The 72,089-nt window shown below is 32.8% G+C and overlaps 4 protein-coding genes across 4 annotated transcripts; 1 reads left to right on the forward strand and 3 right to left on the reverse strand.

Annotated features, from left to right (window-relative positions):
• The first annotated feature begins 15,003 nt into the window (after positions 1-15,003).
• Positions 15,004-15,936, forward strand: LOC127539695 (olfactory receptor 1019). Its single transcript, XM_051963980.1, has one exon. The coding sequence runs from the start codon at positions 15,004-15,006 to the stop codon at positions 15,934-15,936; it is 933 nt and encodes a 310-aa protein (XP_051819940.1).
• A 9,440-nt stretch (positions 15,937-25,376) lies between these two features.
• On the reverse strand, positions 25,377-26,312 carry LOC127541590 (olfactory receptor 2D3-like). Its single transcript, XM_051966814.1, has one exon. It carries the CDS (start codon positions 26,310-26,312, stop codon positions 25,377-25,379), a length of 936 nt encoding a protein of 311 aa, XP_051822774.1.
• Positions 26,313-39,387: 13,075 nt separating this feature from the next.
• LOC127541071 (olfactory receptor 1013-like) lies at positions 39,388-40,335 on the reverse strand. The gene has a single exon (XM_051966153.1). The coding sequence runs from the start codon at positions 40,333-40,335 to the stop codon at positions 39,388-39,390; it is 948 nt and encodes a 315-aa protein (XP_051822113.1).
• A 17,876-nt stretch (positions 40,336-58,211) lies between these two features.
• LOC127541591 (olfactory receptor 2D3-like) lies at positions 58,212-59,147 on the reverse strand. Its single transcript, XM_051966815.1, has one exon. The coding sequence runs from the start codon at positions 59,145-59,147 to the stop codon at positions 58,212-58,214; it is 936 nt and encodes a 311-aa protein (XP_051822775.1).
• Positions 59,148-72,089: the final 12,942 nt, after the last annotated feature.

Genomic DNA, 72,089 nt, shown 5'->3' on the forward strand with positions numbered 1-72,089 from the left:
AGCTATTACTTTAAGAATTAGTCTCATTTAAAAAAAAAAAACTGATGTTTAAAAAGAGAAAACTACTAAAATATGGTCACATACCTAATAAAAAACAAAGCTAGTATTTAAACTTAAACTTTACTTCTTTCCTTTTCCATTTTTTGCCTGCCCAAAAGATGTGAAAATAGATCAGAAAAAGAAATAGCTATAGTTGTGGGAAGAAAAAAAAAGGAAGAGGAGGAGGAGAAGGAGAAAGAGGAAGGTAAAGAGAAAAAAAAAGGAGGAAAAAGAGGACAAAAAGAAGAAAAGGAGAAGAAGGAGGAGAAGGAAGAGGAAAAAGAGGAGGAGGAGAAAAAAGATCATGATGATACTGATAGGATGATTATGACATGCAAATAAATCTTTAAGTTTTACAGTAAGTTTCACAAATAATATCTTTTTTGATCCTCAAAACAAAACCTTGTGAGACAGCTCATTTTAGTTTATAAAAGTGAAGCTGTGAGAACTTAAGTAACATTGCCAGGTCACAGAATTTTTGGAACATCTGTAACATTAACTCAAAATATCAAACTATCTGTCTATAGTCAATGAACTAACTTATTACAGTATTCTGATAAAGACCCTAGCATTCTCTATACAATCTCTGATGAATATCTGGGTGATGTTATTAGGCTGGTTTCTTCTTTTGTAGTTAAAAAGAGTGAAATTCTAATTCTTTCTCAAATATTTACTAACTGTGTGACCCTGGCTAAGTCTCTCCAATGTGATAAACCTCCTTCCCTTATCCTTGTATATAACATCACCTGCTATAATTCTCACAATATGACCATGAGCTATGTGCTATTCCCATTTTACAGATGAGGAAACTGAGACTAAGAGAGTCAAAATGACTTCTCCAGAGTCATACAGCTATTAGATATCTCAAGGAGTAGCCGAGCTCAAATTTTCCTTATCATAACAATTTTTAGTAAAACATAGACAAAATCCCCACAATACAATATGTAACAGCGTGGTTGTGATTTTTACTGATAGCATACTTCCATTGATAAGATCACATATCCATGAGAAGATTTTACCATCTGTCTTCTGATGGCAACTACAGTCAAGTTCATTTTCCAATACTTACCCTTTTTCAAAAATCACTCCTGCAGCATCTAAGAGGGAAGCCTTCTTTCTTTTGTTCTTTTGCCTGCACCTTAAGAACCCACTATTAATATCCTAGAATAGTGGAAAAGTTAATTTGGGCTTCATGTTTATATTCATGGAAACATTTAACTTTCATTCTGCTAACAGTGGTTTCCAGAACTGTTCTACACACCAAAGAAAGTTTCCTGGCTAATTTAAATTAAAGATGGGATCTAGATATTACTGATTATACTTCTTGAACTCATTCCCCATGGAAAACCTAATTAGTCTCAAAACATAATTGACCAATTAATCTACCATCCCTCTGCCACCAAACAGCAAAAAAAAAAAAAAAAAAAAAAAAAAGTTCATTGTGCCAAACAGATTTACTTGTTCTTTAAATTATCATGTATTTTTAAGTTGTTTGGCTAAAATAAAATTAGACTTAAAAGTCTCTCTTCAGACAAAATGCTCCATCAATAGGTTACAATGTTATTGTATGATTAGAAATCTAGTATTATGGAATGAAAACAACAACAACAACAAAAATCCATTGGATGCATGAATGGATAGATGGGTGGATGAATGGATATGAATGGATAGGTGGATGGATGGTATAAATGGATAGATGGATGGGTGGATGGATGGATGGATGACCATGTATTTTTTAATTGTTTACCATATGTGAAAAACTGTGCTAAGTCTTGAATCTCTGACAAGTATTTGGTTATCCAGCTGCAGCTTGAAAATCTTTAGTAATGAGCATAGGTTAGTCTTGGAGACAGTCTATTGTTAAATGCTAGAAATTCAAATAGAAAAATAAGACAATCCTTTACCTCATGGAGTTCACATTCTAAAGGGAAAGACAATGCCTATAAGAGGTTTCAACTGTAGCTAGAAAGATCCCATAGTTTCTAGGGACTGATAACAAAACACATGATATTGCCTCTTTGTTAATGTTATTTCTATTGATTGATATCCAATTTGGATGTTAAACAATTTGACAATGCAAAGGATTTTTATGTGGAATTTTTTTTTCTGGATTTTTAATCATTGTAACTTTAGCCTTCATAGAATCAACAGTTGAGTCCAATTTCTCAGAAAAAAGGATTACAAAAGCTGGACTAGCAATAGGATCCATGACAAGGGAGGTAGAGTGAAGCATGTTCTATTCCTTTTCATTATAATTTCCAGAATATTTGAGTTTTAAATTGGATTTTTGCTTCAGGGAGAAGTTAATGAGAAAGAAAGACAATGTGTGCTTTTCAGAGGTGATTGACATTGTCATGAAGGATATCCAGTGCAAAGTCCTACTAGAAAAGGGAATTCTATGGATGTTCTATTTGCAGATGATATTATATTGATTTCACTAAAGTCTCCGATAATATTTCAAAGTCTCTTGCATGATAGAAACAATGACAAGAAGAAAACATTGCACATATAAATCTCAGTTTAAGATTTCCAAAACTTGGCATAATGAAAATAGAACTGACTTTGGTGACAGGGCAACATGAATTGCTTATCTAAGCTACCTTAACCCTTCAATGATCTAGGCAAATCTGTTAGATTAAAAATTGGAGAGAACTTTCCCCACCCAGGAGGCCCATAAATTAAGTCCAATTCCTACCGATGTCTCATTAAATCCCATAACAACCCTATAAGATAAGTGCAATTATTACCCATTTCTCAGATGAAGAAATAGAGGATAAAAACATTTAAGTGATTTAGGATCACATGCCTAATGAGTTTATCCTTAGTAACTCTAAATAATTTCATCTGGTAGGTCAAACAGGAAAATGAAAAAATATTCAAGAAGGATAAATAGTGCTTTCAATGACCTTACAATATTTATGCAATACCATGATAGGACAAGCAAAAGAGCATGTGGTAGCATGCATTAAAAGATATATAGATAGATTTTGATTTTCCACCTAGATAATGCCATACTTGTATTTTGTTTAGGTCAAACACAATTAAAGAAATGTATAAACAACTAGAATTTGTCCAGAGAGAGACAATCACAGTTTTGAAAAACAGAGTAATTTTGACCTAAGATAGGTTATTGTGGGGTCTTTATCTCAAACAGTAAAAAATTAGGGTGGTTCATGATTACTATCAAGTATTCCAAAAATTTACATTGAAGAGGAATTAGACTTTGTCTACTTAGTCTCAAATAGTAGACATTTCAAATAGATTAAGGCACAGTGCAATTATAGAGATATGCAAAAATGGAGTGAGCTGCTTTGTCAGTAGATGTGTCCCCTCCCTGGAAGTCTTTAAGCAGAGAATGGATTGGCAGTGATATTGGAGAGGGTATGTTTCTGTAGCTATGGATTAGATGATATAAATGAAATCTGTGGTCCTTTATGGTTCTGAGAGTGAGACTTATTAAATTGCATCTTTCATGAAGGCAATAATAATTGTACTTTATTTAATAAAATTATTAGCTTTGGTGCTGGTTAAGTCCATTGCATCCAACTGCCATTCTTTACCATTAAGGAAACCAACATACAGAAAGGATAAATTGTTTGTCCTGAGGAATTTAACTAATAAGTTTTCAGAGACAAGTATCAAATCCAAATCTTCTTGGCTTAAAGAGCAGTGATTGATCAGTTATGCTGTATTGCCATTCTTATTTGTATTTCTTCATTATTTATTAAATTTTTATTTTAAAAAAGTTTCAATAAATTAAATATAAGACATTACCATTAATATTATATGGGACTAGTATCTGTGCTCATGGTATTGAAATGACTGTAGAGAGGATTTTTGTTTTTATTTTTGTTTGGTTTGATTTCCTTTCATGGTACTTTCTTCACATAAGTCTTGAGTTCTTCATACCTTGAAAATCTGTTATGAACAATACTGTAATCTTAGTTTCTTCATCTTTAAAATAGGATTAATGAGATTCTGAGAGAACAAATACTCTTAGATCAGATGATTTAGAAATTTTGGTCCCTCTAAATAGTATCTCCAATTGCTTCCTTGTTTTATTGTAAAAAGTTCAGAGAGATTTTTTTTTTTTTTAAGATCATGGTACTAGTAAGTGATGGGGTCAAAATGAGAACTAAGGTCTTCTAGTTTTCTTCTTTTCCTTTCTTTTTTCTTGCTACTTTTCCTAACTTTTCCACCTTTCTTTCTTCTCTTCCCTCTCTTCCTTCTTTCCATTCTTCTTTCCATTCTTTTTTCTTCCTTTCCTTCCCTCCTTCCCTCCTTTTTTTTGTTCTTCTCTCCCTTCCCCCTTCCTTCCTGCCTGCCTGTCTGCCTCTCTCCCTTTTTCCTCTTCATTTTCCTCTTCTTCTTCCTCCTCTTCTTCTTCCTTCTCTTCTTCTTCTTTCTCCTCTTCTTCTTTCTCCTCTTCTTCTTTCTCCTCTTCTTCTTTCCTGAAGCAATTGGGATTAAGTGACTTGCCCAAGGTCACACAGCTAGGAAGTGTTAAATGTCTGAGGCCAGATTTGAACTTGGGTCTTCCTGACTTCAGGGCTGGTGCTCTATTCCTTGCACCACCTAGCTGCCCCCCCCCTTTTTTTTCTCCTTCCTTCTTTCCTTCCTAATTTTTTTTAATTTTTGAAAATACAAGATTTTGTCAGATTATTTGGTTCTGAAACAAATGAAAGGAGCAGAAATCACAGATTATGATTATTAAAAGAGACTTAAAGGATGCATTTTATATGTTAAATTTCTGCTGTCATATTAAGAGACCAGCCTCTCTTGTTCCTATTGTTATTTCAATTAAATTTAATGAGCCATTTGTGGCTTATTAAATCATTATGTGGAAATAATATTGATACAGTAGAGGAGATACAAATATCAGACAATAAAAAATTATGGATCAGTTCATTATAGCTGCCTCATAGCACAGGAATTCAGGACATATGATGCATAGACCAATAACCAAAAGTACAATAATAATAGCTTTCATTTACATAATATTTTAGGATTTGCAAAGAACTTTATAACCTCATTTGTACCTCAAAAAAATCTTGAGAAGTAGGTGCCATTGTTATCCCCATTTTACAAAGGAGGAAATTGAGGCAGACAGAAAGTAAGTGAATGACTTGAAGCCACATAGCTATTAAATGATTGTGAATCTGAGCTCAGGCTTTTCTAACTTCAGATCTAATGCTCTAGCCATTGGGCCACTTGGCCAAAAAAAAAAAAAAATCCAAGATACTTTCCTCTGCACTGCCATCTCAGAGGGCTATTAACAATACTCATGCATTGATAGGTTTATGTAAATATGAGCTATTATTGCTATTTTTGTCATTATTGTTATATTTAGCTTCTCAGAAGAATTACTATTTATTGCTATTATTGCAGACATTTATTCCTTTGGCTCTCTTGTCTGATTTATTATCTAGTTTGTGACTTCTACCATCATTTAATGGAGTAATGTAGCAATTACAGCACTCTCTGTAAGAGAGTGCTGTAAGAAGTTTTCAAATGACTTCACTTTGGCCCTATTTACAACATTAGAATATGTCTAAGTCAGAACATCTAGATTTGACTGATTTCTGACCTTCTCACTAGTCATGGGTCTTTAGGAAAGTCCTTCAAATGGTTTCAGCTTCTTCCTCAGTTAATAGAGAAACTTCACCTAATGACTTCAAAGGACCTTCTTTCATCTACAAATCCTCTAGCCACATCATCTCATTTTTTTTTTTGCTTACATATATGTGCATAGGAAAACTGCATTCACTGAAATAAACCAGATAGCAAATATGATTGCATAGAGGATTTAATAAATCTTTAAGAACTACCAAATATTGGCTATCATCCTTACTATTATTTAATCATAATAAAAATTTTGCCATCACACTTAATAGCTGGACATTTTACCAATATCACCCTTTTCCCCACTTTCCCTAACTCTCTACAGGTAAAAGCACTCAAAACCACACCCCAAAGTGCTTTGAGACTGAGTCCTTTTATGAAGATATAACTCCTAGGGGAAACAGAAATCCCATGAAGAAGTTTTTCTTCACATAATAATGCTCAATGGGTTTTACTCTGAATACCAAGCATTATCTTCACTTTCAATGAGTCCTAAGAGAATTAACAATTTTTCAAGAGCAGCTTATGAGTCACCAAATAGGAGATAAGGCTGCCCTTTGACTGTGATAGCCCAATTATCATTATCTTTATCATATCATCTCTATCTTATTTTTTTCATTTTTTTTTCCTCAAAGAATCACATGGTTCCAGAGTTGACAAGAACTTATGGACAAAGAATGGTAGAGCTGAAAGGAACCTTAGAATACAGAAGGCCTGAAATGAGAGTTATTAGGATAAAGAATTTCAGATGTGGCAAGGACCTGAGGATAGTGAACCTAGAATGCCAGCATTGTAATGGTTCTTGGGAAATGAAACTTTAGAGCACCATCTGCCATGCCACATTTGGAAACTATGTGTGGGCACATACATATGTGTATGCATTTCTATATATGTGCATATACATATGTGTATACATATTTATATGTGCATATGTGTATTTAGGTCTGTGCATATATACATTGTGTGCATGTATTTATATGTATGTACATATATGTGTGCCTATTTATATTTATGTGTGTGTGTGTATAAAATTGTTCTGTACATTTATTATCAGTTCTTTCTCCAGATGAAGATAGTATCTTTCTTCATGTGGCCTTATATTTAAATAGTTAATTTGGGTTTTTATAATAAATAAAATAACATTCACTTAACTTTGTTCTTAAAACAAAATTGCTATTACTTTATACAATGTTCTCTTGGATCTCCTTATTCTATGTTCTTTCCACTATATCACAGCCTTCTTCTACCTTCTTTTTGTCTCTTTTACCCTACTCCTTTTGATTTTCTCTTTTATTATCTGCCTCTCCTCTTTATCCTTCCTTATCTCTATCTCAGGCCTTGAAGCAGCTGCAGTGGGCCAGACTAATCTATATATGCTGCTACCTGGATCAAGAGTTTGCTGTTTCCTGATGCAAAAGCAGTCACAGACAAACCTCTGGATAATACAAAAGCACATTGACAATTGATTTAAAGTAAAAAGAAAAAATTCTTTCACATATGACACTTGGTTCTTAAGCAACATAATTATTTTATTTTCATATACATCAAATGTTAACAATTATTGAAATGTGCAAATATTCAAAGCATATTTACATACATTATCTCATTAGCCTCTTCTATCAGCTTCATAAGACAGAATCCATTGCTATTTTGTTAACAATATTTGTTAACATTTGTTGCATTAACATCATTGATAATAATTGTAGGCCTCCTATCTATCTCCTGTCCCAAGCCATCCTAAAAATGATTTTTATGGGTTGCTGCAACACAAATACAAATAATGAACAGATGGTCAATTCTGGAGATTACCTCTTCAAAATTAAGCTTGTGTTTACCTCTGAAGAAAAATGTATCATACTTTTGTAAATGTGGGTTTGATGTTAGATGTAGATTCTTCTCTCTGAGAGCCATCCCTATCATCAGAATCCAAGAGCTAGGAAGCAGAAAGATAGTTAGCAGAAAGATCTCTCAAGTCACTCAAGGGATAAGTATGTATTAATATATCACAATATGTAATAATATGTTAATATATAAATAATATATATTACAAATGTGTCATATATAATGTATATTATACATATACACATACACCTAGATATAGTTTATTCTTTGTATCTAGGATATATTTATATATATATATATTTATTTTTTCAAATTTATATATACCCAAATTATATTTTTAAATATACATATATATATATATACACTATACACATACTTACATATATATGTAATAACAAACATATGTGTAATATAAATATAGGTGTGTGATATATAATATGCATGCATGTATATATTATACGTCATACAAAGACTATAAATACATACACACTTGTACGAGTGTGAGTGTGTTTATGTACAAAATCGACTACATGCCAGGTGCTTCACTAAATGCTTTACAAATATTATCTCATTTTATTTTCCCAACAATCCTAGAAAGTAAGTGTTATTTTTTAGGCTCTGCCTCTGACGTAAATGCATGTCTCCAATTCTAATTATTTTTCAATTGAGGAAAATGAGATCAAGAGAGGTTAAGTCCCCCAGTTTGTATAGAGGCAATATTTGAACTTGGTTCTCCTTAACTTCAGGCCCAGCATTTTATCCACTGCCTTACCTAGGTAGCTAGTATGGTATAGTCAAACCAGCCCTACAATTGGAAACAGATCAGTAGAGCTGAAATCTGGATGGTGAAACCTACTACTTTTAACTCGCTAAGGAAACCAATTAATCATTCTGGGCCATGGTTTCCTGTTTTATAAAATGTGGACATTGGATTGGGTAGCATTTAGACCCTTTGCATCTCTGGGGCTGTGTTCCTTTATTTATAACAAAGAAAGCTTAATGATTAAATTTTGGGACAAAGGAGCAAGAACCAAATTTCTACTTGCATGTCAACTCAACACTTTCCCTAAGTTTTATTTTTTTTCTTTGTAAAATGACAGCATGGGACTAGTTTCTTTCAAAGAAGACCCTATGACAGAAACAAATCATACCCGAAGGATTGTGTGTGTGTGTGTGTGTGTGTATGTGTGTGTGTGTGTGTGTGTGTGTGTGTGTCCTTCATCTTGCAGTCATAATGAAGAGAAAAACAGAGTTCCCAGGGACTGAAATTGTTTTTTTCCATGACCTACCCCCTGAGAAGAAGAAAATCATTTCATCATCTACCTCTTGGGGCGCTTTATGGCTTTCCTTTATAACAAAGTCCCTAATCCCTGGCCAGTTGGCAAAGGCTCAAAGTTCCAAAGAATTGAGAATAAACCGCCTGAGCTGTTGCTATTCTTTTTTATCAGCATTCTGAATGAAAATACCAATCTGTAGCCTAGAAAAAGAATATTCTCACATTTAAGTGGAAAATTATTCTAAGAATTCTACACTTGGAGCAGGTAAGCAAAGTGAAATGGGATCACCTCTTTCAAGAGGTATTATCTTAATTCTCCTGGTGTCATTCCCCCCTCATTTTAACTGAAATAATTTTGCCTTTATTTTGCATATGTCTTGTACTTATTTACTTGTGAAGATATTTAACCCCCAAGTAGAATATTTTTTAATGTAAGTTGTAAGAACAAATTTGAGTGAATAAGTCATTTTGACTTATAAATATCCAAGTTAACTACAAAGGACATAAGAAGAAAGAAGTTATCTTCCTCCAGAGAAAGAACTTATAAATAGAAGTATATATACAATAATTTTACACACACACACACACACACATTTGTGTCTGATAGTCTTCTCTAGAATGAGGTAGGGAAAGAAGAAAAAAAGAAAAAAATTACATGATTATATATTTTAAAAGAATAGCATGGTATACAAAATAGATTTGCAATTTCATGGACAAACATCATTTGTACACCATACTATTTTATACTATACTATTATGTAAATGCTTGTTTTATTCTCTAAATTAAAAATAAAATAAAGATGGAAAAATTAAAATAAGCTTTTTGAGAAAAGAGTCTATACTCTTTTTTTATTCATACACCAGTTCTTAGAGTTATGTTATAATGCCAATTTATAACTGGCAAATAATAAATACCTAAGAAATGTTTGTGGATTCAATGATTGAGTGATTAACTTAGAAACTGAAACTCAAAGAAAGAAACTTTGGAAGCAGCAGAAGCAGAATTGAAGCCATAGTCACATTTCCTTGTTCCTAATTCTTCCCTTTGAGGCCACACAGAATAAATCTCACTTGGGATATGTGGACTATGATTCCAATACCTCTTTTTCTAAGTGACATGTGTTTGAATACAAAGATCATGTCCCATCTAAGTCTTCTCTGCTTTAGAAAAAAATCATATTTAGAGCCACAAGAGACTTTTGAAATCATCCAGTTCAATCTCCTCATTTTATATTAAGAGATTTAAGACATTAAGAGACTCATATTTCAGAATAAGTAAATGAGGTACTCCAGGATATAAAGAAAGTAGCATCAATGAGATTTGGATACAATTCCTCTGACTCCAGATCCATTGTTCATTCTTTCTTTTTTTCTTTGTTTTTCCTTCTCTCTCTCTCTCTTTCTTTCTCTCTCTTTCTTTCTTTTTTCCTCAGGCTTTCTTGGGGTTAAGTGACTTGCCCAGGTCACACAGCTAGAAAATGTTAAGTTTCTTAGCCCATTTTTGAACTCAGGTTCTCTTGACTTATGGGCTGGAACTCTATCCACTGTGCCACCTAGCTGCCCCCTCCCATTTTTTTTTTCTTTCAATTAATTCTCAAAAATATATGGCTTCCAGACCCTTCATAATTCAGATCACCTCCCTGACATTCTACTTTGTCAGGGATTCAGTTAAGATGTAGTGACTAGGACAGAGAACAGAATCTTGGATGTCATCCTACTTGGCAGAGGATAGAAATTTTTACTTCCTAGATTCTGGAATAGACTTACCAATGGATCTTTCCCAAAATGCTTATGCCCAGTTGTGTGGAAAGAAGGAATTGTTTCAGGGAACAGTTTTCTCATTTATAAAATGGAGATAATAATACCTGTACTTTAAAAATAAGACAGGATTAAAGCAGTTATAGTTGAGGGAAAAATTGAAATGATAGCATAGGAGGAAGAGTAAAGATATAAATTTGGAATCATAAACCATAGACTTGAAGCTGTAAAGTATATTATAGACCATCAAGTCTAATCTGCTCACATTACAGATAAAGAGACTTGTTCAGGTTCATACAAAAATCAAGTGCCTGAGACATGACATGAACTTTTCCCATCCTGACACCAAATTCAGTGTTCTATGTACCCTATTACATAGGTGCTTTACTAGGACACTTCAGAAACACATTGTTTGGGTGGGTATCTGTAAAGTCCGGGTTAGCTCCCTGGAGGCCTCAGGAACAATTGGAGTCAGGATAAGAAAAAGTCCTTGGTCTTTAGGGGGAGAAGTGAAGGAGACAGACAAAATTGCCACAAGACTCCTGGATTCTCGAGTCCAAAGTCACCAATCTCTCTCCTCCTTCTCCTGTGGCCAAGTGAAATCTGGCTCGTGTCATACCACCCTCTAATCCTTGCCTATGATTATCTGTATACACCAAACATCAAGAAGCACTGAACAGTGAGAAGGGCCATTTTTCCAAACATATGCTAATAGAGTCATTGTCGAATAGGTAATTAGCCTCTGTTGTCTGATTCAAGCATACCTTTTAAGAGTTTCAGCCCTTTACAGGTATCAGGATGCATCCTGCACCTAAATAAAAGGCAAGGTGCTAAAACATCAAATAGAAAACATGCAAATTAGTTTCCTAGAAAACTAAGGGTGTTAATTCATCATCAATTAATAAATCATCAATTAAAATTTTATTATACATTATATATGCCAGACACTATGCTGGGCTCTAAGGAAATAAAACAAATTTAAATCATCCCTAACCTCAAGAAGCTTAAAAATTATGGGGAGAAATAGTCATTGCCCAAATAAGTAGATAAATACATATGTGCAAAATTGATAAAAGCTATTTGTTTGGAAGAAGAGGTCCTAGCATTTGAGAAGATAAAAATTTGTAGAAAAGACATCTGAGATGAACTTGAAGGATGCTTACTCTAAAATCATTACAGGAATTAGGGTTCTTGTGGAAAGGTATGGGAAAAGGAGACTAAATATCTTTTGTGAGAATGTGTGTGAACAAGAAGAGAGTGTGAAACTGTAAAAGATGAATTAAAACTGGAAAGTGAGGGTAGAACCAAGTTTTTAAGGACTCTAAATCTCAAAAGGAGGATCTTTTAATGGGAAACTAAAAATTATAAGCCAGTGGACCTTATTGAGAAGAGCTGTGATAGAGTTAGAGTGATATGAATGTTATCTTGGTAATGTCTCAAGTAAATTTAATAAAGGCAGATTAAGGCTCAGACTCCAAACAAAATCAGTTTATTTAATAATGATGAATATAACTGTTAGTAAAGCGAGTCAAACTAGTGATCTCAGTAAAATCAGAGACCCTGATAAGGATAAGACCATCTTTATTGACACACAAGAAAAGGGCCATGGTAATCATGGAACATTATGGCTGGCTTTACTAAGAAATATGGGCTAGCATTCAGTTAAGGATAATCACTCCCTTCTCTGACAATTGTTATGTCATTTCAATTGTGCCTGACTCTTTTGGATATCTTGTGGAATTTTTTTGGCAAGGGTATCAAAGTAATTTTCTATTTCCCTTTCCAAACTATTTTATAGATGAGGAACAGAATTAGTGGCTTGATTAGGGTCAGACACCTTATAATGTATGAGGCAAGATTTGAACTCATGAAAATGAGTTTTCCTGATTCTAAGCCCAGTGCTCTATCCACTACACCACCTAGCTTCCCTCTCTGACAGTTAAATAATTTTCATTCTTTTCTGGGACCCACCTACATCTTGTATTCTTTGTCAGGGGATTTCTCTTTGGGAAAGATAAAAACTTTCTAATTGCCCAAGGAAAGGCAAGGACAGATGATATATCTGGGGGGGTATATTATCAATTTTATTTGTGGGGCTCAAAGCTAGCAGCATTTCAAGGGCTGTTGATATGAGATAAAAATTTCTCTCAATTATACCTATAAATTAAGTCAGAAGGAAAGCTAAAATCATGAGATCAATTCAAAGAGCTTGGAAATATGATGTTAAGCAATTACAGGCTCAATTATAAAAAACAATCTAGCATAAAATAAATTACAATGAAGAATCAATAAAGGAAAATTAATACAGAAGAAACTCAAGGTAAAATGAATTTTTTTTTTCCAATAGTGGAGTGGTTAGTATATGGAGAGGGGATACACTTGAAGCAGGGAGACCAATTAGTAGAATATTGCAGCAATACAGGTAAGGGACAATGAAAATCTGAATTGGGTAATTGACAGTGTGATCACATTGAAAGAGAAATATTGTGGAAATAAAAAAAAGGAAAAAAAAACTTTAGAAGGTGATTAGATCTGTGACTGAAGAAGAGTGAAGATTCAATAAGGATTCTGAAATTGTGAACCTGGGAGATTGGAAGCCTGGAGGTAACCTTCTCTAGCAGAAATAAGTTTTAAAAATAAATTTTGGAGGGAGAAGATAATCAATCTGTTTTGGACAGCTCAAGTTGCTCATAGCAAATCCAGGTTGAGATATCCAATAACCAGATGGAAGGCAAGAAATATATCAGAACTGAATAAATAGATTTAGATGTGATCTACATAGAAAACATAATTCAATTCTATGAATTGAAGTAATTATTAAGAATGAGGTTTAATAAATAGAAGAGGTTCCAGGATAGTGCTTGAAGCAGAAGAGACTACTGGATAGAGCAAAGCTTCTTAAATTGTGGGTCACCACCTCACATTGGGTCATATAACTGAATTTGGGGATTATGGAATTTTGATTTGCATCACTAGTTTATATACCAATATATCCAGGATTGTGCAAAATTTTCTCAGGGAAAAGGAGTGATGAATGTAAAAAATATAAGAAAGATATAAAATGTACACAAATAAATATCCTTAGGTCAGTTCATCATAAATGAAGTTCTTCTAGAACCCATTAATTGATAACAGTCTCTCCTTAAATTACTTTTCTTGATTTAAATATGTTTTGGATGTGTTGGGGCAATTTATACTTATTTGGGAAGATGATTGTTAAATTTTAAGCATGAACATTTGTATCTCACAAATCCTATAAATTAAGATTTGATATAGTGTTTTGCTGATTCAGTTAATTGTCTAGATTTATGAAAGACTTAATGCAGATTAAACTTTAAACTGTTAATAATGGAGATTAAAGCTTAAAATAAAATTGTATTTATTAACTAAAAATATATATGTATGTGTGTTTACATACATATACATATATTCCTATAATTTAATAGACTAGTAACAGAAAAGTCCTAATTATGTCCCGTTCTGAATTCCCAAAGTTTTCTTCATTAAAATAAAAGTTTATTGATTTTTTTTTGCACTTAGGTAGTCACTTCTCTTTTTGGTTTCTCCTGAAACATAAAATGCCAGAAGAGATACAGATCTTTAAATATGACTAATATAAAATTTTGATTTGGTGAACTATGATGTTATAAATGGAGGATTTGTTTTTTTTTTTCACTTAAACATGTATAAAGATGTAGGATAATTAAAGTAACTGATAAAATTAATTGATTAAAATGATAAATTTTAAATATAGAAACTGCAAAAACAATAAAATAATAAAATCTACTTTAAAATACTCCAACAAAATGATGAATCAAAAAGTAAATGTATATTACTTTTTCATCCCTTCAAAAAGTTTATATTGAAAACCTTATTATATAAAGACATAAAAGGGGTGTTCAAAGCATCTTATGGTGCCTTCAAGGAGACATTTCACTTGCTCTTCAGAAATTCTGGTATACACTATGGTTATGATTCCCATTTTGCATGCCTTCACAATGGAATTCTTTGTATTAATATATCTCCATGCATTTTTCCTTTTCAGAACAAAGTATTAATAACTAGAAATAACAAGATTTTATATTCAGTCAGTTCATCTACTTAATCAAGACAAAGTGTTTGGTGAAATGTAATCAGGCATTGCTTCATTGTCTTTGGAATATTAATTTCAGTAGAGAAACTACACCTGTCCTGACTAAGGAATAATTATATTCTTATACCCTGACTTAACAATTGAGTATTTTTATTTAAACTGTCAACCATATAATCTCAGTCATCAATATTGTAATCATCGAGTATTAAAATTGGCTAGACTTTTGAGATCATTCTTGTTCAATTAGTCATCCAAAGAAGGAACAGCTATTGCACCCCTGATAAAGATATATATTTTACCTCTTCTTACATACTTTCTGAAATTGCAATTGTTATCCTCAACCCAAAGCCAAGTGTGCCTAACACATCAACAAATGGATAAAAGAAACCACTCAGTTGTGACAGAGTTTATTTTTATGGGCATTACTCAAGACCCACAATTGCAGATTATCTTCTTTGTAGTGTTTCTTGCTGTCTACATGATCAATGTGATAGGCAATGTTGGTATGATTATCCTCATTGTGATGGATGCACAACTGCATACACCAATGTACTTCTTCCTTTGCAATCTCTCCCTCGTGGATCTTGGCTACTCATCTGCCATTGCTCCCCGAATGTTGGCAGACTTCCTGACCCAGCACAAGGTCATCTCTTTCTCCAGCTGTGCTACTCAATTTGCCTTCTTTGTGGGGTTTGTAGATGCTGAGTGCTATGTCTTGGCTGCCATGGCATATGATCGATTTGTGGCTATCTGCCGCCCACTTCACTATAGCACCATCATGTCTAACCGAGTATGTCTGGTGCTTACGGTGGGTTCCTACCTGGCTGGACTGGTAAGTCTGGTAGCCCATACTTCCCTCACATTCAGTCTAGAATATTGTGGTTCCAACATCATCAATCATTTCTTCTGTGAAATCCCACCACTCCTGGCTCTCTCTTGTTCAGACACCTACATCAGTGAAATCTTACTCTTCAGCCTGTGTGGCTTCATTGAGTTCAGTACCATACTCATCATCTTCATTTCCTATGCCTTCATCCTTGTGGCCATCCTCAGGATCAGCTCTGCTGAAGGCCGCATCAAGGCTTTCTCAACTTGTGGATCCCATCTCACTGGTGTCATCCTTTTCTATGGGACAGTCATGTTCATGTATCTTAGGCCAACATCTGCTTACTCTCTGGACCAAGACAAGTGGGCTTCTGTGTTCTATACTGTCATTATTCCTATGTTGAACCCTATTATCTACAGTTTGAGAAATAAAGATGTGAAAGCTGCCTTTAAAAGACTGACCTGTAAGAAACCTCAGTAAAAGCAATTAAAAAGGGAGACAAAATATTGCCCTAAGCTTTCAATACAATAAGGGAATGAAACCAGAGCAATCAGAAACTGAGCAGAGTCCAAATAGATTTTTAGTAATGCTATAAAATGATTGAGCTTCACAACCTTTGAGTAGGAATTAGGATAATTGCAGAATGAGTCTTGAAATGTGGATCCAGTATAATTGAGTATGATATGTTAAGTGAAGTGTTTTGGCTGGAAGAAATGTATATGTTGTTATATCTGCAAATTAAGATAAACTTAATGACAAAGTTATAAGGATTTAATAGTCAACCAATAATTAATCAATAACCAATCAATTGGGTCAATGATCTCTCCAAATGACCAAACACACTGAATAAAGGCTGAAAGGGTCTTTAGCAATTAGCTAAATTAAGCAATTAGCAAGATGACAGATGTTATTCCAGAAACAAGACAAAGATTACCAGGAAATGAGAGGGGACTTCAGGTGGTAAGAGTTTCTACAATAGCTTAATTGATAAGATTTGACCTTTAGATTAACCAAAATTCTCTGGAAAGTAGGTGATGGATGGAGTTACAAAAGTAGAAGTAATTGCAAGAAAAAGGATGACTTTTACACAAGTTTCTCCTAGGTGTGGTGGGTGGATGAAATTTATGAAGAAAATGAACATTGAAGGAGTATATTAAATCTGACTTGATTCAGTTTAGCAAAATGGAAGTAATCAATTATCAATTATCATTTTTACAGTGTGTTTACATGAGTGAGTGTAAGAGTGACTATATAGTAAGAAAGTAGTATTATCAGAATCAATTTCATCAAGAGTTAATCATGACTGATCATCACATTAACAAATCCCAGTTCCAGAAGAGCCAATGAGAATTCACGCTATTCACCTATGGAGTTAAAAAATGGTGATCTTGGTGAAATTTTTGGAAAGGACCAATAGAGGAATCTTTTTTGGTGGTGGAACTTAATAGCATATTTGTTACATGGATATTATTTTTCTTCTTTTCAAAGGAGAAGGTAAAATTGGGAACAAGAGAAAATGGATAGTTGTTAGAAAAAAAAAATTAAAAGCCATGCCAATTTAATTTCCTTCTATTTTATTGGCAGTGTTACAAAACTCATAAATCAAGGCAATATCGTTGACAGAATTTACCTAGTTTTTGAGACAAAGTCTTTGATAATTCTATCTTCATAAAAACAGATTGTTATCTAGTCCAAATTTATCAAAATGGATTTTGAATTGTTTGAATGAAAAGACCTAAATTATAGTTTTTAATACTAAAAGACAATTGTAAAGGAGGTTTCTAATAGAGTACTCTAGGCATCTGTAGTCTATACTTTGCTCTTAAATTAGTGACCTGGATAAGACAAAATTAGCATATTTAAAGTATGTTGATTATAAATATAGATAGATGTGTAGATACATTCATAGATAAACAGATAAAAATGAAGGTATATAAATGTAGATTATTTTTATTTTTTGTTGTTACTATTTTTTGAGGGTTTTTTGTTTGTTTGTTTTTTTTTTTTTTTTTTTTTTAATTTTCACTTGGCTTACATTCTTACAAATAAGAAGAAATACAGATCTTTAAACATGGCTAATGTAAACTTTTGATTTGGTGAACTATGATGTTATAAATGGAGGGATTTGGTTTTTTTTTTTCACTTAAACATGTATAAAGATGTAGGATAGTTAAAGTAACTGATAAAATTAATTGATTAAAATTAATCTTCTCTTATTAGGATTTCCTAATGTATCCTCTTCCTTTATCCAGGAAGTCTTTTTGTGGAAGGAAAAACAAGTTCAGCAAAACCAACCAATACATCTAAAAAGTCTATCATATGAAATGATCCATAACTATCTCAACAAAGAAATTAAAGGATATGTCTTCTCTTAGAAGGCAAACTTCATCATTTCACTTTTATAGCTTTCAATTTCAATTATTTTGTTGAAGATTCCATTTAAACTGTTGAGGATTCTACTTATTTTAATTCCATCAGTTTATATGAAGTCTTTCCATGATCTTATATGTTTATTACCTTGATTAATCTTACAGTATGGGGATATTGTTATAAAAATATATCATTATTTAAGTAGACATGTCCTATAAATGGACATTTACTTTTTAATAATTTTTGGCTAACAAAAGTAAAAGGGAGAGATAATAGACTGCTAAAATAATTTTTGCATATATGAGGTCTTTCTTTTTATCCTTAACCTCTGAGTGCATATTTAGTAGTGGAATCTCTAGGATAAATAATTTATTTGAGAAATGAAGTCTTTAGCATAGACACTTGCTGTAAAATTTCCCCCAGCTCTCTGTTTTCTTTCTAATAATAGGTGCAATGGCTTTGTTTGTAGAAAATCTTTTTGATTTAGTATAATAAAAATAACTAATTTTGTAATGTTCCCTATCTCTTGTTTGGTAATAAGTTCCTTCCATATCCATAGGTCTGACAGAAAACCATTATATGCTCTTTTAATTTTTTTATGATATTACCTTTTATGTCTAAATAATGTATGAATTTTGATCGTATTCTAGTTTACTTTGTGCAATATTGGTCTACCTAGCTTATGTCATGCTGTTTTCCCAATTTTTTAAAATAATATATTCTTTTCCCAATTAAATGTAAAATAAAATTTATTTTTTAAACCTTTGAGTTCTAAATTCTCTCCCTTTATTCCCACTCAATATTGTAAGCAATTTTGTCAGTTTTGCATATACAACTGTATAAAACTTTTTAATATATTAATCATTTTATGAAAGAAAACACAGACCATGAAAAATAAAGAAAATGGAAAAAATAGCAACAAAAAAATAACGTTACCATCTGCATTCAGATCTATCACTTCTTTCTCTGGTAGTGGATGACACTGTTCATCATGAGATCTCTGAAATTGTCTTGCATCATCGTATCACAGAATAGCTACATTCATAATTGAACATTTTACAAATTTAATTAATCTGTTCATCATATGTTATAGTATGGCTATATGTATGAAATGGTATTTCATTACAATCATATACTACAACTTATATAGCCATATTCCAATGGATGGGCATTCCCTTAATTTCTAATTCTTTGCCACAACAAAAAGAGCTTCTATAAATATTTCTACAAAATGGTTCTTTGTTTGTTTGTTTGTTTGTTTCCTTTTAAAGCAAATCTCTTTGGGATATAGATTTAGTAATGGTATTACTGTATAAAAGAGCATGCACAGTTTTATAGCCCTTTTCAAATAGCTCCAAATTGCTCTCCAGAATGTTCAAACCAGTTTGCAATGCCACCAACAAGGCATGGGCCTGTTTGCCCACATTCTCTTCAACCTTTATTATTTTCTTCATCTCTCATATTAGCCAATTCGACATTTGCAAAATGGTACCTCAGAATTCTTTCAATTTTCATTTCTGTAATCAATAGTGATTTAGAGCATTTTTTCATAGAATTAAATGTGGCTTTTATTTCTTCATCTGAAAATGTCTTGCTATGTCCTTTGATCAATTATCAGTTGTTAAATGATTTATGTTCTTATAAATTTGAGTCTTTTTTTTTCTATAGAGTTGAGGAATTAGGGCTTTATTTTAAAATGCTTTCTTCCACTTTGTGTTTTCCTTATAATCTTAAGTGCATTGATTTTGTTTGTGCAAAACCTTTTTAATTTAACATATTCAAAAGTGTCCATTTATAACTTGTACTCTGTCTCTTCTTAGGCTATACATTCTTCTCATATCAACAGTCCTTCCAGGTAGACTATTTCATACTCTTCTAACTTGCTTATGATATTGATAGTTTTATCTAAATTATTTATACATTTTTATCTTTTGTGTTACATACAATGAGATGCTGGTCTATAAATAGTTCCTAACATATTCCCAAACCGTTTTTTTTGGTTGTTTTTTTTTTTTTTTTTTATCAAATAGTGAGTTGTTGTGTCAAAAGTTAGGCTCTTAAGGTTTATCAAACATTAAATTGTTATGATAATTTACTACTGTGTACCTAATTGCTTCTACTGTTCCATCTTACTATTTCTTAGCCAGTACAAGATTGTTTTGATGATTACTGTTTTAGAATATAGTTTTGAGATCCAGTTGGTTAGACCTCCTTTCTTCCCATTTTTTTTTTCCATTGAGTCTCTTGATATTTTAAATCTTTTGTTCTTCGAGATGAATTTTGGCAATATTTTCTCTAGTTTTATAACATATTTTTGATAGTTTTATTGAAATGACACTAAATAAGTCAATTATTTTAGGAAAAGTTTTCATTTTTATTAGCCTACCTTGGAACAATGAAGATTTTTGTTTTTTTAGATCTGACTTTATTTATGTGAAAAATATTATGTAGTTGTATCCATATGATCCTGAGATTCATATTGCTGCATAGATTCCCAAATGTTTCTGTTGCCTATAGTTGAATTTCTTTCTATCTCTTGCTGCTGTACTTCATTGGTAATATATAGAATATATGGGAATGTTGTTGATTTCTGTGGGTTTATTTCATATTTTGCAACTTTCCTAAAATTATTCATTTTTTAATTGAGTCCATAGAATTCTTTAAAAATGCATTATATCATCTTCAGAGTGATAGTTTTGTTTCTTTTTTATCTATGTAATTTCTTGCATTTATTTTTCTTGTCTTATTGATATAGTTAGCATTATTTTGCATAAAAGTGATGATAAAAAGGATTCTTATTTCACCCCTGGGAGAACTTCTAGTTTATCTCCCTTAGAGATATTGCTTGCTGATAGTTTTAGAAACTATTTATAATTTCAAGGAAAGATCCATTTATTACTGTGTTCTCTAATGTTTTTTTCACATGAATGGATTTTGTATTTTTTCTAAAGATTTTTCTGCATCTATTGAGATAATAATACTATTTCTCTTTAGTTTTGATATTAATATGGTTAATAATGCTTATCATTTTTCCATATTAAATCAGCTCTACATTCCTGGTATAAATCCTGCCTGGTCACATTATATGGTCTTTGTGGTATATTTCAGTAATATCCTTCCTAATATTTTTTTTAAAATTTGATTGATGTTCATTAGAAAAAAAAATTAGTTTTCTTTCTCTATTTAGCTCTTCCTGTTTTAAGTATCAGCACCATATTTATGTAATAAATGGAATTTGTTAGGACTTCTGTCTATTTTCTGAAAATATTTATTATTTGTTTTAATTGTTCTTTGATTATTTTATAGAATTCATTTGTAATTCCATATTTTCCAGGGGATTTTTTTATTAGGGGGCTCATTGTTGACTTATTCATTTTACCCTTAAGATAAGGCTTTTTATATATTCTATTTGATCTTCTGTTCATCTGGGAAATTCATATTTTTGGTAATTATTCATACATTTAACTCACTTTGCTAAGTTTATTGGTATTTAATTGAACAAAATATCTCTAAATAAATAATTTAATTTCATCTTCATTGATGGTGAATTCACCCTTTTCATTTATGAATGGGGTGATTTGGTATTGTTTTTAATCAAAGTAACCAATGGTTTTTCTATTATGTTGATGTTTTTTCCCATAAAACCATTTCCTGATTTTATTTGCTCATACAATAGTTTTCTTTCACTTTAATTAATTTCTCATTTGACTTTTTAGGATTTTTAATTTGATGCTTAATTGGGGATTTTTAATTAGTTCTTTTTTCTATATTTGCTTTGTTGTATGCCCAATACATTGACCAATACTCTTTCTCTTTTCCAATAATATTGGTCTTTTAAAGATATACATTTCCCTCAGGCATTTCTTTGGAGGCATCACATAAACTTTGGGAGGTTTTCTTATTGTTATCATTCTCAGTAATGGAATAATTTCTTGTTTCTTTGATTTGTTCTTTGACTCACTCATTTGTTAGCATTAGACAATTTTGTTTCTGGTATCTTTTATTTATCTTTCCATGGTCTTTTATTGAATGTAATTTTTGTTGCATTATGATCTAGAAAAGGTGCATTTAATATTTCTGCTTTTCTATATTTGGTTATGAGTTTTTTATGCCTTAATAGTTGGTCAAGTATTATGAATATCTCCATGTACTGCTAGGAAAAAGGTATATTCCTTTCTCTTCCCATTTATTTTTCTCTGGAGGGCAATTATAGTTAACTTTTAAAAAAAAAACTCTATAATTGTAACTTCTTTCTAGTTTATTACTATTTCAGTTTATATAGTTCTCAAAGGGGCAAGTTAAGGTCCTCTATTATTATTGTTTTGATGTATAGTTTTCCCTATAATTTATTTAACTTTTCCTTTAAAATTGTGGATGTTATATCATTTGGTGCATTATGTTTGCATATTTATTATTTCTGATGCAAATATATAGTTGCTTTTAAAGCTTCACTTCTTGCTGTGAGTCTGATAGACTCATCATTTCACTGCTCTACTACCATCAACTTTATAAATATACATGACACATTCCTATTTGTATTCCCCTTCTCTTCTCCCTGTTATTACACCTCTGCACTCTCTAATTCTGTGATACAAAATAGAATGATTCACTCCAGGGGAGTATATGGAGCTCCAGGGTCATTTTTCCAATTATACTTTTACATTTTATGCATTTATGCACAATTCTTCTATACATATTTCCACATTTATCTTGCTACACAAGAAAAAACATTAAAAACAAAAAAATGAGAAAGAAAACAAAAAGCAAGCAAACAACAAAATTCTGTGATCCATAATCAGTCCCAGTAGTCCTCTTTCTGGATGCAGATGGCTCTCTCCACCACAAGACCTTTGGAAATGGCCTGAATCACCTCATTGTTGAAAAGAGCCGTGTCCATCAGATTGATCATCACAATCATTTTGTTGCTGGGTACAATGATTCCTTGATTCTACTCACTTCACTTAACATCAGTTCAGAAAGACACTTCCAGGTCTTTCTGAAATCATCCTGTTAACCATTTCCTTTTTTTAGATGTTAGTTTATTTATTTTTTTACAAATCTTTTTATTTTCAAAACATATGCATAGTTTTCAACATTCACTCTTGTAAAATCTTGTATTATAATTTTTTCTTCCTTCCTTTCCTATACCCCCTCTTTTAGAAGGCAAGTAATCCAATATAAGTTTAAACATATGCAATTCTTCTATATGTATTTTCACAATTATTATGCTGAACAAGAAAAATCAGATCAAAAAGAGGAAGAAATCAGAAAGAAAACAACTACAAGCAAAAACAACAACAAAAAGTAAAAATACTATGTTGTGATTCACACTCAATTCCCACAGTCTTCTGTCTGGATTGCAATTGGCCTGAATCACCTTGCTGTTGAAAAGAGTCACATCCATGAAAATTGATCATCATATAATCTTGTTGCTGTGTTCTCTTGGTTGTTCTCACTTCACTTCTGTTGATCATTTCTTATAAAACAATAATATTCCATAATATTCACATACCATAACTTATTCAGCCATTCCCCAACTGATGAGCATCCACTCCATTTCCAATTCTTCACTATTATAAATAGAATTGCTATAAACATTTTTGCACATGTAGGACCTTTTACTTTTTTATGATCTCTTTGAGATACAGGTCCAAAAGATACTACTAGATCAAAGGATATGCACAGATTCATAGCCCTTTGAGCATACTTCCAAATTGCTCTGCAGAGTGTTTGAATCAGTTCACAACTCCACCAATAATGCATTAATGTCACAGTTTTCCCACATCTCCTTCAACATTTATCATCCTTTCCTATCATCTTACTCAATTTGAGAAGTGTGCAACAGTACCTCAGAGTTGTCTTTATTTGCATTTCTCTGATTAATAGCAATTTTGATTATTTTTCCATATGATCAGAAATATTTTTATTTTCTTCATCTGAAAATTAGCTGTTCCTATCCTTTCACCATTTATCAACTGGATAATGGCTAAAAACAAGCCTTATTTTAATACTTTTACAAAATTACATGGGTTTTGAGTTGGAAAAAATTAAAGATACTCTAGTAGCTCTTATTTGTTCATTCAGGAAATTGTGACTCAGAGAAAAGGATAAAATCTCTGAATTGAAAGGGATAGCAGAAGTCATCATTTACATTTTAATTTATATATAACTAGGAACACTTAAAATATACAACAAAGAAACATTTAATCCAACTCAACAAGCATTTATTAAGCCATTATTGGGCATATAACACTTCAAAAGACTTTAGGATGACAAGACATAGACAAAATAATTCCTTCCATCAAGGAAATTTCTGCCTATATTTAAAACAAAAAAAAAAGTTCAAATTTATGTTTATATTGTAGTTTGATGTTTACAAAGTTTTACTCTAAACATTGCTGTGGAATAGATAATGAAGCATTGTGTTCCTCATTATAAAGATGGAAAAACTGAGGCACAGAATAGTGAAATTATTTATTTGGTCATAACAAAAAGAAAGTATCAGGGAAAGATAATCAAACTCAAGTCTCCTCACAATTACCATACAGTACCTTTTCACTATCCCATGGTAATTCTCTATGTTTCAAATGAAATGAACTAGGAATTAAATGACATAAGAGGCTGCTGTTCTTCTATTATGGTAACTGTACTGGATTAAATATCAGCAGACCTGAGTTTGATACTGACCCTCTCTGGCTGTGTGATACCAGAAAAATCACTTCCTTTCCCTGAATCTAAAATATCTCATATATAAAAATATATGAATCTGTCCATGAATCACTTTTCAGTTTTAAAGAAATCACTCAAAATCTAAGTCCTTCAGTATCCTTTCAACTAGTATTTGCATTGCACACTTCATAAAGTTAATGTGAATAACATATTTTTTTCAAGCTATTTAGTATTTAATTAAAGGTGAAGCTTAAGCTTACTTCAAAGTAATGCTATAGGTACCTTTTAGGATGAGAATTTAATCTTTTCTCATTAGGAAGGTGTGGAGGACTAGAATGATTGCAGAGGGCTGGAACTCTGAAAAGGCGTATTTGAATCTAAGACAGCAGAGTACTTAAAGCTAAGTACATACTTAATGTGAGATAATGGTTCTATAAACATATATTTAGATGATGTGGTAATGTGATGGCTCTCCTCATGAGTGGCACCTGCTGAATGTGTTGTGGTGAGGTAATCATAGGCAAGGATTGGAGTCTGAGGCAAAGGATGCAGTGTGCTCTACAGGGAAGAAAACTTTAGGCTCCAGACTCCAGGATCCATCTTTGATGAATCACGTGGCAGCTTGCCTGCCTCCTTCACTTCTCCAACTAAAAACCAAGGACTTTGACTGATCCTGACTCTGACTGACCCTGAGGTCCTCCAGAGAGCTAGCCCAGACATTACAGGAAGGAATAAGAAATTCTAAGTTTTCCCCTTAGATACCACTCCAAGGGCAGGACATCCCTATGAAGAGATGAACTAATTTATTAAGCTCACACAATGAATGTGTGAACCAATATTCAAGCCACGTTTTTTGTGAGTTTTTATCCTGTCCTTATGCATTATGCTAGGCTCTTTTTGCTAATGGCTTTTTTCAAGGCCCCTTTCACATCTTGATTCCTCAAGCTATAAATCAGGGGGTTTAGCATCGGGGTGATAATAGTGTAGAAAACAGCAATGATCTTCCCTCCAGACCGGGAGGACTTGGATTGAGGCCGCATGTACATGAAGATGGCCGTCCCATAAAACAAAGCCACCACAGTCAGGTGGGAGGCACAGGTAGACAATGCTTTAAGCCTTCCTGATGCAGAACGCATCCTGAGAACTGATAGGAGGATGCGGGCATAGGAAATCACAATGAGAAGGAATGGAATGAAGACAATTATGATGCTAAAGATGAACACTACCAGCTCTGTGAAAGATGTATCTGTACATGCTAACCTTAATACTGAGGGTACTTCACAGAAGAAGTGGTTCAGCACATTAGGCCCACAGTAGGGCAATCTCAAGGTGAGGACATTTATCACCATAGAACTTAGGAAGCTGCTAGTACAGGAAATGATGACCATTTGAACACAAGTGCGCTTGTTCATAATGACTGTATAGTGCAATGGGGCACAAATAGCAACATATCTGTCATATGCCATGACCCCCAAAAGGACACATTCAATCATCCCAAAGGAGAGGGAGCAATACATCTGAATTGCACAGCCAATAAAGGAGATGGTCTTTTTCTTCCCCACAATATTGGAAAGCATTTGTGGGACATTAGTTGTAGTGTAACAGATGTCTAGGAAGGACAGATTAGTCAGGAAAAAATACATAGGTGTTTGGAGACGGGGTTCAATCTGGATTACTGTGATGATGATGAGATTGCCAAGTACTGTCAATAAATAGAAGAATAAAAACATGATGAAAAGAATGAGTTGAGCCCTTGGTTGAGAAGAGAGTCCCAAGAAAATGAATTCAGTCACAAATGTTATATTTCCTTCTGCCATAGTGGTTCTTCAGGCCAAATCATCATCTCCCAGAGGAAGAGGTAGCTTCTGTTCAAAGGATTAATCAACCCTACCTAGTCTGAAAAGGAAACACCCCACATGACACATTACAGACAAATAATTTAAAGATAAAAACCAAGGTAAATGTTTTCTTTAGCAGTCTACATAAAGTTTAAAGTTTGCACAGATTTTGAAGTTGTATTTCCCATTTTAGGATTAAGAAAGGGTTTTCCTGTCAAACTGCCAACATCAATATTTAATTAAATATATTTAGCATTCAAAAATACCACATCATAAGAAAGAAGATGAGACTACCCACACATCTGTTTTCTGCCCATCCTTCAAGATTATTTCTAGATATCCCCTTCTCCATGAAGTCTTCCAAAAGTATATTTATCCACATTCAGTTTTCCCTTCTCTAAATTATTAAATCATTTGTAATAAGTCTCATAGAGCTTAAACCAAATGAAACAATGAACAATATAAGTTGGTGTAAAATGAAATTAGTTTATCTCTTCAACCTGAACATAAACTCTTTGAGAACAGGAATTATTATCATTCTGTTGTATCTCTCCCAGAACTTGAGAATACATATTTTTTGGCGTCTTCATGTTTAGTCTGCAAGAACCACAAAGAATCAAACCAAAACTTATTGACGGTCAAAGAAATAGATTAATAAAATCCTTTTTAGCAATTCTGTGAAACTCTGGACAGTGTTTCAAATCTTGGTTACTGCCATACCAATGAACAGATAAATGACATCATTTTATAAAGTGAGGACATGTAAGAATGTGTGATCTCATTGCTGGGGCATCTTCCTATATTGATGCATATCGTCAGTTCCATTTAATTTAGTAGGTGATATGGAAGAGTATTTCCTGAAGCTCAGCAAGGTTGAGCTGTCCATGGTCCTGCAACTGGTAAATGTCAGTTTATATTCAGATCCTGGTCTCACTGACTCCATGTTCAGCATACTACTTATTATGTGGGACTTCTCTATCATCATCTCCACCAACAGCATAAGCAACAACTTTAAAATGACAACAATAGAGGGCTTTCAAGTTACTAGAGGATTCTGTGTATATTAATTCACATACTTCACAGAAAAACCCAATGAAAATGCATAGTTTATTTATTGTTATTATATTTTAAAAGATAGAAAACTGGGGGGGGGGTCAGAAAAAATGTAATAATCTATCAGTGGTCATGCAATTAATTTTTGAAATATGCAGTCTCATAAGATGATCTAAGAAAAAGTTTGTAACAATTAATATATTATATACAGATGCATTTTTTTTTGTTGTTGTTTGTAGTTACTTTTAAGTTGGGTTAGTCAAAAAAGTAAAAAAAAATATTTTGGGTTTTTTGTATGGTTTTATGGGGCTTTTAGTTTTTGTTTTTTGATAAGTCAAAAATAAGTATTTGCTAAGGAGCACAATGGACTGAGTGCTGGACTTACGCTCAGGAATAGTTTAGTTCAAATCATTCCTTAAATATGTACCAGCTATGTGACCTGGGGCAAATAATTTAACCTCAGCTTTTTCATATGGAAAAAGGAGCTAACACTACCACCTACCTCATACGATTGTTTTGAAGAATAATTGAGATAACATGTCATTTAAACACAGGCAATTTCCTAATATAAAAAAAAAAAATTAGGGCCTTGCAATCTTGATTCTTGTGTTACCTCTCTGTCAACAGAATAGAAACAGGAATTTGTAAGAGTAAATACAGAGAATTGAAACGGTGAATACAAAAGCCCTAAGCAGTTGCTGATGTTCTAATGGCAAATTGAAAAGAAGAGATTTAATGTAAAAACAAATATCCAAGAAATATCACTATAATATGGAGAAACCCAATAATTGATATTCATAATGACTTCAATGTTAATTAGTAAAAGTTAAATTATATCCAACTTCCTTCCTCCCTCTCTCCTTCTTCCTTCTTTTTTGCTTTACCTCTCTCCCTCCCTCCTTTCCTTACTTGTTTTGTCTTCTTCTTATCCCCCTTCACTTCCTTCCTTCCCTAATACTTATTCTTCACTTAAATATTTTATATCTTGTATAGAAATGGGAATTATATAGATAGTAATGATTTCCCACTAAATTCATCATCTGAAACTTGACCTTGGTAAGGAAGGATATCGTTATATGTTGAAGGCTGTGACTGTAAAGCACAAGTGATGATAAGCTCTTCTAAACTACAAAAGCTTGGTAACAGACAGTTTGCAAATCTTTGAGCTATACTAGCTAAGTTCAAAGTAATGCCTAATCAGGTTTGATGCCAGGCAATAGATTATTCAGCTCTGAAAATTCCCTGAAAAGCAGCTCCCCAGTCATAAGGGTTTAGGTTGGAGATCAAGGGTGAAGAGGTATCTGTGATCTTCATCAATTGACAAAGCTCCCAGAGAAACACAATATTGGACTCAGGAAGTGTGAGTTCTATGAAATGCCCTTTCCTAGGTGCTAAAGGAGAAATGAAGATGAATAACATTTTTACTCCTGCTATAGCTAGAGGGATGAATAACCAGATGAATGGATATGTGGGTAGGTAGTTAAATAGACAGACAGAGAGATAGATAGACAGATAGATATAGAGACACATAGATAAAGAGTAAATCAATGGATATATAAACAAATGCACAAAAATGATAATGTAACAAGTCACATTTGTAAAAAAAAAAATTACTCAGAATTGATCTGTTAAATAAGCTATATGGAAAACTATAGATAAAGGAGCAACGAGATGGTGTCATGGATAGAGCACCTCTCCTGGAGTCAGAAAGACCTGAATTCAAATCCAGCCTCAATGACTTAATCCTTACTTCTTGTGTGACTTTGGATAAGTGACTTAACACCAATTGCCTCACAAATAAATAAATGAACAAATAACAAATTAATACTTTAAAAATATAGATAGAATTGCCCCAAGTGATAAGGTAAGGAAGAATTTCAATGCGAATCACAAAATCACAAATATTTCAAGTCCTTGATCTATATAACCATGCTTAGATACTTTTATGAATCTGTGATTCCATTGTGGATACTCCTGTCATCTCAACCCAGGTCATAATCTATCCATGCTTTATCTTTCAAGATTAGTCTTATATTTGTAATCTATAATGTCATGACAGAAGGTTTCCTGGGCTATAGAAGACAGAATTCACAAGTTTATAATCCATCTGCATATTTTTCCATTTATGCTATATTATCACATATATGTGTTTGTATATATATTCACAGTTCAATTTCAAAATGAAGGTTTATCATATATTTTATTAAATAATAAAAATTCATTTAATTCCCTCTATTTTCACCAGCATTGTTAATTCTTTATAACTTGAAATCACTTAATTCAAATAACTGAGACTTCTCTGTAATGATTCTCTTAGTGTCAGAAGCTCAAGGTATGGAAGGATTTTAAATCATGTTGTCTATTCCTACCTAGAAGATAGAGTTTACTTTAATCCTCTAAACATGAAGTCTATTATCACATCTTAAAATAGAAATAAATTGAAAATGTCCTGCCTAGCTCTTAACTAATCTTTCTTCTGTCTTTTTCTGCTTATTCATTCTATTCGCTATACTTTGTATTTCAGCTGCAAAAAATACTCTTACTAAGGCATAGATCTGACCATGTCATCACCCAGTTTAAAACTCTGGTGGTTCCTTAATGATTAGGATAAAATGAAAACTCCTCAATCACTTCAAGACTCTTTGCAACTTAATTTTTTACATCAATTACACATTACTTCTCTTTATCCACTATAAGTTTCGGCCAAAATAAGAATGCTAACTAATCCTTAATCTTTGTCCATCTCCCTCCCTGTCCTGTACATTTTATAAGCTGTCCTTTATGGCCAAATCACATTTTCTTTTCAATTCCAACTTCAGAAATACTTTCTTTTTTTCCCCTCTAGGACCAGTTCAGTTGCTATCTCCTTATTGAAGCCTTTCCTCATCACAGTTCCATTACTAAAAGATGAAAGTATTATTTTCTTTTGTTATTTGTCAAAGCACTTGTTCAAGATATTTTCTTTGCCCTTATATCCTATTCTAACTTATGACAAACAATATTTTCATAAGCTCAGAGGACCAATTTTAAGACATAGACACATGGAATAGAATGAAATAATATGAGCTTTTCCTTTTTAATCTTTTTTTTTTTTGACAGCACCTAGAATAGTACCATGTACAATATAAGAGGACTTGTTATTCTAAATTGAATCTAAGATAGAATAAGAATGTGAGGGAAGGAGAAATGGAAGCCAGGTCAGGAGAAAAGGGCAAATCACTTCTAAACTGCTCTATATTTGTTTGATTTATGTAAATGGTTTAGTTGATCAAAATATTAAACCCAGAATAATGGAAAGCAGTTCAAACTTAAAATTCCAAATCTTGGATTGAAGTCTCAGCTCTTTAATGAACTACAGTGTAACCTCAGAAAAGTCACCCACTGGTCATCAGTTAACTCTTTCATAAAATAACTAGGAGAAATTACATAATCTTTTTTATTTTTTTCTGGATCAGAATTGATGATAATGATACTCACTTAGCCAGAAACATTCCATTATGATACAAGAAATTGAAACATAAAATGGACTAAACATATTGAAGGGGTGAAGGGTGTCAAAGGCTTTGTTTGCTTGGAAATAGGCTTTTATGTTAACCTCACCAACTTCTGGTATTATCCTTTAGGATCAAATGAAAAAAGTGTAATGTCTTTCCCTTTAATCAGTCGCTCAGATATTTCAAGATAGATATCAGATATCATGTCATCCTTTTATTTTTTCCTGTACCAAAAATCCCTGGTTCTTTTATCAGTTCTTATAAGGCATAATTTCTAGTCATCTCACCAACCTAGTTACTTTCCTCTTCATAGTGTGGGCATTTTTATGATTTTTTTGTGTCATGGTCCCTTTCAAAAGTCTGATGAAGCCTATGAGTCCCATTTGAGAAAAATAAGATTACATATGATTTTCATGCAAATCAATGATATTTAAAGAGTTGTAAAAATATATTTATTAAAAAAGTGAATAGGCCCTCCCGCTCCCGATATCTAATCAGACCATTTGAGGAGTCATGGAACTCAAGTTAAGAACCCTTGTTCATGCTAATCAGAATTTCTCCTAAAATATGGCCCAAGATTGCACTTTTACACAGAAAAGAAGGTATGGAGAGTTACAAGCATGCAATTAGGGTTCATTTTTTTTACCAGGTAGAATACCAGCTGTTTATATTTTTAGGTACTATTGAAATTGTAAATGTCATCCTACAACATACCACAGAGCTTTCCATCCAGCTAGTCCACTGATGATACCTAGAAATTCCACCAGTGCTTCTTTATTCTTTTAGGATATGGATGGGAAAACTTTTTCTGACAAACACCATTTGGATATTTACAATATCATTTAGGGGACATACAAAATTATCAATTTCTAGAACTCAAGCAGTAGGAAGTTGTTCTATCTAGATTTCAGCTTATCATCACCTGCAGTTGATTATACAAATGATTTCTTATATAGCAGTGTTTGGAGGATCACTCCTCCTGCTTTAGGGGAAAGAATTTTCCTTAGTTCAAATATAAATATGCCAAGCAAGTGAACCATTGTATAATAAATGTAAAACTGTCAGAGATTTTGGAGATATCTTGTTCTAGTGTCTTTGTGTTACTAATCAGAAAACCAAGAAATATCTTATAACTTGTCAATAACACAAATAGTAAGAAGCCTTTTAAAATTAATGCTGTCCCTCTCTTATGATACTACTAATTTTTCATTCTTTGAATGCAGTTTTAACATTGCCTATCATATATAAAGCCTTATTTGAGATACTGAGGGGAAAAAAAGGCACAGATTTGCTTTTATGGAGATGATATTCTAACAGTATATGAAGATAGAAGGAAGAGGATACAACTTTTATACAAATATATTCATACTAAAAACCCTTAAAAACCAATAATCAATTATAAACACTTACCTGAGGGAGACTTAGCCCTGAGATCTTAGATCTTGGTCAACAGTTTTAACCAAAGGACCTGGGTTTTATTTTTTATAACTTTGATCATAGTATTTCAAGATAATGGTTTCCTTTGTGATTATTATAAACGCTGTTTTTGGAAGGTTGCCATAAACCACTCAGATTGCTAAAGAGGTATGAGACACAAAAAAATATTGAAAAACTTTGTTTAGCAAAGATTCTATCAAATTGAAGAGATCCTTTACAAATGGTTTACATAAAGTAACACAGTGACAAACACAGATTCAAAATACGTGTGGAAAATAAAGTACTCCAGTGAAAACATCCTCACCTGACCAATATATTGTTCCCACAGTGAGTTCCAGTGAATATTTTTTCCTATCATTTTTCATTAACCTTAACAAAGTTTAGATTGAGGATATAAAGAAAGAGAACTTGAGAATCCAAGGTTGGAACAAAAGAATATCCTGAACAATAATATCTATCTTAATCCTAAACTTAAGCCTATGATTTTTGGCTAGTCTCAGGCCAGGGAAATATCCCAAATTTAATTCATAAGACACATAAAGTCATTGAAATATTCCTTTTACCAAAGAGTATCATGTGGCAATATCAGTGGCATCCAAAAAAGCAGTTCATCCATTGAAAGGAGAAAATAAAAACAACAACAACAAAATAGTTTAATTTAATTTAATTTAAAATAATTTAATTGGGTCATATTTTCCTTTTTTGATTTTTTTTTTTTGGTGCTGAAGGTAAACTAGCCTTACAATTTTTTAAAAACTTTTTTTTCATTTACAAGTTATATGCATGGGTAATTTTACAGCATTGACAATTGCCAAACCTTTTGTTCCAATTTTTCCCCTCCTTCCCCTCATCCCCTCCCCTAGATGGCAGGATGACCAGTAGATGTTAAATATATTAAAGTATAAATTAAATACAAAATAAGTATACATGACCAAACCATTATTTTGCTGTACAAAAAGAATCGGACTCTGAAATATTGTACAATTAGCCCGTGAAGGAAATCCAAAAGGCATAGTCTTACAATTAAAAGATAGTCTTGAGGGAAAAGGTAAGGGCTTTACCTGTCCATTCTGGAAGCATCTGCTAGCAAAGTTCATCTGGTATAAAATGGACAAAATGGCAACATGAAGTTTTCACGAAGGATATATATATATGCAGGTATATGTGTATAAGTGTGTGTAAGCATTAGCTTTTGCATGTGAATGTGCCTTCCCCAAAATACCCAAGTGTAAGATGAATGGAATTATTGTCCCTTAAAAATCACATTTCAAACTTGAGACTTTATGTTATTTTGTACGTTTTACATATATGACTAGCAGAGTTAAATCCTTGAACAAGTCAAAATTCATCACTTTAAGAGGCAGTTCCACCTGAATGCTTAGATTCTTGAGGGATAATGTCCCAGGCCAACAATTACTCTCTAATGACTACTGAGGTCTTGCTGTGGGGACTGCCCCCCTGTTTTTTTTTTTACATTTAATATTGTTTCATGACTGTTTTACTAATCTCCTCTTATTGTGACTGCCATAATTTGCCCCAAATTATTCAGCCTAATGAGCTGCAGAAACTTGTAACTGGCATGTGTCAACCTGAGTGATCTCATAATCTACTTGGTATTCAATCACTCATCACGTAGTTATTCAACTGCTACAGTATGCAAGGTGCTATCCTACCTTCTGGGAATAAGAGGCAAAGAATTAAACATTCCCTATTCACAAAGACTAATTTACAATGATAGGAAAGACAAATGCATGTTATAGCTAGCTAGCTAGCTCTACTTCTCTCCTTACATAAATATCCATATACACAGAGCATTATTATAAAGTGAATAAGTACAAATATATATCATTATATATGTTAATGCTTGGAAGGTAATACATTATGAGATACCTTATTGACCTCTTTTGTAGAGATTGACATTACTGGTCAACATTCCATTTTCTTTGTCTTTAAGAAAAAAAATCATTACATTAATGGTAATTCTATTGGATTTAAATCTCTGATTTTTGTCAGAGAATCAATTTCAAAATATTCACTGGTGGTCAGTACATAATAAAATTTGGCTACATTATATTTAAACACTAGAGTAATTTCCTCTGTGTCACTAAGATGTGGTCGAACCAACTCTTTTTTTTTTTAAACATATATAGCTTTTTATTTACAAGTTATATGCATGGGTAATTTTACAGCATTGATAATTACCAAATCTTTTGTTCCAATTTTCCCCTCCATTATAAATGATTGAAAAGGAAATTGACCACTAGCACTTAGCTGGCACTGTGTGGTCCCCTTTCTCTTATAAGTGGTCCAGATAAATTGACCTATTTTGCCATTCCTCATACCTCAAACTTTCTCATCTTTGTATCTTTGAGCAGACGGTTTCCTTTGCTGGGATGAAACCTCTGAATTTTGAAGTATCTTTTTTGTTTGCTGTTTTGTTTTGGAATTTTTTTCCACAACTCTATTAAGCATTTTATATAAAGGCTTTCTGCTCCTCCAGGAAAAAAAAAGTTTGTATGTGGGTATATATATATATATATATATACATACATACATATATGTGTGTGTGTGTGTGTGTGTTTGTAATTTCTATACATAGCCTTCTCTTGCACCATGGAATATTAATTCCTTGAGAAATGGGACTGTTAAATTTTTGTAGCTCAGCACATAGCATGTTACCAAATAATATATCATTTTAATTGCTTTCCTCTCAAAATATATTCAGTGACATGCTACATAATAGAAAATTTTCTTAAATATAATTTTACATGAGGATAATTTAGTTTAAGAGGAAATTATTGCAGAGTGGTAAGAAGTAGTTCAAATGAAGAGTAGCAAGTGTGGTCAAAAGCAAGCAAAAACTTTATTGCTATTCATAAAGAGAGGGGAAAAGATTTCAGTGGGAAACAATCTCAGTGTGTGCTCTCCCTTGCACTCAAATCAAAGGCAATATACAATGGAGTGGCCTCAGATAGGAAACTGTGCAATATTTACACTTTTGTCAAAGGTTCAAAACCTATCAGGGCTCATATTTGAAATATAGTTTAACAGGGGCAGCTGGTGGCACAGTGGATAGAACAGAGCCCTGAAATCGGTAGGACTTAATTCAATTCTGGCCTCATACACATAACATTTTCTAGCTGTGAGGCCCTAGGAAAGTCATTTAACCCCATTTGCCTCAGCAAAAAAAAAAAAAAAAAAAAAAGTTCACATTTAAGTATGTTGTCCCCTTCTAGATTGTCAGGAAAGTTTTCATTGATAATTTCTTGAAAGATGGTGTCTAGATTTTTTTGTATCATGACTTTCAGGTAGAGAAGGGTCTTTTTTCCTATGGCTGCTTTTTTATATGTTCTGTACTTATTCTGTATGCATGGATTTTTATATTTGTTGTTTTTCCCATTAGGAATTTAAGTTATTTAAGGCAAAGATTGTGGGGATTTTTTTTATTATTTTGGTTTGGTTTGTCTTTTTTGCTTGCTTGGTTTCTCGTTTATTTTTTTTTTTATTTTACTTTTACTCTTACCTCTATCTTAGATGTTTCTAAGACAACCTTGGCATGTAGTAAGTGCTTGAGAAATGCTTGCTGATTAATCACCTAAGTAATTGATGAATTGAATAACTGATTAAAACTAAGTCAGTCATTTCTCCTCACTATATATTCAGTATTCTAGAGTAGAAAGGACACTGGCTTCAGAATAACACATTTTCCCATCATATTTCTCCCCTAAGGCTTTTGGTCACAGTATGACCACCAAAAAAGTCACTGAAACTTTTTTGCTCTTAGTTTTCTCATTTGTGAAAAGAATTAGAAATGAAGAGACCTTTGAGAGTTTTTCTTCACTTCTTAAACCATAATCGTGTTTATAAAGTTTAAAAAAAAAAAAACTTGAATATGTGATCTTCAAGCTCAGTGTCATTCTAACATTCTTTGTTATACTAAAACCTTTGCCACTTTAGACATTCTATGTTCTGTGCCGATCTAATATTCCATGCTTTACATGCTAAGGACTCTTCATGGTCTGATATTTTATGATGTTCATATTCCTCCTCCATGAAATGATAGAAAAAGACTAAATAGTATCAAAATAGCACTTATATATTGTTATAACCTTTGCAGAGTACTCTACATACATTATCTCATTTAAACCATCCTGTGAGATGGGTGCTATTATTTATATTTTTCAGATGAGGAACCTGAGGGACAAAGAGCTTATGGCATGTGCCCAGAGCCACAAAGACAATAAATAAGCTTCTGAGACAAAATGTGAACTCAGCTCTTCATGGTACCACATATAAAGCTCCATTTTCTGTGACATCCATTCGCCCCCTTTTAACCACTGGAGACATTCCAGATCTAAATGATATGAACATATAATCTTTACATCTCTCTTTAATGTTTCTTGGATTCTATAAAGTTGCTATCACTATGTCAATGGAAGTGGGCAATAGTACCACCCTGTCTGAATCTATCTTAATTGGCTTTTCATTTAACTCCTGGATACAACTGATCTTCTTTGGAGTTTTTTGGCTCTTTGATTCTAATAGTCTTAATCAGGATTGACTACTGGTAATCATTCTTAGATTTCAAAATTCTACCACTTTGATTAGCAGACCCAATCCCTAGAGAAAGGCTAATTCTCCCCATTATGGTTCTAGGATAAAATCAAGAGGCTAGTATGCTTTTCTAATAACATTACCCATGATTCCTATCCCCAATCTCTTATACATTCCTTAATATCACTCATCCAGTTGCTCTCTTTTCATCATTTAATAAGTAAGTAGTGCCCCCAATATCAATTTAACTGATTAGCATCTATTAGCTTTCATCATGTGATCTTTAATATAAATATACATCAAAGACTAAAGTGCATGGATACTGTCCCACCCCACAACAGGGCATTATTTCTCTATCTCAATAGGAAGGTGGACACAAGTCAAAGATATTGGGGACAAAGTTAAAATGGTTTTAATAAAAATTTACCCCAGTCCATTGCTCATAAGTTATTGAATGTCAGTCAGGTGCCAAGCCAAATCGTGTTAGGATGGGCTAAGTGGGTCACTCCTTGGATAGGTGGGTCTTGATTGCTGTGACTACTAAAGTGTACTATAAGCCTTCATCATTGGATATTTCATAGATCATAAGTTTGTTCTAGTTCCATATTTCATTGACCTATGACCAAGAAAGAATAACAACAAAAATGTCCCAGTTGATTTCTTCTAATCAGTTCATCTCCACTCTAGGGCCATCAACCAAATCATGTTGTTCATTACTATGCTAGAGTCAGTAGAATCACTTAGAATTGTCTAAAATTAGGTCAGGAACTTCTTTTTCTTTCTTACCAAAAATTTCAAAGTCCTCTTCTGCCTTCTTAGTCTTTTAAGGATAATCTTGAGTTCTTTGAAACATAAATTCTAATAAGTCAAATAGATAGAAGTGACTCAACTGTAAGGTCATACCATGAAAAGCTGATACCTTTTTAAAGTTAAATTTGGTAAGATTCAACACCATTTTTTTCTCAGAAAACTGAATTATTTATCAATTCTTAAAGACCATTACTTGTTGAAAAAAATGTCAGTCAGCAGAACCAAAAGGTACCAATATTGCCCAAATCACCAAACCTTAAAGTAAAATATCCTGAAGAAAGAAAACTTTAAAGTAAAATGCACTTATAGAAGTAGCTTCATAATCATAGGTAGTTTATATGTATATGTTTTTTAAAACTATAATAATATGAAATTTCATACTTTCTAGAAAAGGTATTCAGCTAAGAATTAAATGGCTCAAATTCTATTAACTTGATTCTACCTACAATAGAAAGATGATGTACCTTTCTATTTCTTTCAACAGAAAGCATTTCTCAGAATAATAATGGCTTCATTTGTAAGTCACACCACAATTTTCAAATATTTACATAAAGGACTTATGATATTATCAGCCTTAAGACCTTCTTGCTCCACAAATGATCACAACCTATATGTTACTTAGGAGATGAACTCAAGAAGGAAATGTCCAATTACTCTAGTATCTTTGCCAAGAAAACCCCAAACAGCATCACGAAGAGTTGAAACAACTCAACAACAATAGCATAAAGGTAGATCTTAGATAGTTGTCTTAGACTAATCCAGTGATTTTCCTAAAGTAAATTACTTTATCTCCTCCAAAAATTCCAATAACTCTATTATCACCAAAATCAAAAAGAAAGTATTTTGTTTGGCAGTTAAAGCCTTTCAAAATGGGGCTCATTTGTACTTTTCCAGTTTTTTTAATATTACTTTTCTGCACATACTTTAATTTTCCTACACAATGGCTTTTTCTCTACTCCTAATATTCCATTTTCTGTCTTTATGTCTATATATTTAGCTTTTACCCATGTCTGCAATAATTTCCCTTTTCATTTTTTGTCCTAATTACTTTGCCTACCTTCAAGATTTGACTCAAAAAGTCCCCCAAGTTTCTAATGCCCTTTCCAATTTTCCCCTTACACTATGTATATGCTTATTTGTTATATTATACTTATCATTATAAATTATTATACCTATTATTATATAATTATATATAATACCTATTTATTAAAATGTTTCCACTGCCATTAAAACATGAGATCTTTGCATGTAGAGACTATATTTACCTTTCTTCACATCATCAACACTTAATGTTGTACTTGCAATATATAGTAAGTGATTAATAAATACACGTTGACTAAAAGACTCAATGATTAACTATGATACATGGAGTCCATTTTCATATATCATCAGAAATGGGATTTTATCACAGATCTCTCTCACCACATATAAATAGTAAAAAGCCACTCTATCCAACACTGCTCCTACCATAAATCAAACAACCAAAAGCACTTTATTCCACAATCACATTTTTTTCAAATAGTAATCTAATTTTACTTTGCTCAACCCAGAATTTCCTAAGATACCCTAAAATATCTTAACTCTTATTGGACTATTCTAATCTAGGAAAAAGAAGGCATATTCTAGAAAGAATTCTGAGTGTCAGATAAGTTATATCAATTATAGGATGAATTTATTGGGGGAAAAACACAATGTTTTCCTCTAACTCAGGAAGCTGTAATTTTGCAGAGTTTCTTCAGGGCTTCTTTTACATCCTTGTTCCTCAGGCTATAGATCATGGGGTTCAACATGGGGAAGAGCACTGTGTAAAATGTCGAGACAATTTTATCCCGCTCCAGGGAATAGCTGGAACTTGGACGAGAATAAATGTAGAGAACAGAGCCAAAGTATAAGGTAACAGAAATCAAGTGAGAGGAACATGTAGAAAAGGCTTTCAGTCGGTTCTGTGTAGAGCGAATTCTCAAGATGGAAGCAATGATGAAGAGATAGGAGGCAAATATTAGTACAATAGGAGTGATAACATTGGAAGCCAAGAGGAAATACAGTACCTCCTGGTAACTGTCCTTCACATCACATGTCAGTTTTATCAAAGGTGGAACATCACAGAAGAAATCATCAATGACATTATCCCCACAGAAACTCAGAGTAAATGTATTGCTAGTAAGTATGGTAGCATTAATAAAACCACCAATGTAGGAAATGGCAACCAGACACATGCATAACCATTTAGACATGGCCTGAGCATAGAGCAGTGGGTTGGAGATGGCTACGTAGCGGTCATATGCCATGGCAGCCAACAGGTAGCACTCACTATATCCCAGGCCTGCTGAGAAAAAGAACTGAGCCAAACATCCAGCAAAGGAGATGAGTTTGTCTTCGGAGATACAGGTCACCATGATTTTAGGGGTATAAACAGAGGAATACCAGAGGTCCAGAAAAGACAGATTCCCAATGAAGTAATACATGGGAGTATGCAGCCGGGAGTCAGTATAGATTAATACTATCAAAGTAATATTCCCCATCAGTGTCATAGAATATACAATGAGAAAAAGTACAAATAACATGAGTTGAATCACAGGATCCTGGGTGAAACCAAGAAGGATAAATTCAGTTACAGTGTGGTTCCCTTTCTCCATGCCTCTAGAGTATTTCATCTGCCATGGAGAAGTGGTTCAGAAATGCCATTGCCCATACCTAGGTAAAACAAATGAAAAATAAACATTGCATTATTGGATAAACTATATAAATCAATAGGTGGCAACATTTGCTTATTACCTAATCTTGGTGATTTCTGTCATTTGGATAAACCTTTGCATCAGCAGAAATTTGAAAGTTTTTATTTCATTGGAGATGACCTTGGGTGCTCAACGTTTCTAAAGAGAGATCAAGTTCTGGTGATTTCTACCAGGCTAAAAAGTTTTCAGGTACATGCCATGTCACTGACTTCATCACTGCCTTCCAAATATCAGCCCAGCTAGCTTCAGAGAGGCTCATTACCTGCCAGTCTGATGAGAAAAGGAGATTTTCTCCACATCCATCTTCAACAAATGACTATCAAGCTCTGCACCAAGTATGGAAGTACTGGGTAGGGGAATTATTTTAAATTATGCATAATTACACTATCAGGCCATAAGGCCATTTTTGTTTATGATTAATGGAATCCAATATTAAACTGGCAGATCAAGGAATTGTGGAGCCATTGCTTCATCACTTTTTATTTTTCAGATAAAGGAAAATGAGCTTTGGGGAATAGAGGTGGTTTATGCACAGTGATCTGATTCCAAATTCAGTTATCATTCTATCAAAGAGCAATGCTTCATTTTTAACCTTCTGCTGTGTTACATGAAATATATATTTTTGCAAACATTATGAAAAAGTAAATCTCAAAACCTGAGAGTTGAAAAGACCTTCATAATGAATAATCAATGCACCACAGGCTTGAAAGGAATTTTCATTGCAACAAATCTACAAAGTGGTCACATAGCCTTTGCTTGATGAATTCTAGTATCAAATAAAATGTTTTATTATTTTAAATCAGCATGCACATTGTGTATTTTGCTTAGGAACACATTGAATAAAATGAGGCCATCAAAGAACTCTTCTTTTGCATTTTCTAATATAGACTTCTAGCTCATTTTTATCCCCTTCCCCCAGATAATTGAGGATATTCTGAAGGACTCTAATTTTACTCTACCATCATCATAGTCAACAGGCATGTGGGCATAATTGTTTGATGCTGTGCTAGTAGGGCATCTAAATGTTGGAATGGATAGAGTACTGGGCTTAGAGTCAGGAAGACTCAGCTTCCTGCATTCAACACTGATCTCAGACATTTAATAACATGTAATTTTATTTTATTTACTTCAGTTTCTTCTTCTGTACAATGAACTATAAAAAGAAATGGTTAATTAGTCCAAGATATCTGTTAAGAACCTGAATGGGTTCATGAAGAATCAGACATGACTGAAAAACAACAATACTTTACTGGTAGTCATTTCCACATGAAGTTATATTCCATGTCTGATACTAATACTGTTTCACTTAGGTAAGTCACATAATTCATTTGTAGCTCAAGCTTGAATGCTCCTATTCCTCACCTTTCATCCAGTCCTCAAAGCTTCTTTAAGTTCAAATCTCATCTTTGAAAAGAGACCTTTCCAGATTTCTCCAACTTTTAATGCCCCCTAGTCTCAGTCCATTCTGTATAGATCTTAAAGTTAACTAGTTGTTTAAATGTTTCTCCTCCCCTCCTTAGAATATGAGCACCTTGAGCATAGGATCTGTGTGTGTTGTGTGCGTGAAGGGATGCTTCAACCCTAATTCTGACTCTGGATTGGTAGAAAGAATTCTCACACTAGGAGTTCCACATATTACTGAAATCCTTTGTGTATTTTCAATCATAATAATGGTTTTTACCTATTATCTTTATGAGTTCCATAAGGAGGTAATAATGTTGTAAGGAAACCTTTCAAAGTACATGATATTTTTTGAAAGAAAAAACCTTTATTTGGGCTTTTTATGATCCTTCTGAAGAGGAATAATCACTTTCAGGCAGACATGTGGCAGAGAAGATTAAAGTGTTGGAACTGTAGTTCATGAAACCTAAATTCGAATTCTGCCTCAGACATGTCAGCTATCTAAATTTGAGCAAGTGACTTATTTTTTCTCTCTATCTCAGTTTCTGCCTCTTCAAAATGAGACAGATCAAGATCCTTGAAGTGCCCCCTCAAACTCTATTTCTAACCTAAATATCTGATAATAGGATTGTTTAAGTACATGACAAGATTGAACTAAAGGCAATTGAAACAAGCAAACTCACAAACAGCACCTGTCCATTGGAAGCTCTGGACAAAGGAACACATGCAAATTAGGACACTACTTTGATCCAATTATAAGCCTTCTTATCACTTAGCAAACGAAATTGCCCAAGCCTTGAACAGATACTCTATTCTGTTACTGGGCAATGAATCAAGTTTTGACCCTGTGGAACAGATGACAAATGTAGCCTTCATGTGATTGAGGTATACAGTTATATTGGCAGATCCCCACCTCCTTTGATAGCTTTTCAAGCTCATTAATAATCTGTGCTAGTTTTTTTTTTCCCTGCAAGTTATGCAAGGACTTAAAGGTCAGAATAATTCCCACAGTGAATTACAAATGTGTTTTACATACACTTTCTCCTTTGTTCCTCACAGTTGTGTATATGAGGTAGGCAATACTAGTATTTTTAATGAGCATTTGTATTTGGGGAAACTGAGACACATAAAAATGAAGTTACTTGCCCATTTTCAAACAGTTAACATCATAGTAGGGACAATTTCTATTTCCAATTGTATAACAGAAGTTCTGGGTGTGGAGACAGAGAGGTGGGGCTCAAATCCCAACTCAGTTATCTTAGCTCCCCTGGTAAATTTAGACAAGTCATTTAATCTCTCCTTTTGCCATTTCTCTCAATTGTAAAGAATTTAAGGGTCTTCTAAGGCCTTCTAAATATAGATCTCTGATCCAATGGTTATTGGTATATTGAAATATTGAAGCAGGTTATCTTGCCCCCATTTTCCCCTACAAATACATTGTTCCTTTTTATTTTTTTTATTTAGCCAAAAATAATTTTCTCTTCCTCCTCCTATTATAATAGACATTTAAGCAAAACAAATGTCTACTTTTTGTTTTGTAATTTTTCAGTTGTGTCTAATTCTTCTTAAACACATTTGTGATTTTCTTGGTAAAGATATTGTAGTGGCTTGCGATTTCCTTCTCCATCTCATTTTATAGTTGAGGAAAGTGAAGCAAATATAGTGAAGCAACTTGCCCAGGGTCACATAGGTAAGTAAATGTCTGTGACCAGATTTAAAATCAGGTTTTCCTGACTCTAAATCCAACAATCTATCTACTATGCCACCAAGCTGCCTAATTTTTGTGATGATCATGTCCAGAAAATAAAACTCTCATTGTACTGCCTCAATTCTATCTATCACCTATCGAGTAGAAGAAAGACAGAATGTTTCATCTCTCCTCTCAGTATTCTCAGGCTGAATATTTTTGCTCATGCAATGGTTTTTTCGTGTGACTCCTCTGCTCAACAGTATACTGTGGGTGCTTCCTTCTTCTAAAATCCAAGTGTTTTTATCTGACATTCAAAATTCCCAACAATATAAGATGACTTTTGATTTTCCTTGTGTTCTCTTCCTTGCTTTCCAGATAAGCCATGGAGCATTCTGCTCCCTAACATTTACTGCCATCTTACCCCTTTCTGTCTTTGCTGGGTGTCTTCTCTCTGCCTGGAATGTCCTTTCTCCTTCTAACTTCCTGCTGAATCCCTGCCCTCCCTTTAAAACTTAATTCATATGGTATCTTTTCCCCCCATAAGTCCTTCCCTAATATCCCAGGCTTATGTTATGTTATTGTATTATTTTCTAAACATTAATCATAAAATACTGTCTGTTGTGATCACTTAGGTTAATGTTTTATGTTATTGTCTTAATTAGTATGGTTTTGTTTGTTTCTTTTGGATTTTTGCTGAGACAATTTGGGTTAAGTAACTTACCAGGGTCACATAGTCAGAAAGGGTTAGGTGTCTTGAACTCAGGTGCTCCTGATTTCAGGGCTGATTCTCTATGTAGTAGATAGACTATTGCATCAGCTAGTGCATTTTCTGCAGGCAAGTACTAGTCTTAATCGAAAATGTGTTAGTTCCCAAAAATTGTCTCATTGTACCTAACATAGAGCTCTGTTTTTTTAATTATTATTTATTATTATTATTAACTATGGAATTAATTATTAACTAAGGAATATATTTCATTTGTTTCAATTTATGGCTTAATCTTTGGGGCTAGGAGAAATGATGTTAAATGACAAATGAGTTTCTGGGTTTGGAATCATAATGATGTTGATTCGGATCCTGTCTTTGGTCCATATTAGCTGTACAATCCTAGGCATATTGCTTAGATTGTAGGATCCTTTGGCAATTCTCTGAGACAGTAAGGTCTAAAAGAATTGCCGATCTGTAAGAAGACAGGAAGTTCCCACTCTGGAAGTTTCTTGAGTAAGTGAGGAAGACCATCACTTCTAGTCTATCTCATTCCACCTCACCACCATAACCCCAAAATAATAAAACTTAGCTGAATCAAGGCATTTGGTACATTTTTTTTAATTTACATTTTTTAAAATTTTTCCTTTGATGTTCTTGAATTTTTGTTTTATCAAATGATTTAATTTTTTTTTCTAATTCAGTAAAATAATTTTTGGTAATTTAATTGGGATGGTATTTGTGTGGGAGAGAAGAAAAAAAGCAAAAAAAAAATATCTAAAAGTAATAACAGGTTTTACATAGGAAATTTGAAATTTCATATGCAATTATCTTTTTCATTCTACTTATTATCATGAAAATTTTTGGTTTAATTCCTAAATTAAAAATAAAGACAAACAAAATATACTTACTTGGGCAGAAGAGTTTTGGTTGATATAATCATGTTCCTTCCAAAGTCATGATCCTAAAATAGATTGTAGAAAAATTTCACAAACATAGAAGAAACCAATCTATATCTCTCTCCTTCTGTCCATGTAGGGGCACTGGAGAATTCATCTCCACTCCACTGAAGCCATATAGGAAATATACTATTAGCTGGGCAGATGCTTGGGAGAGAGTCTACTATACCAAAAAAGAGAACATCTAAAATAAGACATTTCCATTTGAGAATAATGGCACAAGGAACTCATCCCGTGTGATAATTTCTGGCCTCATATAAATGTGGCTTCTTCTTTCTCTTTTCTGTGTGAAACATTTGTTGAATAAAATTGAAAAACTAAGCTGTTAGACATGGAGACAGCAAAGGTTTATAACTCTAAAACCAACCCTTACACATTCTTCTTCTTTAAGAAAATTCATCTTAGAGTTGACACTAGGTCAAATCCCATGTCTGGCATAAGATATTTCTGCCTCCTCTTTTCGTATTAGTGCTCTCCCTCTGAAATTGCCTCCTCTTTACACTATGTACATAGTTATTGCAACAGTTATCTCTCTCACTAGAATAGGACCTTCTTGAGGGAATAAAGATTATTGTTTTCTTTCTATATATGTCCAAATTTTAACATAATTTCTGGAACATTTTTGTGTTCTAATTTCATTGAAAATAATAATAGAAAAATATGATCTTATGGGAAAAGGATCAATTAATTACAATGAGAAGAGTTTCTTTCCCTGTGATAAATAATACAAATTTATGGCATTTGTGTGTATGCTTATTTTTCCCATAATTTTATTGTTTTTTTCCTTCCTTTCCTTTCCTCCTTTGTTTTTACCTCACTTCCTTCCATCTTCCTCTCTCCCTCTCTTCTTCTATCCTTCTGTTCCTCTCTCCTTCCCTCCCTCCCTGTTTCTGTCCTTTCTCTCTCCCTGCCTTCTTCCATCCCTTCCTCCTTTTCTTTCATCATGCTACTTTTTCTCCTTCTAGGCTACCTTCCTTCCTTCTTTGTTTTCTTCTTTGTTTCCTTCCTTTTCCCCTGTCCCTTCATTCCTTTCTTCTTTCCTTCTTTCCTTTCTTTCTACCTTCCTTTCTAACTTGCTTCTTGCCTGCCTGCTTTCTTTCCTCTTGTCATTTTCTCTGATTGTCTGTCTTTATCTTTCTTTCTGTTTCTCTTCTGTGTCTTTCTCTCTGTGTATATCTCTGTCTATTTATATCTCTCTATCTATCTATCTTATATTTGCAAATATTTCTATTTCTTTGTTCATTTCTCATCACTGTGATTGGGAAGTATAAAATGGTCTTTTCTGGTCATCATTTGCTGACACCATTCTATTTTCAATTTTCAACTTCTTCTGAATTGCAAAACCAAATTCCCAGAATAGATATAAACTAGATCAAAGACTTTTTGACTTGACATCTTAGAGCATTTTATGCATAGGATTGGATGCAGATTGTTCAGCCCTTAATACACCCTATCTTCAATATTCTGAGTCCATACCAGGCTTGAATATCCACAATTCGAATGCTAGAAAAATGGAATGAACTTGTGGGATTTTCCTTTCAACTGAAGCTCTTGGGGAAGCAGAGTGGAAAGAATAATGTATCTAGTATCTGAAGACCTAAGTTGAATTCTTATTCTGCAGTTGCTCATGATCTGACTCAGTTTTTTTTTTTATTTGTAAAATGACTTAGATGAAATGGTTTCCCAGTACCCTTACAAACTAAATCTATGAGCACAACAAGAACATATGTGAAATAATGCCTGATCACAATAGAAAAGATAGTACTTATGGGATTTAAAATATTGTGTGAAGGCCTGTGCAAGAGCTAGCTGGGTCATCTGTGTAGGTATTTATCTCACTTCTCACCTGGTACCTCATGTATAGCATCAGAGGCATTGCATTATTTATGTCTCACCAGATTATCACCTTCTATTGAAAGAACAAAAAATTTCTATGGAAGCGCCATCCCCAATTCATATAACTCACCTAAAAACTGAGCAACACAGTGATCCCAATGGAACCCTCCCTATTCTGATGCTCTTGGAATCTTTTGTACTTTCTTTGGGCTCTCCAGGGGCTCAGATCTCAATCAAGTAACATTCTTGGTCTGGAAATACTTGGATGTGGCAATTAAACCAAATTTCCTGTTGATTGTTTTGGCTTTGTTAAATTCCACAGGAGAATGTAGTCACCATGTACTCCAGGGAACCATGTTCTTCAAAGTTAATTCATCCATGATTTTCTTTCTTAATGAGACCTAGAGGCTTTAGGAAAGTAATAATAACAATGATTTTCCATTGCACCAAAACCTCATAGTAGTTATAGGCTGGTGTTGATAGGAGAGACATCTGCTCAAATGCAAGGGACACAGCTTCTAAAGATATTTTTGGAGCCTTTAAATTTCCCAAATTTGTTTCCATGAGAAATGGAAAGGCAAAAAATAAATTGTAGCAAAAAGACAGGAAAGGTGAAATATTCTAATTTATTTGAAAACTACATGGTTTCTCTCTGATAAAAAGAGTTCCTAAACCAATAAGGGCTACTTCTACTGCTCTTTGAAGCTGCCAATGAATTTTCAATTCATTCTTCTGATGTATTAGTGCTTACCATGTTCAAAGCTATATACACACATATGCAAAAATTAAGTAATCTCTGACTTCAGGAAGCTTATATTCTACATTAGAGATAAACATGTCACATGTAAGCAAATACAATGTAAATCTAATCTGTAGAAAGTATTCATGAAAGAGGCAAAGTCATGATGGCAGTGCAAAGACAGAGACTCAAAGTACTTACAAATGCCCTTCCAAAGGACTTTAAAATAACACTTCAAAATTAATTCTGTAATGACAAGATACAAAAGTATAGGGAAAACAATATTCCAGGTGAAGACAAATGAGAAGTTCAAAAGAAATGTTTTTTTTTTCCTTCAGGGTGAAAGTAGATCAAAGTCCAGTACAACCAATACTTGGGGAAACCAGCAATAAATCTTAGGATCAACTGAATTGGCAAAAGTGATTTCTGAAGCTCTCAGCCCACAGATGTTGAGGGGATCAAATAATTGGTCAGAAGAAAATTACAAGAATACCACTTGTTGGCAATAGGTCCAGAAGTTTATTACATTGCTCACATGCAGATCCAGGTTACAGTTCTCAGTCTTAGGATGAGAAAGAGTGATAGTACAGTAGAGCTTCTGTGTGCATAGTAAAGCAGGACTCTGATCCCAATTTTAGGGCAGAAAAATAATGCATGTGGTCACAAAGAAGCCACATCATAGGCCAGTAGCATAGTAAATCCACCTCTCCTTATATCATAGCACTTTGGAAGAATTACAGCTTAATGAATCTCAAAAGTAGCCTAAAAAACTTTCAAGCTTGAAACAGTGTATCCTCTACCCAGAGAGCAGAATCCAACTTTTATATCAAGTGAAAAGTCAAGAAAGGCTGAAAAATGAGTAAACAACAACATAAGAATCTGATCATATTTGCTACGAGATTTAAATTCAATAATTAATTATTAATTAATTAGACTAAACATAGCCAAAAACCAAGAATTGGTCCTAGAAATGTTTCAAAAAATATATTTTCTTAAAAAATACCTTTTAAATATATTATCTGTCGTACAACAATTGAATCCTTTAGGAAGTATAACTTCTGTATTGTTACACTTTGGACCAGCTCTTATTGTGCTTGTGTTATTATTACTTTTCCTTTATAATTCCTACTATTTTAAAAGTCATACTTCATCACTTCCTTAAACTTGGTAATGAGTTACAAGAAAAGAAAGGGGGAGATGTTGAGGGCCACAGTTAGTAGATAGATCCATGGAAAAGATATAAGACCTTTTTGTCCTTCAAGAGCTCTGCTGATCAAATCTGACTAGACTTCTCTACCCCCTCTGCAGGTAACAGGTCTTCTGAGAAGTCAGGAGACTTGTCTAACCTTGCTGATTTTTAGTACCAAGAATCTTTGGAAAAAGGCATGATTACTAACTTCTAAGAAACATGTATGGAGGACATCTACCAGACATCCTATTATCTATTTTCTGCTATCTGTATTGACTATTATTAGCATACAGAGTCAGTAATAATCTAACTAAGAACTTAGGCATCTGTAACGGTTCATGGAAACTTTAGGCATATAAGCACTGTTGTAATCTTGAATAAATCAGACTCCTTTTTCAGCACGCCTCTTCACTTCCCCTCTTTACTTTTTGTCCATGAATCAGGAAACAGGGCAGGCTCCCATAACTCTTATAGGAGCAGATCCAGACAGTACTTGAAATGTTGGCTTTGGCAATAAGAAAAGAAAAAAATAAATTAAAGGAATTAGAATAAGCAATGAGGAAATAAAACTATCACTTTTTGCAGATGATATGATGATATACTTAGACAATCCTAAAAAATGATCCAAAAACCTACTAGAAACAATACGCCACTTTAGCAAAGTTGAAGAATATAAAATAAACCCACAGAAACCATTACCATTTCTATATGGCTGATAAAGCCCATCACCAATAGACAGAAAGAAATTCCATTTAAAATTATGTAGACAAAATAATACAATTGGGGGTCCATCTGCCAAAACTCTCCCCAAAACTATATAAACATAATTACAAAACATTTCTCACACAAAATGCTTGTGCCCAATAGTGTGGAAAGAAGAGATTGTTTCAGGGAACACTTTTCTCACTTGTAAAATGGAGATAATAATACATCTCAAAAACATGACAGGATTAAAGTGATTACAGCTGGGGGAAAGGTTGAAATCATAGGAGAAAACAAACATGTAAGTTTGGTATAATAAACCATGGGCTTGATGCTGTAAAGGAAATTAGAGATTATCAAGTCAAATCAACTCATATTGTAAAGGAAGGTAAGTTACAGAAGTTATTTGTCTAGGTTTACAGAACAATCAAGTGTCTGAGGCAGTACATGAACTTCAATCTTCCTGACACCAAATTCAGTGTTCTGTGCACTATATTACTAAAGTGTTAAACTAGGGCACTTTAGAAATACATTTCTGGAGTACCAAGATATATCTTGCACCTAAGTTAAAGGCAAGGGCTAAAACATCAAATAGAAAGCATCTAGTTTGGTTTACAAGAAAACTAAGGGGTTCTATCAACTCATCAAATAAAATTGTCTTATCTACCATGCATATGCCAAATACTGTGCTGGCTCTACAAAAAATTTAAAATCATTCCTGCCCTCAAGAAGCTTAAGGATTAGTGCAAGAAATAGCCATTGCCCAAATAATTATATAAAGATGTGCAAAGTTAGTACAAGGGAGCAAAGATCCTAGCATTTGAGAAGATAAAGTACAGAAAATACATCTGAGATGAACTAGAGGATGCTTATTATTCTAAAAGCATTACAAGAATTAGGGTCCCCATGGAAAAGTTGATTGAACATCTTTTGAGAGGAACAATAAGAAGAGTATATGAAGCTGTATAAGATGAATTAAAACTGGAAAGGGAGGGTAGGGCCAGATTTTTAAGGACTCTAAATCTCAAAAGGAGCTTTTAATTTGAAAGAAAAATTTAAAGGAACCTTATAAAGTAGAGGTGTGATACAATTAGACTTGTGCTTTAGGAATGTGATCTTAAATTTTTTCAAGTAAATTCAATAAAGACAGACTGAGGCTCAAACCCCAAAGAAAACCAGTTCATTAGCAGTGACGAATATAATTGTTAACAATGTGGGTCAGACAAGCAACTTTATTAAAGTCAAAGACCTCATTGAGGATGGGACACACAAATAAGGAAGGGTCATGGTAGTCATGGAACATTATGATTGGCTATACTAAGAAAGATGGGCTAGCATTCAGGTGAGATTAATCACACATTTCTCTGACAATTATTGTTAAGTCATTTCAGTTGTGTCTGACTCTTTGGGACACCTTGTGGGCTTTTTTTTAACATAAGTACCAAAATGGTTTTCCATTTCCCTCTCCAGGCTATTACAGGTGAGCAACTGAGGCAAACATATCTAAGTAACTTGTCCAGAGTCACATAACTTGAAAATGTCTGAGATTGGATTTGAACTCATGAAAATGAGTCTTTTGCTAGGGGATCAAATTTGCTAGAATTACTTTCTCTTTGGGAAAGATTAAAAACTCCCTAATTTAAAAAAAATAATTCCCTAATTGCCCTAGGAGAGGCAAGTACTGATGATATAGTTTTTGAGGATGTTTCAAATTCACTTGTGGGACTTAAAAATATCAGAATGATATCCTGGAAGTATTTCAGGGTTGATAATATGAAAGATAACAAATTGTCTTTTAATTATGCCTATAAACTAAATCAGAAGGAAAGCTAAATTCATGAACTCAACTTAAGGGGTTTGGAAAGATGTTGTTACATATTTACAGACTTAGTTATGAAATTCAATACAGCATAAAACAAATTATGTTGAAGAATCAATACAGCAAAAATCAATACAGGAGAAATATAAGGAAATCTGAACTGGATTTTTTTTCCAGTAGCTGAGTGGATGATATATTAAAGAGGGATTAGACATGAAGCAGAGAAATCAATTAATACTCTATTGAAATAGTACAGCAGGGGAAAATGAAGTCCTGAATTTTGTAGTTAGCTATGTGATCACACTAAAAAACAATATGGTACAAATAGGAAAAGAAAAACTTTATTAGAAGGTTATTAGATCTGTGACTGAAGAAGAGTGATGATTCAAGGAGGACTCTGAAATTGTGAACCTGAGGATCTGGAAGTCTGGAAGTGACCTTGTTTGTCAGAAATAGATTTAAAAAATAAACTTTGGAGAGAAAAGATATTGAGCTCTATATTGGACAGGTCAAAGTTACTCAGAAAATCCAGGTTGAGATGGCCAATAATTAGCTGGTGATCAGAGACAAGACATATATCAGAACTGAATGAATAGATTTGAGTATGATCCACATAGAGATTATGATCCAACCCCATAATCATTAAAGTGATTATCAAGAACAAGGTTTATTAAAGAGATGAAGACTACAGGAAATGAAATAGATAGAGGATAGCTTCTTAAACTGTTGGTCACAACCCCACATTGGGTCATATAACAGAATTTGGAGAGAGAAAACAAATTGCCCCAGGCTTTCGATATAATAAGGGAATGAAACCAAAGCAATCAGAGATTATCAGAGTCTAAATAGATTTTTCAGTAATGCTATAAAAGGATTGAACTTCATATCCTTTGAATAGGAATTGGGACAATTACAGAATGAGTCTTGAATGATAGATTATGATATGTTAAGTGAAATGTTTTGGCTGAGAGAAATGAATGTGTTGTTATATCTGCAAATTAAGATAAACCTAGAGACAAAGTTACAAGGATTTAATAGTCAATCAGCAGTTAATCAGCAACCAATAAGATAGGCCAATAGCCTCTTTCAATGACCAAATACCCTGAGTAAAGGCTGAAAGAGTATTTTCTAACAATTAGCAAGATGACAAAATGAAATGTTCAGTAATCTAGGTGTTTTTTTCCTGATTTTCTGTTGTTAAAGTCAGAATTAAGATAATCTCCTTTCGATGGACCATCCTTCTGAAATCCAAGATATGTGATTTCAGTAACAAGACCAAGGTTATCAGATAATGGAAAGTCTTTAGGTGATGAGTTTCTCCAGTAGCTTAAGTGATGAGATTTGACTTTTAGATTAACCAGGTTTTTAAATTCATAGCTTTCAATTTCAATTATTTTATTGAAGATTCCATTTACATTGTGTTGATGGTTCTACTTATTTTATTTGTATCAATTCCTATGAAGTTTTTCCATGAACTTATATCTTTATCACCTTGATTATGTCAGTGTATATGGGAATATTCTAGTAGAAAAATAGACCATTATTTGATTAGACATGCCCTGTAAATGGATATTTATCTTTTAAAATTGTATTTGCTAATAAAAATAAAAGAGGAAGAATAGACTATTAAAAATAATTTTTACATATATAAGCTCTTTTATCCTCTGAGTGTATGTTTAGCACTGGAATCTGAGGGAAAATAACTTATTTCAGAAATGAGGTCTTTTGCACAGATACTTGCTGTAATTTTCTCCTTACCTCTTTGATTTGTTTCTAACCCCATATGTGCATCTGTTTTGTTCAGACAAAATCTTTTTTGATTTAATATAATTACAATAATTTATTTTGTAATGCTCCCTATATCTTGTTTGCCAATAAATTCCTCTCATATCCATAGTTCTAACAGAAAACCACTATATGCTCCCCTAATTTGTTTATGATATTACCCTTTATGTCTATATAATGTATTCATTTTAATTTTATTCTAGTATATTTTGTCATATGTTGGTCTATCTAGTTTCTGACAAGCTGCTTTTCCAATTTTCTTTTCAAAATAATATATTCTTTTCCCAATTACATATAAAACAATTTATTTAAACTTTGAGTTCTAAATTTTTTCCCTTCCTTTCTTATTCCCTTTCTTTATTCCCACTCAATATTGTAAACAATTTTATGTCGGTTTTACATGTCCAAGCATACAAAATTATTTTATTAGTTATTTTATGAAAGAAAACAGATCATGAAAAATAAAAAAAATGGAAAAAAAATAGAATGCTTCTATCTGCATTCAGAATCTATCACTTCTTTCTGATGAATAGCACTATGGGATTGGGATGATCTTGCATCATTATATTGCTGAGAACAGCTACATTCATATATGACCATTTTACAAAGATATTGTTAGTGTGTACAATGTTATTTCGGTTCTGCTCACTTTTCTTTGCTTCAACTGATGTCATTCCAGTTTTTTTTTTACCTATTCTGTTTATCATATCCTATAATACAATAGTATTTCATTACAATTATTTGTTATAACTTTTACAGTCATTTCCCAATGGATGGGTATTCCCTTAATTTCTAATGCTATCTACCCCAAAAAGAGCATATATAAATATTTGTGCAGAAAGATTGTTTTCTTTTCCACTTAAAAAATACCTCTTTGGGCTATAGATTTAGTAATGGTATTGTTGTATAAAGATGCATGCACAGTTTTATAGCCCTTTCGGGCATATCTGCAAATGTTTGAATCAGTTCACAATGCCAACAACAACATGACTGTCCCAATTTTCCCACATCATCTCTAATATTTATTATTATTTTTTTTAATCTCTCATATTGGCCAATCTGACAAGGGCAAGGTGGTACATCAGAATTGTTTTAATTTTCATTTCTTTAAGTAATAGTGATTTGGAGAATTATTTTCCCATAGGACTATATGTGGCTTTTATTTCTTCATTTGAAAACTGTCTTGCTATATCCTTTGATCAATGATAAATTTTGTGAATGATGTGTTCTTTTAAATTTCTTTTTTTTCTATATAGTTGAGAAATTAGTACTTTATTATTAAAATAAAATGCATTCTTCAACTTTCTGCTTTCCATGTAATCTTTGGTGCTTTGATTTTATTTGTGCAATACCTTTATTATTTTAACATATCCAAAATTGTCCTTTTATATCTTATAGTACTCTGTATCTTCTTAGGTTATACATTCTTCCCAAATTCATAGGTCTTCCAGGTAAACTATTCCATGCTTTCCTAATTTTCTTCTTGTTATGTGCTTTCTAGAGCCCCCAAAGTGAGGTGCCAAAATACACTATGCTTTCTAGAGCCCCCATGTTAGAATGCCAAAATATACCATCCAGACTAGCTCTCTAGAGGATCTTGGGACCAGCATGAGTCCTTGGTCTTAGTGGAGGAGTGAAGAAGGAAGGATACCCCAAAGATGATCAATGATGGATTCCATTCATTTCAAGTCCTCTCAGTCTTTAGATACCTTAGTACGATTACACCACCACAGTACACTGAGCATGTGCCAACTGTAGAACCATTACACCACCACAGCACACTCTTCTACTAATCCATCATTTTATTTATTAATCAATAAAAGATTCATTTGATGATTACTACCTTAGAATATGGTTTGAGAAATTGTTTGTTTAGATCTTCCTTTTTTGATTTTTAAAACTGATTCCCTTGATATGTTTAATCTTTTCTTCTTCCAAATGAATTTGGGTATTATTTTTTCTAGCTATCTAAAATATTTTTGGCAGTTTTATTGGCATGACATGAAATAAGTCAACTAATTGAGGAAGAATTGTCACTTTCATTAGTTTACTTTTGAACAATTAAGATTTTTCCAGTTTTTCTGATCTGACTTTATTTGCATGAAAAGTGTTTTATAATTGCATTTACATAATCCTTAGATTTGTATTGACAGGTAGATTGTCAAGTAACTTACATTGTATTCAGTCTCATATACATGTATATGTATATATATATATATATATATATATATATATATATATATATATATATATATAACATTTATATGTGTGTGTGTGTGTGTGTTATATTTGCTGAGGCAATTGGACTTAAGTGATTTGCCCAGGGTCACACAGCTAGGAAGTGTTAAGTCTCTGAGGCCAGATTTGAATTCAGGTCTCCTGAGTTCAGGGCTGGTCCTCTATCAACTGCACCACTTACCTACCCTTGTCTACAGTTATATTAAATGAAATTTCTTTCCATCGCTTGCTACTGTACTTTGTTGGTAATATGTGAAATATATTAATTCTCTAGAATTCTTTAAAATATATCAACTTCAAAGAGTGACAATTTTGTTTCTTTGCTATTAATTATAATTCCTTTCACTTATTTTTCTTATCTTATTGATATAACTAGCATTATATTGAATAAAAATTATGCTAATAAGCATTCTTATTTGTCCATGAAATCACTGCGAGAGCTTCTATTTTATCTCCATTATATATATTGCTTGCTATTATTTTTAGACAGAAACTATTTATAACTTCAAGGACAGATCTATTTATTACTCTCCAATGTTTTTTAATATGAATGGATATTTTATTTTGTCTAAAGCTTTTTTCTGTGTCCATTCAGATTATCATACTATATCTGTTGGTTTTGTTACTGACATGATTAATAATATTTATCATTTTCTATACTGAACCAACTCTGCATTCCTGGTATAAATTCTACCTTGTCATATTATATGGTCTTTGTGATATATTTTGGCAATCTCCTTGCTAATATTTTATTTTTAAAAATTTGATTGATGTTCATTAGAAAATATTATGCAGTTTTCTTTCTTTATTTTACCTCTTTCTGTTTTAGGTATCAGATCTATATTTATGTAATAATTGGAATTTAATAAGAGCTCGTGGTCTATTTTCCCAAAACATTTATAATTTAATGTAATTGATTGTACTTTGTTTTATAGAATTTACTTGTAATTCCATATTTTCCTGAGGATATTTTATTAGGGAGCTCACTAATGACATTCATTTTCTTCCTAAGATAAGACTATTTAAATATTCTATTTCATATTTTGTTAATCTTGTAAATTTTTTTATAATTATTCATCCATTTCACTCAAATTATTAAATTTATTGTTATTTAATTGAACAAAAGAGCTTTGAATAAATGATTTAATTTTATCTTCATTGATGGTGATTTCATCCTTTTCATTTTTGATAAAGATCTCATTTCTAAAATACATAAATAATTGTATCAAATTTATAATAATACACATCATTCCCCAATTGATAAATGGTCACAAGATAAGGATAATTTTCAGATGATTAAATTAAAACCATTCATAATTATATGAAAAATGCTCTAAATCACTATTAATTAGAGACATGCAAATTAAAACAAGTCTCAGGTACCATCTCACACCTCTCATATTGGCTGAGATGACAGGACAATATAATGATAAATGTTGGAGGGGATGTGGAAAAACTGGGACACTAATACATTGCTAGTGGAGTTGTGAAATGATCCAATCATTCTGGAGAGCAATCTGGAACTGTATTCAAGGAGTTATAAAACTGTGTATACCCTTTGACCCATTAGTGCCATTACTGAGTCTATATCTGAAGGAAATCATAAAGAATGGAAAAGGACCCACATATGCAAAAATGTTTGTACCAACTCTTTTTGTGGTAGCAAAGAATTGGACAAGAAGTAAATGCCTTTCAACTGGGGAATGGCTGAACAAAGTGTGGTACATGAAGTTAATGGAATATTATTGTGTTATAAAAATAATGAACAAGCTGATTATAGAAAATCCTTGAAATATTTATATGAACTGATGCTGAGGGAAACAAGCAGAACTAGGAATACCTTGAACCCAATAACAGCAAGAAGGTGCAATCATCAAATATGAAAGGTGGCATCAATATGAACTGAAGCAATCCCAATAGACTTTGGTCAGAAAATGCCTCCTGCATCTAGAAAAACATCTAATTATCTGAATAATAAACAACACATTCTATATTCTTTTTGTGTTTTTTAATTTCTTTCATATTTCCCTTATGCTCTGATTTTTCTCTCCCAACATGATTCATAAAGCAATGTGCATTAAAATAAATAAACTTAGTACAATTAATAAAAATGAACCAGAACAAAACAAAAAATATTCCAGTTTCTTGACTCTTACCATAGAGTACCTTTACATTATTCCACTGTAATTCTCTATATTCCAAATGAAATGGAGTAGGAATTAAATGACACAAGAGGCTGCTGTTCAATTGTGAAAAGTATACTGGATTAAGCTTCCGCAGACCTGAATTTGATAGTGACCCTCTCTGGCTGTGGGATACTAGGAAAATCACTTCCTTTCCCTGAATCTAGGATATAAAATCTATAAAAATATATGAATCTGTCCATCAATCACTTTCTAATTTTGGAGAAACCACTCAAAGTCTAAGTGCTTCAATATCCTCTCAACTAGTATTTGCATTGCCCACTTTATAAAGTTGTGGTGAATAACATATTTTTTCAAGCTATTCAGTATTTAATTAAAAGTGAAGCATGACCTCACTGCAAAGTAATGCTATAGGTACCTTTCAGGAAGGTAAAAAGAAATGGGAAATTCTAAGTTTGCCCCTTAGATACCATTCTGAGAGCAGGACATCCCTAAGAAAAGATGAAATAATTTATTGAGCTCACACAATGAATGTGTGGACTGATATTCAAGCCACAACCTTCATGAGTTTTTTATTATTTCCCTATGCACTATGCCATGCTCTGTTTACTAATGACTTTTTTCAAGGCCCCTTTAACATCTTGGTTCCTCAAGCTGTAAATCAGGGGGTTGAGCATCGGTGTGATGATAGTGTAGAAAACTGCAATGATCTTCCCTCCAGACCTGGAGGACTTGGACTGAGGCCGCATATACATGAACATGGCCGTCCCATAGAACAAAACCACCACAGTCAGGTGGGAGGCACAGGTGGACAATGCTTTAAGCCTTCCTGATGCAGAACGCATCTTGAGGACTGATAGGAGGATGCGAGCATAGGAGATCACAATGAGAAGGAATGGAATGAAGACAATTATGATGCTAAAGATGAACACGACCAGCTCTGTGAAAGATGTATCTGTACATGCTAACCTTAGTACTGCGGGTACTTCACAGAAGAAGTGGTTCAGCACATTAGGCCCACAGTAGGGCAATCTCAAGGTGAGGACGTTTATCACCATAGAACTTAGGAAGCTGCTAGTACAGGAAATGATGACCATGTGAACACAAGTACGCTTGTTCATAATGACTATATAGTGCAATGGGGCACAAATAGCAACATATCTGTCATATGCCATGACCCCCAAAAGGACACATTCAATCATCCCAAAGGAGAGGGAGCAATACATCTGTATTGCACAGCCAGTAAAGGAGATGGTCTTTTTCTTCCCCACAATATTGGAAAGCATTTGTGGGACATTAGTTGTAGTGTAACAGATATCTAGGAAGGACAGGTTAGTCAGGAAAAAATACATAGGTGTTTGGAGACGGGGTTCAATCTGGATTACTGTGATGATGATGAGATTGCCAAGTACTGTCAATAAATAGAAGAACAAAAACATGATGAAAAGGATGAGTTGAGCCCTTGGCTGAGAAGAGAGTCCCAAGAAAATGAATTCAGTCACAAATGTTATATTCGCTTCTGTCATACTGGTTCTTCGGGCCAAATCATCATCTCCCAGAGGAAGAGGTAGCTTCTGTTCGAAGGATTAATCAACCCTACCTAGTCTGAAAAGGAACACATTATAGACACAGAGCACATTATAGACAAATAGTTTAAAAATAAAAAAAATAAACAGGTAAATATTTGCTTTAGCAGTCTACATAGAGTTTAAAGTTTGCACAGATTTTGAAGTTTTGTTTCCCATTTTAGGATTATGAAAGTATTTTCCTGTCAAACTGCTAATATAAATATTTAATTAAATATATTTAACATTCAAAAATACTACATAATAAGAAAGAGGATGAGAATACCCACATATCTATATTCTGTCCATTCTTCAAGATTATTTCCAGATCTCCCTTTCTCCATGAAGTCTTCCAAAAGTATTTTATCCACATTCAGTTTTCCCTTATCTAGATTATTAAATCATTTGTAATAAGTCTCATAGAATTTAAACCAAATAAACAATATAAGTTGGTGTAAAATGAAATTAATTTATCTCTCCAACCAGAATATAAGGTCTTTGAGGACAGGAATTATTATCATTATTTTGTACCTCTTCCAGAACCTGAAAATAATTATTAATTGTTACCTCCACTTTTAGTCTCCAGGGACCACAAAGAATTAAAACAAAAACTTGCTGACAGCCATGGAAATAGATTAGTAAAGGGCTTTTTAGCTATTCTGTCAAACTCTGGGCAGTGTTTCAGATCTTGGAGATAGCCATACAAATGAATAAATAAATGATATAATGTATAAAATGAGAATATGTAAATATTTCTGATCTCATTGCTGGGGCATCTTCTTCTATTGATGCATATCACCAGTCCCATTTAATTTAGTAGATAAGACTTAAGAGTATATCCTGAGGCTCAGCAAGGTTGAGCTCTCCATGGTCCTACAGCTGGTAAATGTCAGTTTACATTCAAATACTGGTCTCACTGACTCCATGTTCAGAGTGCTATTCATTAGGTGGAAGTTCTTCTCTATCATCATCCCCAGCAACAGCACAAGAAAGCAATTTAAAAATGGCATCAGTAGAGGGCTTTCAGGTTACTAAAGGATTCTGTGTACATTTACAGACAAATTCAATGAGGTGATTATTGTAGTTATTGTTATCATTATATTTAAAAAGATAAAAAATTGAGGTTCAGAAAAATGAAAGGATCTGCCAATGGTCATGCAACTAATGTTTAAAGTATGCAGTCTCATAGGATGAGCTAAGAAAAAGTTTGGAAAAATAAATATATTATATATAGATGCAATGATTGTAGTTGTTTTTTTTAAGTGAGGCTAGTCAAAAAAGAAAAAAAAAAGCTTCTATTTTGTTTTGGGGGCTTTTTGTATGGTTTTATGGATTTAAATTTTTGTATTGTTTTTGGATAAGTCAAAATAAGTGTTTGCTAAGGAGTGCAATAGACAGAGTGCTGGACTTTCAGTCCGATACAGTTTGATAAATTAAACATTTACTAGCTGTGTGAATGGGGGCAAATAATTTAACCTCAGTTTTCTTATCTGAAAAATAGAGCTAACAATAACATCTACCTTATAAGATTATTGTGAAAAATATTTGAGATGATATATAAAATATTTGGCAAACATTAAAATACTGTATAAATAAGAATATCCTTATTAAACAGCATATGCATTTAAACACTTGCAATCTTCTAATTATAAGACATTTAGATCCTTACAATCTTTATTCTCCTATTTTTCACCTGCAGTAGAATAAAAATAGTAATTTATAAAAGTAAATACAGAGAATTGAGAGGGGGAATGTAAAAGCACTGAGAAGTAGTTGCTGATGTTCTAATAGCAATTGAAAAAAGAAGATATAATGCAAGAGCAGATTTTCAAAAAATATCACTATAATATGGAGAAACACAATAACTGATATCATAATGACCCCCATGTCATTAAGCAAAACTTAAATTATATCCAACTTCATTCTTTCCTCCCTCTCCCCTTCTTCTTTCTTTTTTGCCTTCCTTCTCTCCTGTCAGTCTTTCATTCCTTATTATTTCTTTACTAATATTCTCCTTCACTCCTCTGTTTTTGCAAAGGCCTGGTTAAAAAATAAACAGTTTGGAAATCATTAAACTATTCTAGTTAAGTTCAAAGAAACTCCTAATAAGGCTTTATGCAGAGCAATAGTTTATTCAGCCATGAAAATTCCCTGAATACCAGCTCCCCAGTCATGGGGGTCAGATTGGAGATAAGGGATGAGGAGAGATTTGTGATCAATAGACAAATCTCCCACAGAAAGAAAATCTCAGATCAGGAAGTTTGACGTCTATGAAATAATCATTTCTGGTTGCTAGAGGAGAAATGAAAATGAGTAAAAAATTTTCCCCCTGCTGTAGATAATTGGCTAGTTGGGTAGGTCAGTAGATATATAGCTAGAGATATAGCTAGCTAGATAGCTAGATAGATAGATAGATAGATAAACAGTAAATAGATGATTATATAAATAAACGAACACAACTAATGTACAAAAAAATCATAATGTAACAAGACATATTTGTAAAAGAAAAACTCAGATACAAGTGAATTTTCTGCTATATAAGTTGTATGGAAAAGTACAGATAGAGGGACAAGTAGATGGTGCAGTGGATAGAGCACCTGCCTTGGAGTCAGGAGGACCTGAGTTCAAATACAACCTCAGGCACTTAACCCTTACTAATTGTGTGACTGCGATTGCCTCACAAATAAATAAACAAACAATAAATGACTATATAAAAAGTATAGCTACAATCATTGCAAGTGATAAGATATGGAAGAAGTTCAATGTGGATCACAAGATCACAATGTATATATCCTGCTTAGATACTTCAGTGATTCTGTGCTCTCAGTGTAGATGCTCCTATCACTCCAACCCAGCTCATAATCTATCCATGCTTTATTTTTCCACGTGAATCTTATTTTTGTAGGCTATAAAGTCATGACAGAAAGTTCCCTGGGCAATAGAAGAAAAAATTCATAAGCTTATAATTCATCTGCATATTTTCCCCTTATTTTCACATATATATATATATATATTTCAAAACCAAAGTTTATCATCTATTTTATTAAATAGTGAAAATTCATTTAACTCCTTTATTTTCACCAGTATAGTCAATTCTCCATAACTTGAAACCACTTAATTCAAACAACTGAGACTTCTCGATAATGATTCTATTAGTGTCAGAAGCTCAGAGATATGGTGGGATTTTACATATGTTTTATATATATATGTGTGTGTGTGTGTGTGTGTGTGTGTGTGTAATATGTCTAATTTATATATATATATATATATATATATATATATATATGTAATATATCTATTCCTACATGTCACATCTATAACTTTCCCCCCTAAATATGGAATCTATTAACACATCTATTACCACTACTTAAAATAGAAGTAAATTGACAATGTCTTTCCTAGTTCTTAACTTATCTTTCCTCTTCCTTTTTCCTGCCTATCCATCCTATTCTCTATACTTTGTATTACAGCTGGGAAAATAGTCTTATTAAGGCAAGGATCTGACCATGTCACCACTCAATTCAAAACACTTTGGTGGTTCCTTAATGTCTAGGATAAAATGAAAATCCCTATCAACAATTAATCTTTTCCTGCTCTCTACAACTTAAGTTTTCATAGTAATTACACATTGTTTCTCTTATCCACTATAAATTCCAGCCAAAGTAGAAATGCTAATTGATTCTTAATGTCTGCCCATCTTCCTCCTTAACCTGTGCATTGCACAAGCGATCTCTGATGGCCAAATCACATTTTATCTTCAACTCCAATGTCAGAGATATTTCTTTCTTTCTTATTTTCCCCTCTAGGACCAGTTCTATTACTACTTCCTCATGAAGCCCTTCCTGATTACTGTCCCATTACTAAAAGATAAAAGTAATATTTTCTTTTCTTATTTCTCAAAGCACTTATTCTAGATATCTTCTTAATCCTTATCCCATCCTACCTTATGCCAAACAATATTTTACTAAGCTTACTAAGGACAAATTTTAAGATATAATATTCCATTCTTATGCAATAGAATGAAGAGATGTGAGCTTTCTTTTTTAATCTTATTTTTTTATTGCAAGCACCTAGCATAGTATTATGCACAAAGTAAAAGTATTCTTAAATGTGTGTTATTCTAAATGGAAGTATTAAACTGAATCTGATATAGCCAGGAGATAATGGTAAGGAAGGAGAAATGGAAGCTAGCTCGGGAAAAAAAAAATCAAATCACCTCTAAACTGCTGCATAGTTGTTTTATTTATGGAAATGTCTTAGGTGATCAAAATATTAAACCCAAAGTAGTGGAAAGAATATGGAACTTATAGTTTCAAATCTTAGGTTGAAGTCTCAGCTCTTTAATTAACTTCTATGCAATTTCAGAAAAGTCACCCATTGTGTCATCAGTTAACTCTTCCTTAAAATAACTGCATGAAATTAGATAATCTTTAATATTTTCTTTGTCTTAAAATTGAAGATAATGGACACTCATTTTAGCCAGAAATGTTTCATTATGATACAAGAAATTCAAATATAGAATGGACTACACATATTGAAGATGACAGGGGTGACAAAAGACTTAGTTTGCTTTGAAATAGGCTTTTTTTGTTAACTTCACCAAGTTAATTCTAGTATTACCTCTAGGATCAAATAGAACAATTTTAATGTGTTTCCCTTCGATCAGTCCCTCAAATACTTGAAGTTATATATCAGATATCATGTCATCATTTTAGCTTTCTCTGTACCAAAAATCTCTGGTTCTTTTGTCAGTTCTTTTATGCCAGAATTTTTAGTGATCTCATAGCCTTGTTGATTTTCCTACCATAGTGTGAGTTTTCTTTATTTTTTTGTGTCATGATCCCCTTTAGTAGTCTGATGGGTCCTATCTCAGAAAAATAAAACTACATATATACATATATGTGTGTGTGTGTAATTACAATGCAAATCACTGATATTTAAAGAGTTACTAAATATATTTCTTTAAAAAGTGAATAGACTCCCTGATATCTAATCATAGATAATTGGAGGTTCCTCACTCCTGCTTTAGGGCAAAGAATTTTTCTTAGTTCAAATACAAATATACCAACTAGGTAAACCATTGTATAATAGAGTTAAAACTGTCAGGGATCTTGGAAATATCTTGTTCCAGTGTCTTTGTGTTACTGATCAGAAAACCAAGAAATATTTTCTAACTGGTCACTCAGACAAATAATAAGAAAGAATGATTTGGACAAAAAAAATCTCAACTTCAAATTCAAACCTTTTACAATTAATGCTGTCCTTCTCTTATGATACCATTAACATTTCATTCTTTGATTGCACTTTAAACTTTGATTTGTTAATTACTTATCATATGTATGGCCCTATTTGAGATACGGAGGGTAAAAAAAAAACAAGGCACAGCTTCGCCCTTATGGAGATAACATTTTAATAATGTATGAAGGTAGAAGGAAGAGGATATAAGTTTCATACAAATATATTTATATTAAACAAACTTTCAAAAAGAATACTCAATTATTAACACTTACCTGAAGGAGACTTAGCAACCACTGAGATCCTAAACCATAATCAACAATTGTTAAACAGAAGATCTGGGATTTTTAAAACTCTGATCACAGTCTTTTAAGATTACTGGTTTCCATTGTAACTATTTGGGCAATTAATTATTAATAATATTCTTGGAAGGTTTCCATAGACTGCCCAGATGGCTGAAGAAGTATAAGACATAAAAAATGTTGAGAAACTTTGTTAATCAAAGACTCTAGCAAATCGTGGAGATTCTTTATAAACAGTTTACATGAAGACTTAACTAAGAATCTTGGATTCAAAAGATGTGTGGAAAGTAAAGTCTTAGTGATCTGCTCCAGTGGGAGCATCCTCAACTGACAAATACATGAATCCCAAAATGAAATCAAATGAATTTTTCCTTATAATTTTTTATTTATCTTAATAATGTTTATGTTGAGGATATAAAGAAAGAGAACTTCAGAATCCAAGATTGGAACAAGAGAATATCTACATTAATCCTAAACCTAAGCCTATGATATTTTTTAGTTAGGGTCAGGCAAGGGAAATATCCCAAATTTAATTCATAAGATACATAAAGTCATTGAAATCTTCCTTTTAATAAAGAATAATACATAGCTTTCTTTATGGGATCCAAAAAAGTAGGCCATCCAATGAAAGGAGAAAAAAACAAAAACAAAACCCAGTTTAATTTAAAATAACTTAATTGGTTCAAATTTTCCTTTTTAATTTTTTTTTTATTTTGGTGCTGAAAATAAATTAACCTTACAATTAAAAGATAGTCTTGGGAAAAGAGGTAAGGGTTTTACCTGTCCATTCTGGAAGCATCTGCAAGGTAAAGTCCATCTGATACAAAATGGACAAAATAGCAACATGAAGTTTTCATGAAGGAAATACGTGCATGTATATTGTATAAGTTTGAATGTGAGTGTGTGTTCCACAAAATACCCAAGAGTAAGATGAATGGAATTATTGTTCCTTCAAAATCACATTTTTAATTTGATAGGATATTATTTTGAAGTAATTGTTTGTATATGGCTAGCAGAGTTAAATCCCTGAATAAGCCAAGATTCATCACTTTAGGAGCCAGCTCCACCTGAATGTTTAGATTCTTGAGGGATAATGTCCCAGGCCAACAATTACTCTCTAATGACTACTGAGGTCTTGCTATGGGGACTGCCCGCAGTTTTTCCTTTACATTTAATATTGTTTTTTGATTGTTTTGCTCATCTTTTCCAATTGTGATTGCTGTAATTTGTCCCAAATTAATCAGCCTAATAAGCTTCAGAATTTATAATTGGCATGTGTCAATCTGAGTGGTCTCATTGTGAAGGATTTAGCTGGTCTCCCCATTACTCAATCAATCATCAAGTATTTATTCAATACCTATAGTATTCAAGGTGCTACGCTAGGCTCTGAGAATAATAGGGAAAGAATTAAACAATCTCTCTTCACAAGGAGTAACTTACAATAATATGAAAGATAAATACATAGCATAGCTAGCTAGCTAGCACTACCTATCTCCATACAAAAATGCCTATATACATATAGCATTACTATAAAGTGAATAAATACAAATACATACAAAGTACTCAAATGTTTCAAAGGAAAAACACTATGAGATACTTTATTGACCCCCTTTGGGGAGGTTGACATCACTGGCCTATATTGCATTCTCTTGGTCTTTCAAGAAAAAATTCTATTAGTTGTAATTTTATTGGATTTAAATCTCTGATTTTTTGTCAGGGTGTCAGTTTCTAATTAGGCAATCATGGTCTCTATGTAATGAAATTTGGCTACATTATTTTTAAACACTAGACAGTTGAACATGATGTGACCTGCATGACTCATCAATACTTGTAGATACAGTTTTAATCACATATGTATCCCTATATACATTATGTGCAAGAATATATATGTAAGTATATCTATATGTATATAGATATATATTAATAATTGCTTATACATAGAAATAAGAAGGTAATTATTAAGTGCCTAGTATGTGCCTGATATTGTGCTAAGCACTTTGCATTTACTCCTCACAATGCTATGAGATAGATGCTATTGTTATTCCATCTTTTACACTTGAGGAAACAAAGTTGCCCAGAGTCACACAGCTAGGAAGAGTCTGAGACTTGAACTTAGGTTTCCCTAATTTCTTGACCAGTGTGTATGTGTGTGGTGTGTAAATGAACACATGCACATATGTTTATGTATAAATGTGCACATGTGCTATACATATGGGCACATGTGTGTGTGCATATACACACATATCCAAATCCCTATCGATACACTTTCTGAACTTTTAAAAATTATTCCAAAGGAAATAGACCACTAGTACTTAGCTGGCATTGTATGGTCTCCTTTCTCTTGAAAGTGGTCCAGATAAATCGACCTTTTTTTTCCCCATTTCTTATACATCAAACTTTCTCATCCTTGCATCTTTGAACAGATTGTTCTCTTTGCTGGGATTGAACTTCTGAGCTCTTGGAGTATCATGTTTGTTTGGTGTTTCATTTTGGATTTTTTTTTTGCAAAACTCTACTGAAACTTCTATATAAAGTCATTCTTCTTTCCCACCCCAAAAAGTTTGTTTTTTCTCATTTTTATCTATTGCATATATGTATGTACATATGTGTATATATATGTATGTTGTGAGTGTATGTAATTTCTATACATTTCTTTCTCTCTTACCATGGAATAGTAACTTCTTAAGAAGTGGGACTGTGACCTATTTGTAGCTCATCACATAATATATTACTTGACAAGTAATACATATTTAATATATCGTGTTTCATTGTTTTCCACCCAAAATATATTCAGTAAAATGCTAAATTGCAGAAAAAAACTTTCTTAAATATTATTTTACATGGAGATAATTTAATTGAAGGGATAACTGTTGCAAAGGTGTAAGAAGCAGTTAGAATAAATAGTAACAAGAGTGCTCATAATCAAATAAAAACTTTATTACTATTTACAAAGAGAGGAGAAAAGATTCTAGTGGAGAAGAATCTCAGTGTGTGACCTCACTTGCCCTCAGTCCAAGGGCAATACACAGTAGGATGGCCTCAGATAGGAAACTGTGCAACAATATTCATACTTGGGTCAAAGTTTCAGAGCTTATCAGGGCTCATGCTTAACACAGTTTTAACAATGACTCAACATGTCCACTAATACAATATTGTCTGTTTCCCATAGGGGGAGCTTGTAGTACAGTCAAATTAGTTAAATGACAGTCTTTGTTTTAATTGGCATATAAGGTATGTAGAATGATAGGTAGCAACAAAGGGTGCTTGACTCTGTGCCATTCCACAAGAGTTCATGTCCAGATAGGTCTACTGCCTTTAATGAACATGTTCTCTGAAAGGATGTAAAGGGTGATGGACCACCAATCAAACTAGTTTCATCAGTTTGCAGTGATAAAATCAATAAATGATTCATAGTCATTATTGAATTTTGTCTCTATAGTTATACAGCTATTTACTATTTCAGATTTTGTCTACATATTTGCAGATTTTAAAGAGTCTCAGACCTTGAATCCTTTTTTTTTTCAAAAAAAGAAGCATTTTGAGACAGAGATTAAGCTATGTTCATCTTTCCAAATAGAGCAGTTTTAAGTAAACTAAAAGTTACATGATAATTTAATCTCCCTGCCTGATGTATTCTAACTCTAATTCATTTACCCAGATGCCAATAGTTATTTTCCTAAGTTCAGACCTAAGCATGCTGTTTCCTTTCTCAATAAATATTAATATGCCCTATTATTTCTAGTTATAAATGCTTTATTTGGATTAATTTTCCAGTTACTCTACTTTCCCCCATTCCCTTCCACCTTCTTCCTACCACTGGGGAAAAAATCAAATACAAAAAATTTACTTTTTTTATTTTTAATTTATCTAACAAAACAAGCATTCCTATAATGCAGAAAAATGATTGCACATGAAATTGCAAATCTATTATGTGAATCTTTCTATCCTTTTAAATATAAAATAAAGTTATCATGTAATACCTTTTAAAAAAAGGACTTATATGTACAAAAATATATTAGCTTTTTGTCCAGGGGAAAAATAATCATTTTGGTTATACCTGTTATTTAGAAAACATATGATTTGTGGCATGTGATTGTGATGGAATGTTACTATGTTTAAAGAAATTATAAGCAGGATGCTCTCAGAAAAAAAAATAAAATTGGAAAGACTTTCATGATGATCAACTGTGAATGACTTAGTTATTTTCAGCAATATAATGATCCAAGACAACTCCATATGGCTTTTGATGAAAAATATTATGCATCCCCAGTGAAAGAAGTGATTATATCTAAATACAGAATGAAACATGCTTTTTTAAACATTATTTTTCTTGAGGTTGCTTTGAAAGAACAATGGTAATTCTCCACTTACATTTTTTTTCTTTATTCTGCAAATATCATATAGTTCTTATATTTATTATTTTTATAAACTTTTAAGTAGTTTATATATTGTCATTATTTTAAATGGAATTTCATTTTTATTGGATTTTATTGGTAAGATAGTGGGATGCTGATAATTTTGTGTATTATTTTAAATATTGAAAATTTATTAAAATTATTTTGATTAACTTTATTCTCTAGAATTCTCCAAGTAAACCATCAAATAAAATGGAAGAAAAACTGGGCTACTTATTTCCCTCTCCTATATTTTTTTATTATTTTTATTTTTTGTGCTATTGCTATGGCTAGCATCTCTAGCTCTGTAACAAAAGAAAATATTGAAAATGGACCTCCTTAGATTGCTCTTTATCTTATTGGAGAAACTCTAGTTAATTTTCATTACAGATGATGCTGACTTTTTGCTTGAATTAGAGTACTTGAAATGCTAAGGACATTTTATTTATTATTGTTTAGTGATGTGTGTTTTTTTTTTAACTGAAATGGATACTTTATTTGGTCAAAAGTTTTTTTTTTGTTTGTTTGTTTTCAAATAAACATATGAAACCTTTTTTGATGTTTATTTTATTTTATTTATGTGGCCTATTATTTTATGGTTTTCTTAATAATAATCAACTTTTCATTTCTTGCATAAGTTCAATTTGATCATATTGCATAATATTTGTTATATGTGTGAAGACTGAGTTAGCACCCTGGATGCCTTAGAATCAGCCAGAGTCAGGATAAGCAAAAGTCTTTGGGCTTTATTCTTGGTTTTTAGGGGTAGAAGTGAACTGGAGGGACACAGGATCTCCACGACCTTCCTTCTCTTCGTCTACCACCAAAATGACTCTGGCTTGTCTTATCTCCCCGTCTCCTTTCCACCTCCCCCCCACCTTAATCCTTCCCACAATTCTCTGTATACACAAAAAGATTGAACCAGCACAGACTAGTGGGAAGGGCCATTTTCCAAGCATATGCTAATAGAGTATTGTTCAATCAGTAATTATCCTTAAGTGATGATTGTCCCACCTCAGTGCATCAACTCAGAGTTTCAGCCCTTTATAATATGTATATCTTATTTCCTAATATTTTACTTAAAATTTTGCCATCATTGTTCATTAGATATTTGCTTATTCTTTTCTCTTTCTTACTTCACTTTTCTGCCATCACCACTCATAATTCTCTTAAACCCTTAAGCATTCTCCAGGAAACTTCCCAACTTAAAAGATATATTTGCTTCTATGAGCTTTCCTTATTGGTAATTTTCTCCTGGAGTATCTATTAGATAAAGGGACCAGGTTAGCCCTGCACATTCCTACCCTCTTGACTACTCTTAACTGATAAATTGTCCATCATTACCAGTTTGGTAACTGTTTTTTGATGCAAATACTGATTTTTGGCTTCCTCTCATATATTTTCTGCTATTCAAATATAAGGTCCTTCAGAGTAAGAACTATCCTTTAATGTTATTTCCAGAACTTAGCACAGTATCTGACCAACAGGTAGCATTTATTAAATATTCGTTGAATTGTTGGATTGTTGACTTTTGGTTTTTCTTAATTTTAACATCAAGAAAATATTTTGTCATAGAAGGGATTTTGTAAAACAGTTTGATATTTTTTGAATATTTTATGCTTTATCAGAATTAATTCTATGAAGACCTGATGAAATCTGCTTATTTATCCAGATGGTCTATTTTTTTTTCAGTGTTTGAAACATCATTATTAATTGTAAGACTTTCAAAATTGGCTAGTTTTGATTCTCTATTTTTCTGTTAACAAGCATTTTATATATTTTTTGATATTTTTTTCATTTATTTAACCTGTAATTTTTGTCATATATTTTAGCAAAATAATTTATAATAAAATCTTTTTATTCATATGATGTGAATTCTTTTGATGCTAGTAATTTAATCTTCATTTTGTATAATAAAGAGCTAATGGTGTAACTATTTTACTAATTTTTTTTAAAATTCTATTCCTTCTTGTTGTCATAGGTCATTTTTTCAGTCATGCCATACTCTTCATGACCCTATGGACCACAGTATACCAGGCCCTTCTATTTTCCATTATCTACTGAAGTCTGTCCAAACTCATATTACTTCCATAACACTATCTATCCATTTCATTCTCTACCATCTCCTTTTATTTTCTCTTCTTTCTCAACATCATGATCATGTCTTCTCATTATGTTGTCAAAGTCTTTAAGTTTCAGCTTCAGTATCTCTCATTTCAATGAGTAATTTAAATTAATTTCTCTCTAAGTATTGACTGCTTTTATTTTCATTCTGCCCAAAGCTTTCTTAAAAGCCTTCTTCATCACCACAATTCAAAACCATTGATTCTGTGGCTTTCACCTTTTTTTATAGTATAACTCTCCCAGCCTTACTTTCCATGATCATGGAAAACTCATACTTTTAACTATATGAGGTAATGTCTCTGCTTTTTAATGTGCTGTCCCCATATTTGCTTCCAAAGAGCAAGTGTCTTTAATTTATAACTGCAATGGTTGTCTAGAGTGATCTTTAACCCTAAGAAAACAAACTATGACTCTGTTTCCATTTCTTCTCATTCTATGTACCAGAAAGTGATGAGACCAGTTGTCATGATTTCTTTCCCCCTCAAGAGGCTTCTTAATTCATTATTTTTTGGCATCAGAATGGTATCATCTTTATATGTAAGATTATTTGCTATTTCTCCTAGTACTTTTAATTCTGGCTTTTGATTCATATAGCCTGGCATTTTGTATAACATGCTCTGCATTTAAATTAAACAAATAAAGTGACAATATACAGCCTTGTCATACTTCTTTTCCAATCTTAAATGAAATCAGTTGTTGCAAGTCCATTCTAATTTGCCTCTTGATCCACATGCAGGTTTCTCAGCACAGACATAAATACTACTCTTCTCCTCTCTTTAAGTTGTGATCCACATATTCAAATGCTAGAGTATAGTCAGTGAAACCAAAGTAGATGGTTTTGTGTGTGT

The sequence above is a fragment of the Antechinus flavipes genome, chromosome 6, assembly GCF_016432865.1.
Source record: "Antechinus flavipes isolate AdamAnt ecotype Samford, QLD, Australia chromosome 6, AdamAnt_v2, whole genome shotgun sequence".
Taxonomy (NCBI): Eukaryota; Metazoa; Chordata; class Mammalia; order Dasyuromorphia; family Dasyuridae; genus Antechinus; species Antechinus flavipes.

Coding starts and splice junctions, on each gene's coding strand:
- LOC127541591 (XM_051966815.1), bottom strand. CDS start 59,147: ATGACAGAAGCGAATATAACATTTGTGACTGAATTCATTTTCTTGGGA.
- LOC127541071 (XM_051966153.1), bottom strand. CDS start 40,335: ATGAAATACTCTAGAGGCATGGAGAAAGGGAACCACACTGTAACTGAA.
- LOC127539695 (XM_051963980.1), top strand. CDS start 15,004: ATGGATAAAAGAAACCACTCAGTTGTGACAGAGTTTATTTTTATGGGC.
- LOC127541590 (XM_051966814.1), bottom strand. CDS start 26,312: ATGGCAGAAGGAAATATAACATTTGTGACTGAATTCATTTTCTTGGGA.